Source organism: Copadichromis virginalis, linkage group LG20 (assembly GCF_057382275.1).
Source record: "Copadichromis virginalis isolate Kocher_CV1m ecotype Utaka linkage group LG20, C_Virginalis_male_GT1.1, whole genome shotgun sequence".
Classification (NCBI taxonomy): domain Eukaryota; kingdom Metazoa; phylum Chordata; class Actinopteri; order Cichliformes; family Cichlidae; genus Copadichromis; species Copadichromis virginalis.
In genome coordinates, this window is record NC_140637.1 from 5,716,553 (window position 1) to 5,782,915 (window position 66,363).

The following is a 66,363-nucleotide window of genomic DNA, read 5'->3' on the forward strand; positions in this document are numbered from 1 at the left end:
AGTTCAGAGAGGCTCTTCATCATACCTCGGTTGTAACAAGTGGTTATTTGAGTTAATATTGCCTATCAGATTGAAGCAGTCTGGCCATTCTCCTCTGACCTCTGGGATCAACAACACATTTTCTCTCAGGGAACTGCAGCCTACTGGATGTTTTCTGTTTTTTGGACCATTCTCTGTAAACCGTAGAGATACTCAGACCAACTCTGGTACAAGCAATGCCACTTAAATCTCCTTTCTAAGCTATTCCGATGCACAGCTTGAACTACATGTATACACTGCTTTGATCAGTTTTTTGTCCTTTTAGCACACTTTGAAATTATTTCATTTATTGTTATGCAACAGGACTCAAATGACTTAGCCCAGCGTCGTCACAATAATCATGTTTTATGCTAGAATTTGCCTAAATCAAAGTAACTGATAGATTAAAATGCTCAGAATCCAAAAGTTTAATAATTTGAGGAAACTTTAAATTAAACAAACAAAAACATCTAAACACAGTCTGCAGTTTAGTACTTATAATAGCCTTTGTCCACTTGTGTTTATGTCAAAGAATATTCCACACACTCAATAAATAAATAAATAAATAAATCTGTCCAAAATGCTGAATTTGACTAATTTAATTGCATGTAAATTTTATATGTCATTTTGTCACATAGGTACAGTCTAAAATGTTGCCTCTAATGGATCCTGGTCAGATGAAATTTACTTGACATTCAGTTTATACCAGGCACATTTTCCTTAATGGTTTTATTATATGACTTAAAAAACAAACAAACAAACAAACAAACATTGTTTTCATACATTTCATTTGGACTTAACTCAAAACTACTGCTTCATGTTTGCAGAGGGTAAACAGCATGTTTTTGTTTTTCAGTGTCTATCTGCACTTCACATTCTTGTTCATGCTCATGAAAAATAACTTCAGGCGACAGTGTCTGTCAAGTGTATGGTTGCAGACAGTTGACACACACAGCCCATCTTTATTTGCATTTGTAACCCGTATTATTCACTTATTACGCTGATATCAGTTGCACGTGGGTGTGGACTCAGTTTTACATACTGTACAAACTTTTTAACCTACATCCTCTCTGTGGGCATAAAAAGAGCAGGACTGGGCAACTGTATTCTCTAGCGGTATCGACTTCAAATTCAAGCAGGTAAAATGGTTGATATGCGTCGATGGGGAAAGTAAGGTCCACTCAGCAGCCATTCACCCTCTTTATATATCGGGAAAGGGCAATTACGTGCATGAATGAGCAGTAATTGTGCTTTGAATTCATCAATAAAGAGGCTCAACTGTTTTGAATATTAGAAATGGGCGCCCCGTGTGTGTGCAGGTACAGTATGCGTGGGAGTGACGAACCTGTGGGCTTGGGCTTTTTGCCTCGATTGATTGACATGCCACAGACTCGCGCGCACGCACATGCGGACAAAAATATTTCCCAAGGTTTTCTATACGCGCATATTTAACTCCAAGCCCAGGTGCCGATATATGACAGACAGCAGTCCACACACACACACACACACACACACACACACACACACACACACACACACACACACACACACACACACACACACACACACACACACACACACACGCACAGACTCACTGCTTGTCCTTTGACCTCTGAAGCTTCCAAAATAGAAGAAAGACCTTGTGGAGACTTGTTGCAGTTGTTGACTCCGCACTTCTTGGCTGTCGTTCAAAAAAAAAAAAAGTTTCTCACAAGCGGAGGATGAGGTGGAGGAAAAAAAGTGCGCATGCAGCTAACTTGACGTAAAGTCTTCCAGAGGGAGATGTTTGTCATACCGTCAGCGCTTAATCATAGCGTGGACTAAAAAGTTGTCATCCACTTAAAATGTTAAATAACAGAAGCGCCTACCGTGAAAGCTGAGGGCAAATCCCTGATAGATTGATTCATCACTCCAGCTGCTCTTCTTCGTAGGGGTGAGTAGTAGAACAAAAAATGTGACTGCCTTATGTTATTTTAGTCTGACTTGCGGAAGAAAGAGGCGTTCAGCTTTGTAATAGAGGGATATAATGCGAGAAGAGTGGATGGGCTATTTATCAGTGTTTATATACAGAGGCAGACTTTTAAAAACCTGCACTTTTACCTCAGCATGATACCGGAGCTCAAGTGCCAAATCATGTAGTGAAGATAGAGAGCCACAAATCCCTGCAAAGGTTCTCATTAGACTCTTACCTTCTTACTTTAATGTTAAAGTCACCTGCTCACTTTCCTTACATCTCTTCCAAATGGAGGAAGCTTTACGTGCAAACGGTTCATAGCCAATAAAGGGGGCAAAAGATCCAGCACTGGTACTGGTATCTGATCCGTATTTTGTTTCTATCCCTTGCTATATACATGCACAAGCCTTTTAGTGTCACCTGTCACACCTAAAGTGCTTTAGAGACAGATACATTTAAATTCCATCTCTCCCCACAAAAAAAACGTAGAAGAAGAAAAAAAAAAGGTTCAGAATACATGAAATAGTGAAAGGTGTGTTGGGTTGTATCATTTATCTATTTATTGTGGAAATTAAGCCATTTAGTGGTCATTAAATGTTTAAAATGCGCAAATTGATGTTGATTCATCTCATAAATCATGGCACCCCCTAAATAAGCTGCCTTTATATGTTAAAAATATTGCAATCAGATCCGTACTAAAATTTATAGTATGGCCCAGCACTAATAGTGCGTTTCACTCTCTGTTACTCGGTTACTACGCCTCTGAGAGGGTGAGGAGCAGTGGTGGGTTAGTGGGTGAGTCGCCCAGAGCATTAGCCAGGCTTAGTCCTGTGAAGCTGGCCTATTCAGGACTCTGCAGCTTTGTCATGGTGAAATGGGTCGCATCTCTTTCTTTGCGTGACCCAACATGACTGAAATGTGGTAATTGGGGAATTCTGCGGTCCTCACTCCCTGTGGTGATGTTTGTACAAAGCTTTCAATAAAGTAATTTACAGTAGAACAGGCTGTGGCACGAGAACAGGGTCAGCTTTTAATTTTAAAAAACCATCCTGTGTTGCGATTGTTGTCAGCTTTTTCAGATTTTTCTCGCGTGTCAAGGGTCCTGTAGTCTCAGCCGATGGAAACACACACTGTGAATATGTGCATACAGATGCTCTTTGCAGATGTCTTTACTGTTTTTGTTTGGATATGTGAGACACACGCACACGTGCACACGCACACACGAATGTGACAACAATGTTGTTTGGTCTGTCTGATGGGTGGCCTGCAATCAATCATAAGGAGACATATTTATGTGTACAGTAGCAACTACTATATATCTCTCTTTTTTAATGAAGACCATCTTTAAAGGACAAATCATAATTTTGATGACCACCGCAGATAGGACAACATTTTCCAAGATGTAGAAATCACCCATGACTGGTTACCTTATGACTAATGACAGAATTCAGCCTCCGGTGCTCTACATCCTCAAGTCCAGCTGCAGATTTTTAACCTTCAACAGTAGGGTAAGCAGTTTATACTGAAAAAATATTTACTGGTCAAACAAAACCAGACATTCGATTTTCTCACATTTAGAAACATAAAAAATTTCAAACACCCACTGCAGTTTCCCTGAATCCAAACTGAAGCTTGCATTTGATGTTTTTTATGCAATCAAAGTCAAAGATCCTCAGTTCAGGATAGAATTTTGGTGAAGAAACGACTGCAAACAATACGCTGATCAAACTAGTCAGTTCAATTTTCTATTGTTGGCTCAAACAGTGCACAGAAACACTCAGTTATTTTGGCTCTTCCCAGTTTAGTTTTTTTTTTTTTTTATCATCCAGGTTGTTTTAAATAAATGCTTCCAGAACAACATGAATTGAACCTTCCACATTCATGACTCACCGGCATTTTCTGGTTTATTACAGGCACAGAAAGGATGGTAAATTTGAAATGTCAGATGGTGAGTGGTTTTTCTGAGTGCACTTATTGTGAAGCAAGTGACTGAATGCAAACTGATGGTGGATTCATGCAGGAAATGTCATAACACTTTGACACTGTGAAATAAAAATCAAAAATCAAAACTTTCAAAAGCAAACACGGGAGCTCCACAGTGGCACCAATGAGACACCATAAATGAAACGGAGTGCCAGGAAAGCACCTCCTGCTCCTGCTTTTCACTTCACAGGTTGTACAATACATTGTCACCCCGGTACCGGCATTTCAGCATGTGTTGTAACATGCTAGGCATGTTGTCTCCACCTATCTCAGCTACCTTTTGAGGCAAAAGACGAGATAATTGCTTTTTGGCAACCTACATAACCCTCTACTGCATACATATACTCTACTGCATTGTATAATTGGAGCCTGCTGCATTAGTAAATCATGTCCTTCTATTCAGAGGCTGAAACTTGACAGAGACACCTCCATAACTCTGTAACATACACATTTTATTGACTTAATGTTACACTCTAATATCCTGTTGTACATGGCATATGTTTCCAACAGTCAGCTGTTGCTTTATAGATCGCGTGGATTTAATATCTTGCCAAATGTGTTGTGACAGAACAGAGTATATTTAGCTGCCGTCAGCATTTGAGCAGCTCATGGTTATCCATTAGAAGCAGATAGTTTAATGTAAGAGCCTTACCAGGCAGGGGGTGAATTTCTCAGCCACTTAATCAGTGATGCATGGGGAAGAGTAAAACTCCATGCCAGTCACTTATAGTCAACAAAATTATGGTATCAACATGAGGCCACTGCTTGAATGACTATAACATAACCCAATAATCAAATTTAATGGTAGAACAGACCTGATTACTAATGGCTTTGCTTTTCTGTCGCTTCCAGAGACATTTCAGGCAGTTTAATGTGCGCGTTTCTTGTTTTCAACAGAAATTGATTTCTGTTTTGAAGCTGCTGATGAGGCGGTTGGAGATTGCCATTGTGAGAAAGTGAAAGAACAAAGTCAAATAAAATTTTCAGATCTGCGATTAGCTGTTTATCATAATGGTCTTTGTGACTTAATGGGCAGAAGATGTTAAATGGTTTTGTGTGCACAGCTATGCAGCCACAGTAAATTGTAAACTAATAAATTCTTTGCTGCATAAGTTAAGTTACAGATAATTCACAGAAGGCTTCAAACAATTCATCTGTTTGAGGGGAACAAATTAAAGTTAGTGTTTTAAAGTAGACGGCAAAGGCAGCAGGATACTGCAGCAAAAAGGAATGTGGACGAAACAGGGATGATTACTATCCTAGAGAAGCACAGCGATCACATCTTTTGCATATTAGTAGACTCAGAGAACACGTTTGTGTGGATTAACTGGTAATCTGAGAATACCACATATATGAATAAATTAAGAGGAGCATGTGTGTGTCTGTGTGCTTCTGAACTTGTTCTTTAGAGTAGAGAATGAAGATAACAGCTGTGAGAATAGTGTCTTGATTGATCTTGGCAGGTTTAACTAATGCTTTGTGCAAACTGTATTTGTATATTTTTCTTGCATTTGATTCACTATCGAGTACCACGGCGCCATACGCGATCTGTGCACAGCCTTTGATACAAAACAAATCGACCAAAGAAAATGAAAGAAAACCTCTGAAAGAGGTTTTTAAAGTTCGACAAAGGTGGCTCTTTTTGCTCCAAGACGTTGCCTTTAAACTTGGTCGATAATTTAGTTCTGCTTCGTTGGTCCGTGTTAATTAGAAGATGACCACTGAAGATGCACTACAGCTCTGTGCGTATTTGGTGGGGGAATTTATTGCTTTGCTCCAAGGACAGTCAGTCCACCTTTGGAATGCTTGTAAAATATTTACAGCAGGCACTGACACAGGGAGTCACTGCGCATCAACACAGTGGTTTAAAATAGCGGGGGCACTGCAGCGTGAGAAACTGATTGTGTCTTCAGATTGTCTATCTTGCCATCTATTTAAACAATTGGTGACAGCTTTTGCAGGCATCAAACTTTCACTCATCATGGGATAAAGCTTTTATTCTCTGGAAATCCCTTACAAATTCCCAGTAAATCTTCCTGACATAGATACCAGTATTTCTGTTACCATGGTTGTTTGGCTTTCTGCCTTTCAGCTCTGGCAGTTCCTAACTACCAGGAGCAAAGGTCATGACTGCTCCAGCCGACAAATGTTGGGTGAAATCAACGCCTCACGCAGGGGGCACAGATAACTTTGGACCCCGTCTAAATTGGAGCAACTGATACTTCTACACGAGAAGGTTGGGATGATCTGGCTTTGAGAGCGGTCACGAAGGCTGTGCTCAGCCTACTTTAACCCCCCATGCTGCACCTTCAAGAGTTTTTCGACAAGTTCAGTTGACAATAGGATGAATTCCTTCCAGTGAGTGGGGAGCATGGTGTGTTGGCACTTGAAATGCTCTTCACAGCATTCTGTTGGACTCTCGCTTTTGAACACTGCCCTCACTGTTAAACCCCTTTTCCAGCACAAAAACATACTTTTAGACAGAAGGGACAGAAATAAGATGCGCCATCTTCAGCACATCGCCCTGTTGACTGGGACAGCGTGTTCCTGTTCCCGGCTATGAAGTAAACATCCTCTCTAGCAAAATATATCATTGGAGTTTTGTTGTTTTCCTGGAACCTGGAGAGAGATGTGCACCTTTAGATAGACTTCAGCAAAGTTAGGGCATATCACAAAACCAAAACAAAGTCTGAGATTGCACTTGGGTCACAAATGTGAAAATGTAGAGTGCTTTTGTTGAACAGGAGTCAAGAAAATTTGCCTATGACACATACCTTCTGTGTTCTTACATGTTGCCCTGCTTTGAGACTGATTTACATGAGCCAGGACAAGTTCACACTACACAACAAGAAGGCTGAAAGCAATTCTTTTAGACTTCATTCTTCTCTGCTCACATGACTCATTTAGTTGGCAGTATTCCTTGATGTTCACAAAAAGGATAGACTTTTGTGAAAGGAATATTTACAATGCTCTATATTAAAGATTGTGTGTAAATAAAAGCCACTGTTTTATCAGGTTTCCCTCCAATTAGTAGTAACTCTATATCATTTGATTACTATTTCTTATTTATGTGTTAAAATAATTATCATTTGATTATAATCACATAGTTGTAGCTGGTCAGCATGGGGCCCATTTTATTTAAAGTGGGAAATCTACAAATCTACAACCATTTCAACATTTTCAAATCTAAGGTAAGGTAATTAAAGGTAATTAAAGCATTTTTAGATGATGAAAATAGTCAATGTTTGCACTGAAAGAGCTAGTGAGGATAACCAGTAACAGAGGCCAGTGACTGTTTGTCCCAACTAACTGTTCAGTTGATTGCAGTAAACGCCTAATGTCATTATTGCTAATTAATGTTATTACCATATATTAAAATTAAACTCAGGGGCTTCTTTAATATTCAAAAGCAGTGATGCCTTTCAGAGTTTAACTGCTCTGTGCACATTACAACAGTAATACCACAGTATGCAATAATAATACTTTTTTACAATAATTGTTATCTTTCCCAGGTTTCTGAAATATTAAGCTCTCCATTTGTTGCAAAGATTAGCTTTGACCATAACATTCAGTGCAATAATTTCACTAACAACAGTCCTGAACTCAGTGTCTGTCTTTTCTGCCTGCTGGAATTCAATTCAAATGCTAATGAGCAGAATTCCCATGGATTTCTCTCTCCTGTGCCATAGATATCACCTCCACAAAACTCAACAACACAGCCCCCCCGCTTTCTTTCTGTTTTTGTCTCTCTCGTACTCTCTAACTTTCATTCTTTGTCAGGGTCGAAACCTTGCTCACAGCAATCTGGCACTAAACTGGTAGTACCCAGCGCTACCTTTCCAGCAGGTATTAATATGCATATGCATCACCATCAGGTCATGCAGCGGCTCTGAAAAATCAACTGCTATTTTCCTTCTTGCCAGAGATGCTACTTTCCCATGAAGATAAGATGGCTTAATATTTCTATTCAGATAAAATTTTTCTTTTGGGGGACATAATTTATTTATTTATGGTGGAGAAATCCCCTAAAACTCCAGTGCAAAAAGACTGTGGCTCACATTTGCTACTTAAAAAAATGACAGTTATAGCAATAAATTTCTTTTAGACCTGTTTAATTGTATGAAAATGGTGATTGTGTATCCTCCACAGTTATTCACTGTTTGACTTTTTCATCATGAGCTATTGCCAAAACTGAATAAACAGCACTAGTAACCATATGACTACTGTCCATGGGCTCCATCTAACTGTAATTGTAGCAGTAACATGTGTTTTAAAATGTGTACTTGTAACTACTTAAAAAAACTATTAAAACTGTCAGACTTCTTTCTTCATGGCAATATTTTGTGCTACCTTGAAGTCTCATTTTTCACTGCTAAGCTACCAGAGTGCTTCCTCAGTCCTAGTAGTAACCTTGTGTGAGAAGTGGAGGTATTTGCTAATTGCAAGCTAGCAGAGTCGCTTGGGGGGATGTTGCAATCTCTGAGGTGCAGTTATGAGACTTCACTTGATACTTGGCTCTGAATGTGGGACGAGCCGCCCTGGTTTTAATCACAGCTTGCCAGCTTGTTGAGTCTTTGTTGAAACATTTACTATTCTGATTGCTGTTGTCACATGTTACGCGGTGCACCTGTTCGTGACTGAAAGACGCAAAGCAGTGTGTCGTCTTCATATAAACTAATGTGGGTGGAGGGTAAAGGTAGCGTCGTGTCTGTCTGTTCTTTTTCGTCTATCTTCTGGCGCTTTCCTCTACACACCAGCTCCCAAACTTCCGACCTAACACAGAAGAGCCCCTAAAACACTCTTTAATGGACCCTTTCAATTGGACGCACAAACCAGAACAAACACTTTCATTCATGGTGTTCCAAAAATGCTAATGAAGCAAGGCCCTGACACTTTCACAGGGGTACCCCTGTCATGAGCCTGTGTTAGACAGCAGTGATGCTTTTGCTCAGACAGAGAGATGCAAGGTACAGCTCTTATGGTAGTTGTCCCAACAGTAACTTAAACCTACCAAGGCAAACGATCTTCTCAAGTGCACCTGGCTCTGAGCCATGGCATATATGGAAGAAATCAGGGGAAAAACCAGATTGAAATTCTGAAGAACTAATTGTCGCCTTTTCTCAAACAATTCTTGAAATTCCCCAGTTGCCTTTTACGCTGTCAACGATGTGGACAGTGCCAAGAATTTCTATATGTCATAGTTGAGATACGTAACATTTTCCAGGGAATCGCTGTATGCAAGTGACAGCCAACATTTGGTGATGATCTTCATACCTCAGCAGATAACTGCATGTGCTGCTGTGCTGCACTCACCAAGCTGCAGAGAAGACCATGGATTCCCAAGTGTGGTCAAAGTCCATTAATCTGCAGGTTGAGAGACTTCTCATCATTTAATCGATGATATACACTAACCGGACACATTATTAGGTACACCTGTTCATTAACACAAATATCGAATCACTCAATCATATGACAGCAACTTTATGCATTAAGCCATGTAGACATCGTCAAGATAATCTGCTGTAGCTCAAACTGAGCATCAGAAAGGGGAACAAAGGTAATTTAAGTAACTTTATATTCACATGTAGTGCTTTTCTACTCTTCCGGAGTACTCAAAGCACGCTATGCAACATGCCACATTCACCCATTCACACAAGCACTGTCTTCTATGCTTTTTAAGTGCTTACTAACTACCATTCACAAACACTCCGATGGCTGCACTCATGCAACTTGAGCCAGAGATCGAACCACTAACCATCTGATCAGTAGGTGACCTGCTCTACCTCCTGAGCTACATTACAACTAAGGTGATTTCCCCATATAATTAATTATCCTAGAGTTTACAGAGAAGGGCCCAAAAGAGAAAAGTTCGCTTGGTGAAAAGATGGCTTTGAGGGAACAGTAACTCAAATAACAGCCAAGCTATGCAGAAGAGCATCTCCAAACACAAATGGACTATGACAGCAGAAGACCACACTGTGTGCCCTAAGCTAAGAACTGAAGCTGCAAATCACGCAGGCTCACCCAAAATTAATGGACTTCTGCATTTTGATGGTAGGGTCAGAGTTTGACATAAACAACATGAAATCATGGATCCATCCTGCCTTGTATTAATGGTTCAAGCTGATGCTGGTTGTGCAGTGGTGTGGGGGAAAGTCTTGGCTCACTTTAGACCCCTTAGTACTAAATGAGCATCATTTAAACGCCACAGTCTACCTGAGTTGTTGTAGTCCATAACCATCCCTTTATGATCACAGTGTATCAGTCCAATGATGGCTGCTTCCAGCAGGATAGCTGACCATGTTGCAAAGCTCAGATTACCTCAAACTGGTTTCCTAAACATGACAGAGCATTGAGTGTACTGAAATGCCCTCAACAGTCACCAAATGCACATTATTTACATTTTACCCAGCATTTTACTTGGACAAGTACAAACCTCGATTTTCAAAATCAGATTGCATTTGACTGAAAGTGATCACCACGTGAAGTAGACGACGATAACATCTTTTTCGGTTGGTTTCTAAATAGCTTTGTAGTTATCTAACTGAGTTACTGGGATCCGCAGATTTCTGCGGTATAGGTTTGAGGGAAAACTTCGAAGTGACTCATGAGCCTTATTCTCTTGACATGTTGCAGCAGATGCTTTGAAACTCATTTATTTCCAGCTCATCAACAATAGGCAGACAACTAATTTATTTCTGATGAGTTTCTCACGAGTGAATTCTTTTTTAAATTAGTTGATACATAATAAATTACCTTTGCTTGTGGTATTTGTTTATTTTTTGGCTGTTATAGATATAATCCACGTTCTGTGCTGGTTACTCATGTCATTTCTTATTCTCACACACATATGAAAGTGACCTGAACTGCGTCTGTGAATGCTTTTCTTAACTAAGGAGGCTGCGGGCTGAATTTGTTTGAAGCGAGATAGAATAATTTATGTTTTTTAAAATGATACAAAGATTGCTGTTTTAACAGCCAGAAACTGTGTTTTGAGTCTTTAAAAGGCGAGGTGAGAGGTGATGTTGAGTAGAGTGAGAGTGTCCGCAATTATGTGTTCATCCTACAAGATGAGGCAAGTTGCATTCTTCTGTGAGGATTTATTACTTTGTCTGTGGAACTGATTTCTTTTTACACTTACAAACAGTGGATCCATATGGATCCATCACAAAATACTTGATGCACTATGACAAAACTACAGATTGAATACACATATTCTCTGGCATTTCAAAAAGAATTAATTATGACTGAAAACCACATTCTTATTTGTTACTTTCTTTCACAAACAGTGGCAGCAATGTGTTTATGGGTCACTGGAAACATTGCTTTGAATGAAATGAAATTTGCTGCCAATGTGAATTATGTGTTCTCCCAATAGCTAAAAAGAGCCACACTGACACCTAAAACTGAGTTGATCATTTTTAGTACATTACAAACAGAAGCCAATAGGGGCATATTAAATGATTTCCTTCTAATGTCTTCAATAATAGTAATTCTGTTGTAATATAGAAACATATAATGTCAAAAGTTGGTCAGAATGTAAACATTGTGCTTTAACTGACAACTTTTGCAAGTTTGTTAAGCAAACTAACGAAGGACAGCTGCTGCACAGATGACTGTTTTGAAGCAAAAACTCTTACAAGACTTTACTAACCCAGCTAAATACCACTTTAGGCCTTCGAGATTATCCCATAAACTAATTACCGGCTTAGTTCAGACAACAGAGCACAACACTGCTCCTTTATCTGCCTCTCTGCAACGGTGATGAACAATGTTTTGAGATGAAGGCAGGTTTGATGAAGTCTTCTTGTGGCCTGACTGTCTGAAGGGAGGAAGTTGAGTGTGACAGCTTGTCTCCAAACTGTCTGTCTCTTTGCTGCTAGCTATGGAAACTGATTAAGCTTCTGAATGCCACCCTTTGTCACCCTACAACTGCAAGGGACATATTTCAATAGTGATTCATGTTCTTTTATAGGCTGTCTCACTCAGAGGACTTTGACTTTTTCTATGAATGGAAATTCAGTTTATCTAGCAGTTTTTTAAAGAAAACACATCATTTCTATTGAGATGAAAGATCTGCAAATGAACTATCCTGCGCATAGTGAAATTTAAAGACTGTGGGTTGAGCATTAGGAATTTATAATCCTTATAGCGTGCGTGGAATGCGTGCCATTTGCGTGCCAGGCTAGCTCTTGTTTATTGAGGCAGCTCTTCACATGTCACTCCACAAATCACTGTGTTCCACAGCGGGAAGCACTTAAAGCACAACTGAGTGAGCTTGGCAGCACTTTCATGAGCAACACACACTCATCAGGCCTGCGCAAAGCACATGTGCTTTGCAAGTTACATTCACATTAGGCAGTGACGCAAGGAAACCTCTGTTGTGGTGCTAAACTGAATGAGCATGTGTTAATGACTGAAAATCTGTGTGGTGTTTGAAATTTCATAACAAATCTGCGGAGGAGATGAATTTCAGGAAACGAGCACAAAGACAAGTGTGTTTACAGGAGAGTGATTAATAGCACAAGGAGCATTTTTATGTGTAACTTGCCACGTGCCTTTGTATGCATTACAATGTTTTTTTTGTAGCTTTTTCTAGTTTCGAATGTGAGCTGCTGCACATCTGTGGTTTTAAACCTGTTATGCCTGTATAGAGTGTAAAGCGGAGAGCTCCGGCCTCTTTACATAACACCGGCAGCACAGGTTTGATGTGGAAATGTTTGATGTATGTCAGGGAGCTGTTTGTGTGAATTCCGGGCATAGATGATTACCGGCATGTTTAATTGCTTGAAGGACTTAAAGTGAAACGATGAAACCAACAAGTTACTACAGATCAACGCTTTGAATGTGGAGGTAGGAGCAGGCACGTTGTTGCTGTTGACAGGGGAAACAGGTCAGTTAAGGCCACATTACATATCACTAATGCTAATATTGTATTACAGCCACTTTGAGCTGGAACTGTACCAGTTTACTGGTGAGTACAGGTAGTTTTTAAGATGGCTCTGTATTTTTGAATACATTTTTTTGTTTTTTAATACTATTACAGCCGGAATGAGTGGCCTACCGATACTTACCCATCAGCGAGACTGAGTAGGTAAAGAAATCATAGAAAGAAACCAGTCATTATCTGAAGAGATCTCAGGGTTTGTCATAATTGTGGACAGTTGAAATATCACTTCCACTTCCACAAAACATTGCTTACACTTATTTTGTCTGGGTGTTAGTTTTTTTTCTCCAATTTTGTAGATCAAACTCTAAACAATCTGAATAGAACGGCAGCTTGGATTACTTATAATAGTTAATCTAACCAAATAACTATTATTTACTATGAAATCAAAGGTACTCTGTGACATAGTAGTTCTGATTTACAAACAAATATTCTTCATGATTATATTGTTTTCTGAAGAAGTTGTTTGCCAGCAGATGTTTGTCAGAAACCCGATAGCTGCCATTTCAATGCTGACAGCAAAACTAGTCATGCTTTCCTGTGCGCTTTTGTCACCTGACACACTGAAATTGTAACTCAACATCTAAGAATGTGAAAGAATGAGTTACAATCTTAGCTGCCGTTGCGACATAAAGCATAGGTGTGCCTCTCTTCGATGATACTCATTGTATGCACGTCACAGACATGTATTGTTGTTTTAACCTAGTCATCTCGTACTACGCGCCCTGCTCCATTATTGTATGTCAAGCTTTTTTGAAGGCAAGTTTGTTTGGTAGATATTTTGCAATTACCATGAAGTCTGTAGAAAGAAGCCTTGTAATTATCAGAAAGTACCAAGAAGGTTAGAGAGGACATGCATTATGACAAAGGTACTGGGGAGGGCTACGCTGCAGGGAACCGAAAGTCTCCTTAAAACATGAAAGGGTGGAATTTGCAAATGACGTGTTTCTGTCGTTTGTTTTAAAAGCTATGCGTGGATTTAACAAACACAGTGAAGCTGGTCATGAGCAGAGACTCTGAAAACACTTTTTTTGTCCATTCTCCTGGAACGCTCTTTATTTATTTGTGTAGGAGCTTTGCTAAGCTGAGTCATTTATGGAGTGGGCTATAATTAGAATAATGATATTGTGAATCTGGAGTATATCATTTCTTTTCTTTTTGTCAGTTAACACAGTTTAATAGCAAATATTTGGTCCTGTCTAGTTTAAGAAAGAGCAAGGCTGTTAGACTTAGAGTTGGGAAGGTGCGGGTGACTGTCCCAATCACAAGAATTTGATGGGGTTTAGTTAGCAAATAGCCGAAAGACTAAAACACAGTGGACAATATATTAGGTCAATGCCACAAAACATAAAATTCTCAGGAGAATTTTTAAGCAATCGGCGGGCAACCTGCCTTATTTCATGGACACACACATGCTGAGAGACACACACACACACACACGCATGCACACACATGTCGGGTATTCATATCTTGTGGGGACATCTAATTGACATAATGCCTTGCTAGTCCCTTACCCTAACCCTAACCATAACCCTGACACTAAAACCACATTTTGAGTCTCAAAAACGCCTTCAAACTTGTGGGGGACCAGGATTTTGGTCTTCATAAGGGCTGTTGGTCCCCACAAGTATAGTAAACTTCCAATTTTGGTCCCCACAAAAATGTTAATATCCGTATACACACACACAGACACACACGCACACACACTCACAAACGTACACAGTCTCTCCTCTCTCCTTTTCATCGGGCTGTAATTCGTGCCTGCTGCAGCCACCTTTAACGAGGTAACTCTATACTGGATGTATTTACTTAGATCAGATAAGTGGTCGTGCTACAGCGATTGTCTTTTTATTCACGTTAATCTGAATGCCCATTCAGCCTAATAGCATGTCAAACGATGACTGAATTCGGAAGTCTGTAAGAGGCTTGGCCTTTTAAGTTTTTATGTGTTTACAGGAACTGTGCTCTTCTAAACATGGAATAGGTTCATTTAAAGCGATGACAGCTCTCTTAAATGAAGTGCATAATTATGTCCAGCCCTTCAGTGCTAAAAGCGACTTTAGGTTAAACTGTAGTCAAGTGAATAAAACGCTTTGATTTAAAAGTAAAAAAGCTGAACAGTAAAACTAAAAAGTGCAGCTTTTGTAATTGTAATTGTAGACAGATTGTTAAGATATTTAGACTTCAAATTTTAGTGCAAATGCTTTTCTTTTTTTTCTTTAATTGCTTATTTTTACTTTTTAATTGGGGTTATAGATGTCCTAAAAGTGAGAGAATATTGTGTAAGCCAAGCAAGGAGCTTACACTAGCAGTCTTCAGACTTTAATATACTAGAGAGTAAATGTCAGCTCTTTTTCCTGCTTGGATGACCCTACAAGGCACCATGAGAATTCTTCACCCTCTTAGTTCAGTCATTATGTCTCCATTAGAATAAAAAAAATGATGTCTAAGGTAGAGTATTGTAAAACAAATCTGGAACAAACTCAAGACCAATTTAATATGTCTTGCCCATATTGCAAATCCCTGCTTTTTTTTTTTTTTTTACTTGGAATATAAACAAGACCTGATGAGGGAACTACAGTTAGATAACATCAGAGGCTCTACATACGAGAAATATTTGTTTGAATAGCTGAATGAGAAATGCAACCTTCGTAACATATCTCCAGATAAGAAACTACCTTGAGAAAATACAGGAAGGTAAAGCCAAGTCATGCCTTTTATCAGTGTTTTTCCATGCCTCCGTCTATCAATACCCTGGAGCACTGCATGGGAATAAAGTACACTTCCACAAAAGATCTGGCCTTCTGAGAGAAGATGACTCCGTTCTCTTTTCAATGGAGCTAAGACACACTGCATTAAAATCATTGAGACCGAGCCCGGTGTAAATGGGCGTGCATAGTTTGTAGAGGGCAGGATGGAAAGATCAAGGAAAAAGGGTGAGAGAGAGTGAGCTGGAGAGGGGGACAGACATGCCTGCGCTTCCTCTCCACCCATTCTTTAATGCTTACTGAGTAGCCCCGCAGTGCACCCTTTGTCCCAGTTATTGTCACAGGCTTAGAGAGCTTCTTTGCCAAGTGAGAGGCTTTGGCGACATATGTCACTTCAGTGAGTCTCCTGTCGCTCCTTGAGCTGCTTGAGTAGAGGGGCGGGCAGGGAGGCGTGTCTGTGTACCAGGAGGGGAGCAACGTGAGGTGGAGGAGGAAAGGACATGTCAGAGATGTTGATTCAGAGAGAGTTGTTGGAATGATCCCCTGGAGGTCCTGTACTTTTTATGCGGACTTGTAGGGCTGCTGCCTTGAGCCTCTGCTAGAGGTGGACATAAGATGTCAAATGACTCAAAAAACTGTAAGTATTGGTTACTTCATGAACAGGCTAATTTGTAGTCCTTGGGAAATGGTTGGTTTCTGTGCTTACTCCCTCTGTATTTGAGTGGAATGACATAAAATCAGTTGTCTGTAAGTTTGCAGCCTGTACTCTGCAGCTGCACATGCACAGTCTGCAGAGCTTCTGGTCTGTCCGAGGAAAGGCTGTACTAAGTTTGCTTTTAAGGAAGTAGAGGAGATCATTGTATACAGTGTGGGCTGACAAGGATTAGTCATGTAGAAGACACACTCTCTTCTGGCCAGGTATTAGCCTGGGTTACACAATCCCTGTGGATTTGTGGCTATGAGCTGTCATGTGTCAGGTAATGCATCTCTCAGCTCCGAAAACAAATCCTTTGTTATGTGTTTACATAGTGACTCCACCCCATTTATGCTCCAAGGATTTTTGAAATGGACTATGTCAGCTTTGTTTGAGTTCTCAGTGAAGTGGCAGGTTTGCAGATCTCGACGTGTGTGCAGAGTTGAGTAATTTGCCTGACCAACAAAGCAACCAACAGTGCATTTGTACCACATGAATGAAATTGGCCTAAAATCTGTTGTCGTGTTGTTAGGATAACTGAAAATCTTTTCAAAAGCTCGAGCTTCCTTTTCCCCCCCCCTCCTGTGTCACTTGAGGACTTGCGGGCCTCTTGCCTGAAGACGACTTTGCAGAGTCTGTTTGGCTGATGGAGTTTTCTTCCTGTCACATAAATCTCAACACTGTCACTAAAGTTGTTTTTAATGCCAGTGCAGTGGTACTCTGGGTGGTCTCCAGTGGAAAAACTTTATCTGTGTGTGCCGGTGTGCGAGTGTGTGTTTTCCTCTGGGCTTGAAATACACACTACTGTTGTACCAGACTAGAATAAGCGTGGCTTCCAGCTTCACTGCAGCATGAAAATGTTTGTTCACTCCACTGGAACAAACATCTAACAAGCTTTGTAACTGTTCCAACTCAGGAAAGATAATCACAATAAGACCTTATTGCAAACAATACTTTGCAGCAATCTCTCTTAATTTGTTTAATTGGTTCTAAATTCGAGTGGCTTAATCCTAAATCGAGTCTATAACAATCACCACATTAACCTTGCTCACTAAGTGGGAGCAGCACATGCAGCCATGTGTCCTTAGAAGAACCCAGAGTAGCGCTCAGCCATTGTTAAGCAGCGTACTGTATGACTGCTGGAGCTCACCGACTTCATTCTACTGATAGCAGGATTAACTGGAGGGTGAACCCATTTGGCATTGCCGGTGCTGCTGCCACAGTCTCAACACTGTGAGAGCTAAGCCGTGAAACAGTGACGGGCTTAGACCAATTTATAAACTGCCATCTTGGATCTAGCGATCGTTGCAGACAGCAGCTTAGCTTTTGTGCCAGTCGGGTTTACTGTAAGCATGTCATGCGATGCCACCAGCCAGGCTTTACAGTTCAAAGGGTAATCACAAAACAAGTGCTCTGCCACAACTTCACAACAATGAAGGACATGAAATGGCTGTTGTCTTCAATAGGATATCTTGCATCAAGCAGTCACAGCTTCTTTAAACTGACCGTTTTCAGAATATTAAGTTTGCTTTGTTTTGTAATCCATTGATATTTATCATGGAGCCTGTTCAGAAATCATTCAGCATATTTAAAATAACAAACTAAGGAAGAACATTTAATATATTTTTAACTGGGATTATTATTGCATTATGTGTTTTCAACAACACCTTTGATGACTTTCAGAAATGAGCCTGTCTGTGCTTTATCAATCAATCAAAATTTATTTATATAGCACATTTTAAAGACCGAAGTACACCAAAGTGCTTTCCAGTAAAATCATGATACAGATAAAAATCACAATATAAAATAGAAATTACAGATATAAATAAAATATAAAATAATTACATAATCTAAATGCAAAGCCAGATGTAAATTACCCTAATTAGCCTTGAATGCCAGGTTAAACAAATAGTTTTTAGACGTGATTTAAAAGACTGAATGGAATCTGATGCGCGAATATGAAGAGTTTAAGAGTATTCCATAACCTGGGTGTGGCAACGGCAAAGGCACGGTCTCCTCTGGTCTTCAGCCAAGACCAGGTTGCACTAAGAGCAGTTGGCCCGATCTTAGTGCTCTCTGAGGGCTATACAGACAGAGGAGATAAGCTAGGTAGACAGGTGCCATATTGTTTAGGATTTTATAAGTAAACAATAACATTTTAAAAATCAATTCGATATTTAATAGGGAGCCAATGTACGTTGTCCAGAACAGGGGTGATAGGATCATACTTTCTAGTGCCGGTCAAGAGACGTGCTGCAGCATTTTGGACCAGCTGCAATCGCTGAAGAAGAGAAGATTGTAGGCCCACGTAGAGAGAATTACAATAATCCAGTCTTGAAGTGATGAAAGCATGAATGAGTTTCTCCAGATCTTTGCGTGGTATATAAGGTTTAGCCTTAGAAATTAGGCGTAGTTGGTGAAAGCTGGTTTTTACCACAGTAGAAACCTGTTTATCTAGTTTGAAGGAACTATCCATGAAAACGCCACGATTCCTAGCAGCATCAGTGAGGTGGTTAGCAACAGGCCCGAGTGTGCCAGTCAGTTGTCCCAGAGGCATATTTCTATCATTTAAAGTAAGAAAGTTACGCGATAACCAGTCTTTGACATCCCTCAGACAATCAAACAGAGGATGTAGTGAAGATGAAACATCCCCAGTCAGGTGGAGGTAGATTTGAATATCATCAGCTTAGCAGTGAAAAGAGACATTATGTTTTTCAAAAATGGAGCCCAAGGGCAGCATGTACAGAGAAAACAACACAGGACCCAATGCCGAGCCCTGGGGCACACCACAGCGAAAAAGGGCAGAAGAAGAGGAATATTTTCTCATCATGACAGAGAACGACCTCTCAAAGAAATATGATTTAAACCATGATAGAACATTTCCTTTAAGGCCTACTACTTGTTCCAACCTTGCCAAAAGGATATCATGGTCAACCGTGTCAAAGGCTGAAGTCAAATCCAATAGAACTAAGCGCCCAGAGTCAGCGATTAGAAGAAGGTCATTGAAAACTCTTTGTAGGGCTTTTATGGTTGAATTACTGAGCGTAGGACTTCTGTTTTCTGACTCTTACAGGTCCTCTTTGCCTTCCAAATTACAAGTGACAGCAGTTGACCAACACATTCTCCTGATCTCTGTTGTCTCCAGTGGAGGGTGATGACTTTGGCAGGGAGCCTGTCGCTTCGTCTGCTTTTGGCCTTGACCACCATGGCCTCAGGCCTTAATATCCCTCTAGAAGGTATGAGTGTCATGACACAAGTGCTTACTAGTTCTTACTTGTGCTGTGCTGAAATATGAAGAGTCATTTAACACAGTTAAATTCACATGGAATGCCTGTGCTCTGCTTCATGTGAATACCGTAAGATCCACAGAATCAACACTCATTTTTAAGGCTTTTTAAAGCTAATTGACATAAACTGAGTAAGAGTAAGTTTGTGTTTATTATTATTATTATTATTATTATTATTATTATCATTGTGTTTGACCGTTCAAGGCTTTATTTGTGCAGTATGGCTGGCATACACTTGTGTGTATTATATCTTATTTACTTCAACAACTTTAGTTGTCACCGTTCAGTAACGATTTTTGTATGTGGCTTTATTTCATAGTGGAACAGCCTCCGACCATAATAACGTATACATCAGGTCCCATAATTGTACTTCATTTTGACACGGCCATTACTGTCAAGTGTAAAGCCCGGGGCAATCCACCACCAGAGTAAGTGCTGTCAAGTGACATGAGTTGAAACAAACAAACAAGCCAAACATTGAAGCCTTGATCAGTTGCATGGATGTGAATCGTATTTTGCTCTAACAGGTACAGATGGGAAAAGGATGGCCAAGCATTTGTCCCCCCAAACTTCCAAACAATCAGAGCAAACCAGACAAAGGGCTTACTTGTGCTTCACAGTGAGGACATGTCCAAGTTCGAGGGAAAATACAGATGCTACGCATCGAACAAGTTGGGAACTGCTATGACAAATGAGATCGAGATTAAAGCTTTCAGTAAGTAATCTTTAGATAAAAAAGATCAAAACCCAGAATTTTGCATTTCAATGTCATCACTGTTTTGTTTTTCATGTTGTTGAACATTTGCTTTTCAACTAGGTATCCCTAAGTTTCCAAAGGAAACCCTCAGTCCCATTGTTGTTACTGAGGGAGAACCAATCACCCTGAAATGCAACCCACCAGAAGGTGTGGCCCCACGTCTTATCTACTGGATGACTGTTGGTAAGCCATGAGGCGGTTTATCATTTTTGTGATTTATATATTGCGTATTCCAGTTTATTAATTTGTTAAAAAGAAAAAACAACTCTTATTACTGCTTCAAAGCAGTTTTTCTAAAAGTGACTGGGGGACAGCTGAACGATTATTACCCCACTCCAGGCTCGCACTCATGTTTGTGGCGAACCAGATGCTGTATTTAATGCAGTAATAAATACAGCCCCAGCTTCTCCACAGGAACTTGGAGCTGTATTGATCACCAGGGTCTCCACAAACAGGAGTGTAAGATTGGAGAGGGGTGACTGTTCAGCTGTCCTTCAGTCCAGTCATAGCTCTCCTTCACCGGGTGGAGCTGGCTATGCAAGACCAACCAAAGGTCCACATCACTACAGTATCACTGCGTCTAGGCAGGATTGTGATATTGAGGCATTCAGTCATAATGGTAGCTCCTCAACATTGGGGTGCCAGCTGAGTGCATAAACTAGATGTCTAAATCTACAATTTCTCTCATACTGAACTGGATTATTATTGCAGCAGTGCTTCATCAGTAGGCTGACCTGCCTAATGATAGTCTATCGATGAACATTTTTCCAGGAAATGCTTTAAAAGCACTGCTTAAAAGATCACAGCAACACTCAAGCTAGTGTTTTAATTTTTCCTCAATGGTTTGTAGATGAAAAAGGAAAAAGGCACACTAACTATTGTATTTTTACATGATAAAGCCCCACTTTTTAGTAAAGTTGGTCATATGTTCTAATGAGTGCTATTGAAATTGTTCAAATAGGCACCCAGAAATTCAGGAAAAAGGAGTAGTGTCTCAGGAAGAGCTTAACCACATGCTTTGATCTGCTTTGCACACTTGGGGCATAAATGTGCCAACCACATAATATAAAGATTCCTGGCTTCCTAATTTTCCACATATCCGGTCAATTACAGCATAATTGTCAGTGTGGTCAAATGACTACTGCAGTCTATTACTGTCTATGATTGACATGTTGCATCTAGTAGTTCGGAAGGTGTTTGACGTAACAAAAAGTACTTAGTTTAAGCCATGCCTTCGCTGTTCCTGAGTTTGTTATTGGACTTGCACTGTGGAGCGCTCAAAGCTGGGGTAGTTTTAGATAGTGTGAATCTCTATCTGACTGCACCAGAAAATCCCCACAGATGAATGTGGCTGGTGACACATTGTATCCTCCGGCTATCAGCAAAGTTAGCAGTGACAGTAAAGACAGTTCAGGTAAAGGTACACACTTGAGGTCCAAGTGTTTATTGCACATCGGGGTTCTTTTCCCTCCACCACCGCCAGAGAAAGTGATTCACTGTGTATAAGGTCACCTCAGTTGTGTCTGAAGTACTTCACTGAAGATCCTCAACCTCCTCCAACAAACCTGACTGATGTCAGGAAGAAAAAGTTAAGAGGCTTTCAGCTGCTCAGAAGGATAGATCCAAAGCCATAGGGCAGAATGAATGAAAACACTTGTGCAGAGCTGTTGTTTTATATTATGTTTCAATCTGTTTTTTTTTTATTAGTTTCTTGATACAAGATGCAATGTGGAATCGAAAGGCTGCCATTAAGCTTAAAAAACTAAACAGATGTTGTCCATCTGGTGACATCTCTGTGTCTGCTTTGCGTCCACAGTTGTGCGTGTCACCGATCCATTATTGAAATACTGGCTATATATACCTTATATTCTGTTGCAGTGCACTTATGAGTTCACCAGGTCTTTGCAAGAACACTCTTTAGAGAATAACTTCCATATAAGATATTAGGCCACACTGCAGTTAATTTTCAGGCATGGCTGATTTGACGTGTTATCATCTAAAAAAAGTCCCTCTGATGCACCCTTTAAAAGTTTCTGTCCAATTGGCGCCTTCTTATCAGCCAACATGAATTTCCTAGGCACATGCTATGAAGAGTTACAATTGTTGTAACAGTGATTTCACATTATTTATACAACTATGTTGTTTTCCAGATCTCCAGCACATTGAGCAGAATGAGAGGGTTTCCATGGGAACTGATGGCAACCTGTACTTCTCTAATGCCTTAAAGAGTGACAGTCGCCAGGATTACGGTTGCTTTGCTGCCTTCAACAGGATACGCACAATTGTCCAGAAAAACGCCATGGCTGTCGTGGTCAAACGCTGTAGGTTTATGACAAAATCTCTCTGGCTTGGAAACTGCACTGTAGCTCACTTGTTTAGCATTTTGTCAATATCAGACCTGCAAAAATGTTACGTGTGGTACATCTCATCTTATCACACAATCGAAGATGACCAAATCACTACGACTTCTTCAAAGCAACTTTTGATCTTGTAATGAAGCGGGGCTTGCCTTGTCATGTTAATGCTGAAGGAAGTTTTTGTTATGACTCAGACTGATGACTGATATTGCTGATTGTGTAACTTTTGTTGGTGAAAACAAGCCAACACTCTTACTTCCAGTAAAATTGCTCCTGTATTTTATTATGTTTTTTTATGTTCCAGTAAAACCTGCCAATGACTCTTCAGAGAGCAGCCACACTCGTGAGTGATAACCACACATCAAAGCTTTCTTTCATATTATCTGAACAGCCACTAGAAATTGACAATAAAGCGTGTGTGCAGTTTAGAAAATAAGTGGATAAAATTATACATCAGAGCAAGAAATGATATTGTCTGCTTTCGATGCAGCTGTGGCCCCCCCAGTGAGAATACCCAGCCTTTTGCTGCCCTCTGGTGTTCAGACTGAGAAGGTGTTGTTGAAGGGAGAGGATCTACAGCTCGAATGTATACCCGAGGGATTGTAAGTGCACATTCTGTATCATCGCTTCTGCAGTCATGTTGTCACCATATATAAATAACCGTTTTGTTCATTATGGTGTTAACATGCTATTGTCTCACAATCTAGCCCTACACCATTTGTGAAGTGGATAAAAATGGGAGAAGTCATGAGTCCTCGGGTAAAATTTAACAACTACAACAAGCTGTTGAGCTTATCAGCAGTGGAAGAGAGTGATGAGGGGAAGTACATGTGCACAGCTGAGAACTCTGCTGGGAAGGTTGTCCACTACTTTGATGTAATAGTGGAAGGTTAGTCAACATCAGGAGCTAATTACGCTTCTATTTGTGGGAACATTTGTTTATTTGCATCAAAGAGAAAGCTCTTGACACGTGGATGGCTGTTTGTTTTATCTGAAATCATCATGACTCCTCTTAACATCTCCCAGAGCCACCAAAGTGGCTGACAGAGCCTCCTCAGAGCCAGCTCACTGTGATTGGGTCTGATGTGCACATCAAGTGCTCCGTCAGTGGAAAACCACAACCAGCAATAACGTGGAGGAGGAATGGAGTAATGTTCAGAGGTGAGTGAGAATAATTGTTGATGTGGTTTAATTCATATTGCGCCTCCGGGCAGGAGGGCAGTGCAATGAGCAGCTATCCCTGACGTCAAGCTGGAGTAATGTGACAGGCAACAGTCTGCTTAGTGTTTGAAATGATGAGATAACAGATTTTATTTTTCTCCTTCAGAAGTTGAAAGGCAAGGTATGCTGAACAGAAGCATGCGCTAATTAAAAGTAGTTGGTGCCTTCTCTTGTACAGTGTCTGAGTAGGAATCATTTGTTTTGAATATTATTAAATTTCTCAAAAGGAAATGTGTTGTGGCAATGTGGCAATATACACATAATTACGTGGGTTTTTAAAAGGTTATATTAAAGAGAAGCTGCTATCTGACTCTTATATATTTAAGTTGTATTCAAAACATCTAGATTTTTTACAGAATTATCCAACACTGATGCTGGTGCTATCCTGAAAAGAACATGTTGATATATTGAGTTGCTTTTATGATGATAAAATTGGTAATTTATTTATGTCTGTGTTGCTGTCAGATGACCCAGATAAGAGGATGCAAGTGTTTGATGACACTGTGATACTTTTCAATGCCAAAGCAGAGGACAGTGGCGTCTACCAGTGTGAAGCCTCCAACAGACACGGAAATATTCTAGCCAACGTTAACATCGTGATCATGAGTAAGTTCTGTGTTGTAGTGCTTTACCTAAAAAGTAGCTCATAATATAACATCTTATAATAATATGCTATAAGGAACTGTACTGGAAGCCAGTTTTCTTTAGCCAGTCTCATTATTTTTGCTGATAGAGATTGTTTTCCTGGTATGATTCATAAGAAGAAACACTTACACCCACTGCTTCATAGCCCTGAGATTTTCTCCAGTATCTTATCATTGTACATCTAAGATCCACATCTAATCATTATTTGCCTATTAGGGTGAATGTAGAGTTTTCTTTCAGCTGAAGTCTGAGTGGACTTCCATTTGCTGTAGTATTCTTTAGAAATGATAATGGAGCCTTTATCCAAAGCACCTCTTTTCTTTCTTTCCTCTCATTCACACAGTGGTGGCAAGGAGCTCTAATGCAAGCGTAGCCTGATCATCAGGAGCAATTTCAGGGTTCAGCGTATTGACTAACTGCAGTGTAACTGATTTCTTAGTTATTTGAGTATTTGTTATGCTTAAATGATTTAGATCATTAAGCACATTTTAATATTACACAAAGATAACCCCAGTAAATACAAATGTAGTTTTCAAATGATCATTTTAAAAAGTTCTTCAAAGATACCTGGAGGAAAAAGCAACTACTGGTCTGTGCCAGTCTTAGCAGCAAGAATTGCTTAGGTTGGACAGCCTTGAATAAAAACTCCTTTCTTAGATTATCCAGTTTTTAAGGTTGAGTAAGTAATTTACTACATTTTAACACTTGGTTAATGTTAGTTGTTAATATTACTTCTAAGGCATGAGTCACCAGGAGACATTAAAGGACCAGTGTGAAAAATTTAGCAACACTTTAGGAGGAATTTGTAGATTTCAGCCAAATAAATACATAAAATAAATTAAGATTATTCTAATACTTATTATACTTATTCAGTAAAAGGACTACGTGTTAGAATCCCTGATAATGCTTTGCTTCAAATGGAGAAAATCTTGAGGGATGGCTGTTATGAGGAAAGGCAGCCCAGAAACTTTACCAGCGAAACACATCGTTGTGTGCCTCAACTTCACACGTGTTTCGGTCTTTTACCCAAGCTAATCTGCCTTTTTTTTTTTTACCTTCCTTGGTTAGGGTTTAGGGATCTGATCTAGTTTTCTACAATTTTCAGTTGCTAGTTCCCGGACTCACTGAATGATCTTTGTAAGTTTTGGTCTGATACAACATCAAAAACAATGATAAAACAGCATATGTGTTAGAGTGGACCTGCCTTGTGTCTCTATCTTCACATCTGGTTTCAAGACCGCAGGACACCAACAGCATTTTGTTCCTTTTAGCTATTATCTTAGCTGCGTCAAATGACCAAAATGCGGTGATCTTATATGTGCAAATTACTTTCATGATCAATTATCAATCACGAATATGTGAAAATTAGAAAAGTCATTCGAAAGATGGAACTAAATTTACTGATGATGAAGATCACGTCCGTTTAGTTTGTGTCCATTAAAGTATTGTTTAACAGGCAAATAGTTTTGTCTCTACAGTCGCATTTGAGTCAGCTCCTTCCTCTTGCTTTTAGATATGGCTCCGCTTATACTGACAGAGAACAACCAGGAGTATGCTGCAGTAGTAGGAAAGGAAATCACCATGAACTGCAGTGTTTTCAGCTCTCCACCATCCAGCATCTCTTGGTAAGTAGAGCTGGGTTTGTCTTAACAAGTAAGACAAGCAAGCAAGTTAAAAGCGTCATTAGTAATTTACACTTGCCTGCCTTTTAAAATATAAGAAATAGCCACTTTTACATATTAATGTGGAAGAGTGTAAAGAGAAGCAGTCTAAAGAATGAACCCGAGAGCACTATCACAGCAGTGAGTCATGCTATCACTCCCACACTGCTTCAGGTGTCTGTATGACACGCTGTGATGTTGACACTTATGTCTGGTTAATGAGATAATCATCTTCTGTTCCTTGAAATTGGGCAACATGAATCCCATTTACTATCACTGCTGCTCAAAAGAGAAACAGACAGTCCGAGGCAAGACACAGACGATGCCACAAATGCCAAATATTAAGATAGAACTTGTCATTGTAGAAAACCTGCGCTTCATTTCTAATCAGCAACCCTGTGTGTTGCTTTAATTAAGTAAACTGTGTAGCCCATCTGTTAAAGTTTAGTGGTGGTCTTGGGAGCTTGAAAAACTTCTTCATCCCAAGGATAAAGGAGTGCTTGGAGCTCTACACTGGAGAAATCAAACAGCCACTCCACAAACAACATAGAAGAGCCACCTCCACAGGATGAGACTCACCTGTACATTTACACCTAAAGGACAAAAAATATTTTGAGGATGGCAAAGTTCTCATTTTTGCATCAAGATGGTTTGAAAAAGGAGTAAAGGAGGCCATCTTTGTCTGCTGTGAATGACCATCGTTGACCTACATCAGCCACCTACAACGCAGTCCTTTGAATACTTCAACCCCCACTCACACCTTGTCTCAGGTGACCTCAATAGGTCACATGATAGGATCTAGTTGCCTCCTATTTTTCAAGCCCTTAAAAATAAAACACGGAATAATATATGACATTCTTTAAAGTCGCAAAAGTGAAAACACCAGACGCTTTCAAACTCTGAACTTGCAGCAAATCGGCACCTTTTGATTTGCATTTGAGGTGTTGGATAAGTTGTGTGGAAGCACCAAGTAAAGTTGAAAACTTTCTCTCCTAGGACCAAAGATGAAAAAGCCATCGAGGGGGAAGGTTTCCTTGCTTTTGAGAGCGGACAATCATTGAAAATCATTAACGCGGAAAAAGGTGACAGCGGGAAATACATCTGCGTTGCGAGTAACATGGAGGGCTCGTCGGCTGTCACTGCTGTGCTGGATGTGAAAGGTATCTCAGCAACATAATTACTGCTTTTTGTAGGCAGGGATATTCGTAGTCGCTGCGCACAAAGGTAAAAAGAAGAAAAGAAGGAATGTATTTCTTTTGAATATTCTGTGCTTTAAGTAGTTTAATAAAGCTAGGCAGTCTCTCTCATATATATATGTTGAATGTATGTTGAAGGAAGTTCCAGCCATAAACAGTCATTTATGAAATCAATGATTTGGCTCAATTTCAGAGACTCACATTGCTATTTAAATCAAGCTGGGCTTGTGAGGATTATTTCACTTGTGTTTTTCCCCCCTGGTTTTTGTGTTATCTTTAGACGCTACAAAAATTGTAGGTCCACCTCAGAACACGCAGGTTGACAGTGGGAAGTTGGCCAAATTGATGTGCAAGACTGAATATGATGCAAGTCTGCAGGACACGTTTGAGCTGGTGTGGAGAAAGGAAAACAAGGAGATCCCACTTTCCTCTGAGAAAAATTCCAGGTAACTGGTTTTGCTTTGATGGTGCTTTTATGCTGATGCTCTTACTGAGTAGAATAATAAATTCATCAATATAAACTTTTATGTGTATCTTGATCGGAGGATGCATTTTGCTGACATATTGTCTGCTCATCTCTATTTATCGTTTAACATGCTATGGTTTTAGTTACAGACATTAGAAAGTTAGGCTGTAGCATCAACCAGTGCACTTACTGGATAATAAGAGGCTAGCATGACTAAATTATGCATGGCTTTAAATTCTCTTTTATTATGCAGCTTTGGTGGAGGGGCCTCTGCTTGAGAGGTGGATTGAAATTACTTACTCTGACAAATCTTCACTTATGTTCAGATACTCTGTGAAAGGTGCCATGCTGGAGATCATGAATGTAAACCTGAGTGATCAGGGAACATATACATGCACTGCTAGAACAAGCCTAGATGAGGACTCTGCCACTGCAGTACTCACTGTACGGGGTAAGATGAATTATGTATGGTTAAATATTTATCGCACATTTTTGGAAATGATTTGGCTTCAAACAGTTAAATAAATATTCTGGTATTTGTTCATTAACACATTTGAGATTCTCTAGATGTTTTAGTTATCACGTTGACGGTTGACGGCTCTTTTGTTCTGCACGGCAGATGTTCCTGATGCTCCGATAAAGTTAGACCTGTCCGAACTTGACAGTCCAAGGAATGTTGTTTTGTCTTGGATACCTGGAAGCGATCATAACAGCACCGTAACAGGTAAAAGTTAATGGGCAAAAAGCAGAAAGCCTGGAAGAAGGTTTTTGTGTATTGTTGTAAATACTTGTTAATAAAGATAGGATAACAAAAAAATGGAACGTGACTGAATACTTTTCATTTATTAGTTACTTTTACATGTAAGACACACCCTAACTGAACAGAGTATTCAATTCAGTTCAATACTATTCATTTACATAGCACCAATTCACAATAAGAGTCACCTCAAGGCACTTCATGCTCTAAAGTAAAGACCCTGCAATGTTAGAACACAACCCCAACCATCAGATGAGAGTCCAATATCATTGTCTAGTTCTGCAGTTCTTTAGCCTCGCCACTGGGAAAAAGAATCGTATAATGCATAATCAGTAAACAAAGCATATAAAATGCATGCACACAGCTGTAGTGCCTCCATAGTGTAGTAGTTTGCACTTTTGCTTGGTAAGAGAAAGGTCACTTGTTTGATTCTAGCTGAAGACACAAAACCCTTTGGTATTGCGTCAGGAACACCTCCAGTGTAGAGCTCTGCCAAATCAAAACATCCAGGGCGATTCGATGTTGCGACCCCTTGTGACAAGGGAGCAACTGAAATTAGCATTCAGGCACACCTGTGCTGTACGTGCATGCACTGACCAGAGCCCGAGTATGCGGACTAAAGCTGCTTCACAGTTGGAAAAAAGTCTGCAGGTTATTATTAAAAACTGAAATTGTTTTTTCGATGCAACTTTCAAGTGATTTACTGCAAATCACTGAGCGTTTTCATGCTTCCCGTGTGAAAAAGAGATTTAGTTGATGCTGTGATCACTTAAACAAGTGAAGAAAGCTGCAAAGCGCTGAGAATCCCAGCAGGGGAGCTTGTCTCTCATTTAGGCTTCAAAAGGGAGGGTGAAATTATTTTTGGTGGTAAGAATTTGTATGGGTTCATCAGTGTTGTGTTATTAATATTCTTAGCTGTGATGGTTGTTACAGTGGGGAAAAAATGGCTGTTTTTTGTGACTGAAATCAGATAAATCTTTTAGAACAAAAAGCATTTTCAATCCCGTGATACTCATCAATAAGTGTTAATATTTAACAAGGATGACAGCATTTTTTCTTAGAAGAATCTTTCATTATAGCCATTTTTACTAGTTTCATTCTTCCTTTCTTTCTTTTTTTGTATCATTTCTAGGTTTTTTGGCACATAATCACCACCTGTTGATCAGGAACAACATAACGCCTTTTTTTTAACAAAACAAAAAACCCCCAGATTATTTACAAAGTCACCCACAGGCTCATGGGGGCGCTTTCAAAAGACACACAAAACATTAGCAGTAAAAAAAACCTATATACTACATATCTATACAGAGTTTATTTAAGTGCATGCTAATGAACATCATAACCAAAAATATAGGATTGAAAGAAAACTGTAAAGTAATGAACATAATTAGTCTTTAGGAAGATAACAAAATCAGAAGCGCAAAAATATACAATGGACAGGAGGCTTTTAGCTCTTTCTGTGATGTGCCAATTTGTCTTTCTGATCGCTGTTAATGACAGCGTGGTAAAGCGCCTTCTCACTATCCCCTTCAGCTCTGGCCCTAGCGTTAATACCACTGTCAGTTCTTAATTTAATAAATTCAAATTAGAGAAGGTAGCACAACCCTTAATCCTAGAAGTTTCGTGGCACAGAAAGGGTGATAAAAGGGGTTAATATGAATCGTCTATCTGAGAATTCATAATACCACCAGAAATCCTTTTCTCCCTGGTACTTTTTTTCTTACTCACATTGTACTACACTAATGGTCCCTGCCTCCAGGTTCATAATTAGAAATGCATGAGTGGTATTGGTAATCTCATTTAACACTCATATAAGATAATGTTGAATTATTCATTTATCAAGGAAGGGGTAAATCAGCACTCATAGATACTGATCGGCGGTGTAGATAACCTCTCTATATGATATAATCTAAGCAAAAGTATAAAAGCCTAATATATGCTTTTAATAATCAGTGTCATTGTCACAACTGCGTGTGTCCTCTCTCTTTGTGAGCACAGAATTTGTAGTGGAGTATGAAGAGAACCGCTGGGAGCCTGGAAGGTGGAAGGAGCTACAGAGAGTCACCGGTAACCAAGCAACAGCTGAGCTAAAACTATACGGGAACCTTAACTACCAGTTCAGAGTGTATGCTGTTAATGCCATTGGACCCGGACCCCCGAGTGAGCCGACTGAACGACACAAAACACCCCCTGCTGGTGAGACCAGCTCCTATTTATTAAAAATGTCTCTCTGGTTATGTGTAACATGTCAAAGCATGCAAGTTTTAGTATTAAAAATGGCATCTTTTTTATTCTGCAAAAAATGATTTATACAAATGCACACATGTCTCCAAAGCACCCGATAGGAACCCAGAAAACATCAAAATTCAAGGCCATCATCCTCATCAAATGGAAATCAGTTGGGAGGTATGAGAATTGTTTATTCATTTAAATTTAAAAGACTTGTTATCTGTAAGAATTTTCACTAGAAGTTGTTATAGGATTGTAACAATTTCTCTGCACTGTCATATTGTAGCCGCTGTCACCTGTTGAGCGCAACGGCCCAGGCTTTGAGTACAAAGTGAAGTACCGCCAACTCGGGGTGGAAGATAGCTTCACGGAGCACATGGTCAACAGATCTGTGTTTCTCGTGAACAACACGCCCACCTTTGTCCCCTACGAGATTAAAATCCTGAGCAGAAACAGCTACGGCTGGGGGCCAGAGCCTAAGCCTGTTACAGGTTACTCTGGGGAAGATGGTGAGTAGTATGTATTAATATATTTCAGCGTACGATATAATTACCTGCAACTGACTTCATTACAACATACCCCAAAGCTGAACTGGCATATTTGTCTGTTGGTTTTCTTTTAACTCTGAACTTCTCGTGTTATGATTCTTTACCGTGTTCTCAGTTGTCTTTTGGCATTGTCTGCGGGAAAATGTGTCAGGTTAAGTTCTTTTCTTTTTCTCCCCCCCTCCACTTACCCAAGGTTTTAACCCTGTGCAGGTGGTGCAGTAGTGACTTTTCCTTCCTTTTGTAAAAGGAAAAACAAAAAAACACCACTGCTAGCAGGTGGCAGATAACCTTTGTAGAGGAGAGGGATGTCAAATTTCCACTTCTGTCTCAGAAGCTGTTGGGGATTTGATAGATCACGACACGCTTTGCGCTGTAGGCCTACTGAGGCACGAGGGCTGCTTCACTTTCCAGTGTCTGCCGTGCTCCTGTCGTTACAGTAACGCGTAGAGTAGAAAATATTTACAGTGCCATTTTGTGTCTGGTGTGGATTTTCCCCCTGCTTTCAGTAGCTAATTTGCTTCATTTTGCATGTAGCTCAGCATATTTTCTGTGCACTTTCTTGGCTTTTTATACCAGCACCAATGTTTTGACTCATCAATTCATCAAGCAACAGAACACCATTCCTCAGCTTAAAACACTGTATTAATCTAACAAGGTTGATGTATTTTGTAACTTTCTGCAACTACAAACATTTTATTTTCAATATGTTGGGAAAAAAGTCGGAATAAAGGTCTGCTGTTCACAGACTTTCTGTGTTTCTCAACTTCCTCCCACCGTCTTTAGTTCCTACTGCGGCACCACGGGACATTGCTGTGGAGGTGATCAACACCACTGTTCTGAGGGTTAGCTGGACCCCAGTTCCGCCTGCCACGGTGCGAGGTCGCCTGGGTGGTTATAATGTAAGTTGTCAGCTTCTCAAACATCTCTGCATTTTCAATTCCAGCAAAGGAACTTCAAACAGCAGCGTGTTTTTCTCGGTATTTGAAAATCCTCCAATGTCTGCTTTCTGAATAGCGCGCTTTTTCTGGTGGAATGATTTTTGTCATTTGGAGGACAAACTCTAAAATGAGATCTCTGCATGTACTCTCATCGTGACAGCACATTTTGAGAGTTTTACTTTTGGTTGGATATAATTTTTAAACATTTTTTAAAAAATTATACCCAAATTTATCATTTAATGAGTTTTAATGCTGTACTTGTGTTGAAAGTTTGAAGGATGCACAGTGGCAAAGTAAAAGAGTGACAAAAAGATGTGTGTGTAAAGGAGCTCTTTCATTATCTTACTGTCCTTCTTGTTGTTTTATATTCCACCCTCTCACAGGTTCACTGGGTGAGGAGAAGAAGTCTCCTGAATCCCGACAAGATTTTAGATTTGAGTCACTCCATGTCCTTTTCTGGAAACAGAAGTCATGTCATTGTGCCAGGACTCGAACCTTTTTCTGAATACAAACTCACTGTTTATGTTTTCAACAAGAAGGGCAATGGACCCAAGAGTGATCCGGTGACCTTTAATACACCAGAGGGAGGTGAGGTGATACTGTGATCACACACGCTAAACAACCCATGCTTCAGGCGTTTATGCACACGTGCTGAAAACTGTACAAACTATGAATTCAGCTTTAAAATGAATTGCATCCTTGTGACAAGATCGGTTTTAGATCAGTGTGTTTTTCATCCCAGTTTTTAAAAAAATGTGTGCTTATCTTACCACTGTTGTTGTTTGTGTAGTTCCAGAGCAAGTTACCGTCCTTACTTCCTCCATCATCCAGAGAGATTCAGTTAGGCTGGAATGGGCACAGCCGCCAAAGTCAAATGGCATCCTCACCAGTTACCTCCTGCAGTACCACCTCAGTATGTAAACACACCACACTTTGTAGACCTTTGAACCTACATGAGGTTTTCCATCATAACAGAGTTGTCTCTGCTGTAACTCAGGACTTTGTCTGTAGTGTTACAGTGGGCGAAGTGTAAACAGTCGTTCAACAGCAGCGTCGGTAAAGGGGACGCAAGAGAGGAAAAGATTATTAAAGAGAGAAGGAGGTGTAGAGGGGGTGGATATGTGATACTACAGCTTCGATTTACACATATGGAGGTTTAATTTCGATTTAAAAAACATTGTTGCATACACTATCATCTGCACATCACCTTTTCCCTTCTAATCTCGTGTGGCGTCGTCCCAGACAGTAGGTGGCACTGTGTGACACTGAACCCTCCTCCAGTCTGCAACGGCCTAATTGTTTCAAGATACTTTAGCCCGTGGCTTGACACTTTCCTCTGTGTTTCTTATCTCATATCCTCCTGCATGTTTCCTCCCAAAAGAAGCATTTAAACCAGTGCTCTATGTGCCTCTTGTGCTATTTTATTTGTATTTATTTTTTTTTGCATTTATCACTCAGAAGCTTTTCTTTTTGCAAAAGAAAAAGAAAAAGCACCTTTATGCTGTAGTACAGTAAGAATGGACAAGTGAGTGAGGGGCTTTCATTACACTCTCTGTTTTCAAAGCCTACACTCTCGTTGGCTGACATTTCTGAAGTCTTTTGTGTAAAATGTGAAGGCAGAGACAGCCCTGTGCCGCCTCCAACAGCACCCACAGAGTCTGGCCAGCTCTTCAATACACTCTGTCCCTCTATTTCTGCCTTTTTTTTTCCCATATCAGATGTAAGACTTTACACAGTTATTCCCACACACTGCAATCTGTAGGTGTGTTTTTTTTTGTTTTTTTTTTAGTTGAACTGATTCACCATATCACTTAAATGAAAATTTGGTTCCTATGAATAAACAATATATGTTGCGCTGTATGTGCAGTATCCTTTGGTTTCCTGACAGCACTGTGTGATCTGTTGTCGGCAACGTAAAATATCCTGTGCTCTCTACTGCCGCTGCAACCCCCCCCCCCCAAAAAAACCCCAAACATTGTTTTTGCAAAGTGGCACAATGGGCTTGGCACATCAGCTCTCACCTGTGGTTCGGTATTGGCACAGTAATGGCATCACTGAGGGAGGTTTCAAAAGAAGTGTTGCTTTCAGCAGTGCACACATACTGTACTTTGATCTATAATGCATATTTGGTGATATGTTGTGCTACTTGTGATTGTAGGTCTTCTGGTTTCCTTCTACTGCTTCCTTATGCATTCTTCCCCCTCATTGTCTTCCTTCCCATCACTTGTTTTTGTAATTTTTTCTTCCTTTTACGCAGAGTTAAAAAAAATCCCTTCATAGTCTCTGCTCGGTTACCACTTCCTATTACTTTTCTCTTTTCTCATCTTCTCCACCTCCTCTTTTCATCCGTGCCCTGCCACTTGTTTACACCCCCCCCCCTCCTCTTGAGCTCTTTATTTCCCTCTTTCATCTTCTCTCTTCTTTCCTCATAATGTATTCCTCCTCAGCTTACCTGTCACAACATGTATCTGCTATATTCACTTCCTTCATGAGACAGCATAAAATCTCTTCATCTCTTCCTTCCCTCGACCGCTGACCCTCATTATAGCCGTGTTACGCTAACCTCCCACACGACCCAGCTGCGATGACTTTTTCTGCATCGATACATCGTAGGCTCGCTCTCAGCACGTGAACCGACCTGACCATCTTTCTTCTTCGTCTACAGTTAATGAGACTGCACTCGAGGTGATTGATTCCAAAGAGATCAACATTACCGGGGCTGACACCAACCATTGGACACTTCAGGGATTAAAGGGGGACAGCCTTTACCGCTTCGACCTCAGAGCGTGCACTCGAGCAGGTTGTGGGCCTCCACAGGCCGAAGAGAGCCGAACTGATTTTCCAGAGCCAGGTGAGCTAATGAAATGCATTTAACTTGGGTGGTAGTGTGCCTGTTTATTGGATTAATATATGAAAATCCCACAGATAAAACACAGCACTGCTGTGATGTATTCATTCATACAAGGGAGAAACATCATTATTAAGGCCAAAACTACTTTGTATAATTCAAGTGAGTACAGATCAGACTTTGAAGAGGTCATACTGTCATTTTTGTGCATACAAGCTGTGTTTTAAAAGAAGGGATTGTCCTGATAGTGATATTGGACTTAACTGAACTTAGAAACCATCTAAGAAAGATGAGATTGGAAAAAACCTGTGTGTTGAAATATTACTTCCTCTCTAGAGCCTCACTCATCACAGCTTAACCTCTCCAATGAGGAGTGTTTGTCAGACACTGTTTAACAATCTAGCACCAGTTTTTGTTTAGTTCAGCAGAATATAGTAATATTTGTAGTAAAATCCACTTTGAAATCACATCAGAAATTTGTGATATTTTCATGCAAAGCTGAGAACAACTACATTTAAATCATTAAAAAACACAAGGTGTAACAATTTCAAGGTCAGCAATAAAACGAAAGGGCAATTTTACAACATTTTTAGCTCTGTTGTACAAATCCTTCAGTTGAGAATGTCCTTCAAGATACTAAGGTGGGTTTGATGTGCTTGTCTAGGGCAGAAATGTACAAATATGTCTGTGGCTCAAGGACTAATTGGTATTTTGATAGGGGGAAACATGACATTGTAACTAACTAAAAGTGTTAGAAGTCAGATTGTTATTCAGAGCAAATGTTTCTAAAGGGGCTAAAACACTGCTTGAACTCAGATGTATCCAAAACACAATCAGGCAGACCAAAAGAGACCACACCATCAGAGGATCAATACACGACGCTTTGTTCACTGAGAAAATGAGAATTAATACATTTGCTAACTAAAGAAAGCGAGACCCCTATCAGAAAAGTCCTATCAAAAACATCTGTCTTGTTGTGGTCTTAGTGGATCATTAATGCGTCTCTAAACCAATTCTCAGGAGGGGAAACGAAGCCAAATACTTGGGGTGGGCTAAGATGTGCCAGCACTGCACAGAGGATGACTGGAAACAAATCCTATTTGCTAATGAATCCCACTTCAATCAGAAATGTGTATGTATGAAGAGAAGAGAGGATGAAAAAGCAGTTTATCAAACCCGCACCTGCATTGCATCAACTCCAGATGACGTAGCACTCCAGCATGACATGCTGTACTCTGTGGTTTGCATCTTTGTGGAGAAGGCTTCATACCACTGAAGGATAATGAGCCCAACACAACTCAAAGCTTTGTAGAACTACTTGAATACTAAAAGAAGCTCAAAAGCCATGGAGCATCGAATCATACCAGGTTATCAGGCTTTGCACCAGCTTGTCCATTCCAGCTCAAGTGCACAATGCCATTAAAGCAAAAGCTGGGCAGAGCATTGAGTATATTACAGAATTCTAGAATTTATGTACATGTTTTGAAGATTAAACTTTTTACCCAAATTTATAAGCTCATATCATTTTTTAATGAGAAAAGCTATATTGAACGCGAAGCAAATGCAAAATAGAAGTATCTTCACAAGCCCCCTCAGACTGTAAATTATATATATAAGATGAGGGAGCTACTGTAACCGAAACGGGCAAATTAAGTGTCAAGCTGCTGCCTTAAAAAGCTCGGTGAAATTGCCTCCCTAATGTCCTTGTAAATGCTTTCCGCAGTTTGCATATAAAAAGGTACATCTCCAGTTTTCGTGTGACAGCGGCTGTGAATATTCAACAAACCTGCGAGCAGAGGATCCGAGTGAACCTCCGAGTCTGCGGTTTAGTCTTGAGCCAGTTAGAGTTTAAAAGCAAAACGACGATTTGGAAATTTTGAAAGGATACGCTGAGCATATTGAGTGCAGCTCATTTAAAACCGGAGCGCTGTGGTTCCTCTTTTTGACTTTGTTTTGAAGTCTGGCGGCGGACGTGTGCAAATATTTTATGCTTTAAAGACTCTTTTAAATAAAGCGATGTGAGAAATTACAATAATGTGATTAAAGAGACTGTAAGTGAAAGCAGGAATTAAGCTGGTGCCACTTTGCTAACTAAGAAATGCCTGCACCCTCACAAAAGTCTTAGAATTAAGGGCTAACTTGACTCATGTTATACCAAATGAATTTATCAGAGGAGCCAGAAGTTGTAGACTTGGAGCAGATCACTTGCTTAGCCTTGATGTCAGGTAGAAGCAAATCAGTCACATGAGAGCATAATAAAGCTTATATTTGACAAAAAATGCTCACTAATTCACAAATAACTACACAGATGGTGGTGGCTTTAATTTATATCTTGAATAAAATCCTCTCCACGAGCTCCTCCTTCTAGTGCTTAGCATCCATTTGCTGGCTCTGCATATTTTGATAAAAGTTATTCAGTCTTCCTGAGCTTTTATGCTTCCTTTGAGAAGCTCTGCATCTTGTAGGTGGATGTCCGGCCCGAGAGCCATTAGATGCATTGTTTGTAAATATGGTTGAGTAGAGGCTCGATGCGGAGATAAAATAGCTCTGTTTGAGAGAGCTGTCCTCGGGGCACGTTAGTCACAATGCAGTGGAGGAGATTTATGGAGACCAACAGCACAGAGCAGGGGCAGAGTGAATTTAGAGACGTTAACGGGGAGTGATGGAGTGACAGCAGGGCAAAAAAGAAAGATGAATGCCCGGGAGCTAGTGAGGTCAGGCGCTGAAGTAGTCCTTTTATAGTTCACCTTTTTGACTGAATAAGCTTTTAATGCCTCTCACCATTTAGCTAGGATAAACAGCTGCCTGCCTTGAAAATATTCTGGACAAATCACAGAGTGACATGTCTGAACTACAACAATTACGCAGACCCGTGCACGCGTCCACATGTCTGTGCTTGAAAAGTTTGCAATGCCAGTGAGTTTCTGGAGGGCAAGCCAAAAAAAGGGGGGGAAAAAGGGTAAAAGAATGTGTTGAAACATGAGAAACACGAGCAGGAAAAAAAACGGGAGAAAAAAACAAAGCTAACAGCCACAGAGAACAGCGTGGCACACAGTAGGAGAAATATCTATTTTTCTCCATCAGGTCTCAGGAGATAACAAAGGAGCAAAGATAAAGCAGGCTGCAAACTTGACAAAAAGCACAGAGGAGCACATGCCTCAAAAGTCACACAAAAATAACCAGTTTCTCTGGAGATTAAATTATTGCTCCCCGACACAGCACTTGAACACCTAAGTTGTTATCGGCAACAAATTTGCTAATGGCTCGAACGCATCTATTTATTTACTTTGAGTTTCTTTCGAAAAACAATCACAGTCTGAACTTATACCTCAGATATCTATGTACACCCCCCCCCCCCCCCCCCCCCCCCCCGGCTATCCAGTGTTCAGTCTGCAGATTTTCTTGTTATTTAAACTTTTGCTTGCATGCTGCGCTCTGTTTTTGGATCCTGGATATTTTAATGTAAGCTCAGGTAGCGGCACACTTAATTCGCACCAAATGATGTGAGAGATAATACATTCAGGAATTCACCGCATTCACAAATGAGGTAATATGTGTGCCACAGGTAAAGATACCTTTTTTCCTCCCCAGTTAGAAATTCAAACCTTGTTTAAATTCATATAACTATGAATAATGTAAACATGCAGGGCTGGTTCTAGCTGTTTGGTGGGCCCAATGCAAGATGTGTGTGTGTGTGGGGGTGGGGGGGGGTGGGGGGGTGGGGTGGGGGTGCGGCTAGATTGGTAAATCTAAATTCAACGATCTCCGGTTGACCGAGAAAATGATAATAAAAGGTAAACTGTGAGGCTCCAGGTGCTGCATTTTAATCAGAAAAATTATTGTTATTCTTTTAAATTTAAGAAACGAAATTCTTCAACATGAGAAAACAATAAAACAATAAGTAAATAAACTGGGCTGTGGTCCAGATGAACACAAACTAAATGAAACCATTACTTGGAATGAAAATGTAACCAGCGTTCTTGCAAATGTGCGGACGGCAACACAAGATGAAAACAAAATAGCATATTAAAATGCAATAAACGAACATCTGTTTTGAAGTGCAAGTAGTAAAACCAGAGGCAGAGCAGTGTTTATGTTGCAGTTTAAAAGGAACCACGTGTAACTGTGAACACAGCCTTTATCATCCACAACATGTCTGCTTGCTGACATTTTTTTAGCAAGGCGGCTCAAACACTAGCTCCCCTTTCCACCTCACAAGCGAATCTACATTGTTAACAAATGCCTTACCTTTACCCTGTACACATTACTCATCTTCATTTCCCTCCTTTTTAAATTTTTGGGCTCAAGCTGAATCGGGATAAACCCTTTCGATGCCATTCAGCAATCACTGTTATTCTCCTGCTGAGGTGATGTGCGGCTGTCGACTATCCCATCATACATGCCGACACATCACTCATTACCTGACGGCTGATGATGAGGAGTTTGAATTACCCCACAAACACAAGGCGCAGCTTCGTTTTCTTTGTAGCTTAGTTTGAGGTTATATCCTACATTTAATACTTCATTGCTTCACTAAACACATGAAGAGTTTAGCTGGTTATAAATAAAGACAGGTCATTTTAATTGAGGCTGAGCATCTGCATCTGTGTATTCCATATATTTAAAGAAACAGCTCTGAAATAAACAATGCAGCATTTCAGACATAAAAGGGTGAAAAATGTCAAAATTGTTAAATAACCTCAATTAACCAATAACTATATTGCTAGCTATAATTATATACTTTGCTGGTATTGTCGCTGGTGCTTTTCACCTCTCCAGATGTTATCCTCTTCTCTGTTCTCCATGGAAACACCTCTGTAGCACATGTTTAGCTTCATCGTATGAAGACCAGCCCTCAATATAAGGGACTAAATTATAACACTGGTTATTACCAAAATAATTTTTTATGTTTGTATGTGCAAGCTCTTTGTTTAAAATGACGAATTAGAGAAACCAGATCAAATTTAGACAAAAAACAGGAATTCAGTCATTTTTAAAAAACGAAAAATATTTGTGTTTTCTTGTTTTTATTTGCTATATATGCACGTATCATCACTAGAATAAGGTTATTAGTAATTTTCCGTAGGTAACTGTCAGAAAAAAAACATAGGTGTCATCTTTTGGTTGCACAGTGCCCTCTAGTGGTGCAGATGTCAACCAGACTTCAAATCCAAACAGCACTTGATGCAGCTACACACACAGAGCTTGTATATGTTTGTGAGAATGCACTTTTGTTCTCCGGTGGCCCTGCAAATGTGTCAGCATGTGTTTGTGTGCCTGGTCTATAAACCTTAAAGCGGGATTTTCATAAACATGTAATCTTCTGCTTCTTCGATTTCTTTTTATCCCTCTGAAGATTTGTCCCAGACTCCAGCTGTGGCCCCTGCTCAGAGCAGTATGTATCACCGCCTGCAGCTGGTGTAGCTAGCCAACATAGAAGTGGTGGTAGAGACAGACGAGGTTGTAGGCGTGTTGGTGTAGCAAGTAGCTTTCCATAGCCTCAGCAAAAACATGTCCTTTATAGTTGTACAAATATAATTTGGGTGAGTCCTGTATACCACTTCGGGAGAGACAGAAAGACATTTCTTTGTGCAAATCATTTGCCGGAAAGTGACAGTTGTGGTTTAAATTTGCAAGTCAGATTTATTGTTGTGCTGCAGTTACAGGGTGTCTACCGCGGTATAAGTTGCGCTGTGCTTGTGCAGTTACTGCCATTAATGCAGTTTTCTCAGTCGCTCTAACAAATTCCGCCTTTATGTAGTCTCGCTTGTTGCACAATATATTAGACTTGACAGCTTTTGTAGAAGGAATCTAACATCTGAGGTTTCTCTTTCATTCCAGGCTACAACTGCTCTCTCTCTGTTCCCAGCTCTATCTCAGGCAATTCTACTCATCCTCCTTTAGGTATATAGCTCACACTCACACATGCGCAGCCAATATTAAGCCTGTGAGCTCGTCTTGATGTACTTGAACTTTTAAGTAACAACAGTATTCGAGGCATGGAGTTGTTTCAATCTGCTCTGATATCTACTCGTGGTGGTGGGGGGTGCGCCACGAAATGCCATCTTTATTTAACGTAGAGGGAAAACTAGATGTCACTCCCGCCCACGATCTATATAGCTACCCTTTATGAGCCCAAATCCAACTCCACTCAATTAAGTCTGGGGCCGGGAAATGCCTTTTGAACTGTCTTTTTGAAGGGTTTCTGCTAGACGGATTGTTCTCAAGCTGCAGGGGATCCTATTTGCCTCTGCTAATCCTCTTTTCCTGCCTTCTCTCTCCTTTTCTCTCTGCCTGTCTGTGTTTTCCTTTCCTCCTTATTTACTTCCCCCTATTTCTTCTTTCTTTATCAGTTCCAGCCCTGTTGAACATAAGCTCTTACGTGAGTGACACCTTTGCCAAAATCAGCTGGACTGCCAGAGAAGAGCAGAGGAGCTTGCAGCTTTATGTGGCTTATATGAATAACCGTAAGCTACTTTTCCTGTCCCCGCCTTGCTAAAAATTGATAGGAATTTAAGGTTGTATCATGTTCAGGTACACCTAGGGATGTTTTATATTAACACCTAAAAAATATAGCGTAAGCCTCCTTGGTTGCTTCAATCCCTTCCCTTTAAAAATGGATTCAGATGTGTTTAAGTTATATTTAGTGTAACCATAATACTGGAGAACCATTTATTAGTCGCCAACAGCACATCCTCTTCTGCTAATACAGACTTGCTGCTTGTGCACTTCCTGTGCTTGGCTGTGTAGGTGATGGGAACTGGCGGATTTCAGAGGCTGTAAACGCTTCTCAAAGTTTCCACATAATTGACGGGCTCGAACCGGGGACGGTGTACACTGTGCGCCTCATGGCTAAGAGGCTGCTCGATAACGCTAGTATTTTCGAAGACGTTATCGAGACACGCACCAAAGGTGAGAGAAGCAAAGACTGTCAGCGTCAGTAGATTTTAGTGATAACAACACCAGCATATCATTATCAAACTGACTGAGTGACTGACTGACTGTGCTGAACGTGTGAATTTATTCATTTCTTTCTTATGAATCCATGCACATTTGCTTTTGTCTTCTTCCTGTCTAACATCTGAGTAAAGAGTCAGTGTGACATCAAACCTGAGCTCATCACATTTTTTTTTCAATCAAAGATCAAGTTGTTTAAGAGTGCTCGAGTGGTTGGGCCCACCTAATAGAGTCTGTGTGTAAAGCTGGTTCTTGAGCTCTCTTTCACTTGTTTTCAGGTGCTGCAAGTCAGAAGAGCAGCTTTTCAACCCACGGCTGGATGATTGGGACCATGTGCGCTGTGGCACTGCTCACCCTTGTTGTGGTCATTGCCTGCTTTCTGCGGAAAAACAAAGGTGGCAAGTATGCAGGTACGCCATCGCCACAGCGACAAGAAAATCTCGCCATGGAAAAAGGTCAGTTAGTCCTTAGCCAGGGTTGAGTCCCCTAAGTCATTTTGAGCTAAAATTGAAATCCTAAAACTACTACCAATTTATCAGGATGATGCTTTTTTTATAACTTGGGCCTCAACCCTGAGCTCAAACCTGTTTATGCATGTGGGTCACCTTTGCACAGCAGCTACAAGCTGCAAACAATTGGTGCGGCCGTGTTAGTTGTCTTAGTACCGCTGATTTCATACTTGTCAAGACAGACAAGCGGGAATCAGCTGCCTTTGTTGCACTCCTCTCCACTGCTCACCTGAGGAGACCTTCCGAGCTCTTCCATCTCACTATTGTGCTGCCATGTATCAGAGTCAAATTCAGTCTCACAATGGGCCTGCCTGCAAAGTGTCTGTTCACTCTGTTTCTTTCCTCTGAACCTTTATGCTTCCCCATCTTCTGCCTACTCCACTTCTTTGCCTGCTGTAGCTGTAGACAAAAAGTACTGAATTTTTCATCAGCTCCTTTGGATTCCCCCCTTTTGCCCATCCAGTTCTTTTCAAGGAACCCCTCTTTTAGCTTTCTCAAACGCAACTGGTCTTTTCAAAGTGTTGTTTGCACAAAGAGCTGACATCTAGCACTTTGTGCTAGACACGCAGAAGAGAGGGTTTCCATGTACAGACTTAATGTAATGTTTACACAGCTTTAGCTGTTCTCAGATGCTTTTGGTCGTGACTTCTCAATTTCTAATCTTACAGTGTTGAGATTGCGTATCGCTAAGTGGATCTTTTAAGCTTAGATATGTCCAGTTTTGACATTTCTGCAGTTTCCAGAAATACTGCTGTTTGAGTTATTTTCCCTTTGTAGGATGGTAAAGACAAGATCTTCTAAAATAAATCTGAATCTGGAGACTTATGGATGCACACACGAGTAAAATGTGATTGCATCTTTGTGTGAAAGTGCTGCACTAACAATGGTGCTGAAGTGCCTGTCTTGCCCTCTCTGCAGTGAAAGAAAAGGAAGAGCCCCACTCTGACACGGAGTCACAGAAAATGAATGATGACACCTTCTGTGACTACAGGTGAGCTATACCCCTTTTCTGCACGCTGCAGTACCAAAGATTGATGAGAAATATCTATTTTTTATTATCTCAAAAATCACTATGCTGTAATTAATATGTTGTGCATATGTTAAATGTTTTCTGGCTGAAAAATAATTTTTTTGTCATGTATCACTGTGATGTCTTTCCCTCCCAACCTAAAAGCAAACCACGCATTCATGAGCTTTACCAGGATGAACCTAGAAGCCAGTGCTCTCGTCATTTAATGGGCTAGGTAATCACACGGTGTAGTTAAAAGTAGTGGTTAACACACAGCACAAGCTTTGTTCCCTTTTAGTTGGAATTATGTTCTTTTACTCCTGATGACGTGCATGTGTCTGTTCTGCAAAGTGCTTAAGTCACGTAGTTGCTTTAGGCATCAGTAGGCCATTTGTGTGCTAGTCTGTGTATGCTTTTATATAGACATTAATATTTGGGGGGGGGATATTTGTGCACTGCTTGCCTCCTTTTGTGTGTGCGTTTGAGTGTTTTATTGGTGTTTTTTTTTTTTTAACTTGCTGTCATTCTATGTAACGCAACTTACTGCAAAAAGTTAACAAACACCCTTGACTGCAGCTGGGGCAGGCTGGAGGCATCAACAAACCTCGAAATGCATTTGTTTACTTGGCATTTGCACGGCTTCAAAATCCAACAGAGAAAAGATTTATAGATATGATCAGTCTTTAAAAGATCTTTTTCAGACAACAGCTCTGATACCAGCTATTTAAACTGTTTTTTTTTTTGGTAAATCTAGACAACAATTAAACTGTGATTTCACTGCAGTCTCACACTACTGACATGAGCCTGTGTTACTGACAAAGTTCTCCTTTCAAATACAGTTGTGTTGCGTAAAAAGTTAGACATTTGCAGTCGGCCGCATAGTGAAAGACACACCATACTGTTAAGACTGGATTCCACTTAGAAACAGGAAGCTCGTTTAGTTTGCAAGTCTTGTTCTCTTTCATGCTTCTTGTTTTTACAAAAGGAAGTTTTAATTTCAGTTTAGCTTTAAGTCTTAGACCCACTAATAGTTCTTCCTGTTTAAAGGGAGTTCTTCCTTCCCACTGTTGCCAAGTGCTTGCTCATATGTATATATAAAATAGTTTAGCAAACTTTAACATGGAAAGATGACTTTAGGGATAATAAAGGTTATTGAAACATAACTAGTTCCTGTCTGTAGTGCCTCAGCTTACTTGGGAACTTAATAGATGCAGATTTTCTTAAATAATTTTAAGCAGTTTTAAAAAAGAGGAAGCTCCTACTGCACACGCACAGATTCTGGATACACGATAATTGCTGATGGAAAATATATGGTGAAAAACCAGGCCTTTGAGCCCGAGGCAGGCAGCTGTTGTACTTTATAATAGCTGTTGAATTTGCATTGTTTAGCTGCTACGGTGATAATTTTGGGGAATCGAGCGAATCCTATTTTGCTTGACAGCATTGCGGCAACTGTGTGACAATGGTGTGTTTGTTTGTGCAGAAAGCACCTAAAATAGCCTCTTCTGCCTGCTTTGATTCTTCTCGTCATCGTATTATTCAGAACATGATTACTCACAATTGTGTGGTTGCTGCCAATTGCGTTCCTGTGCTTCTTGCCAAGACTGTAATTCTGTTAAACAGGAAAGAATGGATTGTCCAGTGTCCATGACCCTGTTTTTGCATTACGGACCACAGTTACTTTGTGGCTCAGATTTGCTTGATGTCGCAATTGTGATAAAAAGTGCCAATGGGAGTGAAAAGTGTTGCAGGAAATCTACTAAATGAACAGATGCAGTCGGTTTGTTTCAGTAATGAAAACAAATTAGCAAGAGACGTGTAAATTAGCAGGTCAAAAATGAGCGGACCTGATGATAGAGCAAGAAATTGACTAAGAAAAAATGCCATCCATGCGTTTCCTGAGAAAGCTGTTCGTTCTGGAGCAAGGGGAAACGCCTGTGGGGTCTCAGAGGCTGTGGCAGCTGTTCTCTTGGTAAATCCAATCGCTCAGTCGGAGTGTTTATCCAGAGTAGGCATCCCTGTTTTGTTTTTTGTTTTTTCGTGCATGCCGTGTGAAGCTGCAGCTATTTATTAAGTCAAATCAAGGAATCTTACTCTCAGCCAGCTGTGGGAACAATCACTTTCTGTAAGATTACAGTTAAAATTACAAGGACATATTCTAACCTGCTCCAGGTCTGAGCATCTAGAGACATTTTTGATACTATCCATCCATTTATTTATTTTTAACCCAGTGCTGTCAAACTCAATTTACAACGTGCGCCACATATGGGACCCACTTATGATAAATGTGTAAATTTACAGAAAACTATGTTACTCCATTTCCACAGCTGGCCTGTAATTATAAAAATTATAAAATATAAAGTTTTCATTAATTCACAGAAAATTCATTATAAAAACGAGTAAAAATTCATTTTACTGTAATAGTAGGAAAACAAGAACGTCCCTGTTATTTCAGTGTTTATCTGTTAGTGTTTGGTGTAAGGGAGCAGTCTTTGTCAGGAAACACTGTAAAACTTAAAACTGTAAAAAATATACTTAAAAGTGCTAAATCTATGCACTCCTTCACATTTTCTAAAGCTCTTTAACATGCTGGATTGGAGACTTTGGTGGGCCGATTCTGGCTCCCGGGCCTTATGTTTAACAGCCCTGGTTCACCTGCTATCCAGTTCATGGGAGACTGGGGCCTTTCTTGGCCATCATAGGGCAAGAGACAAGGTATGCAGTGGACACGTCACCTCTATTACAGGGTCAGTATAAACAGTTGTAAAGGTACCTGGCACATATGCGTTTTTAAAATTTAATTAAATTTCTTTTTTTTTTCCTGGACAGCTGTTCTCCTCCTGATGCTCCACATGAAGTTCTGCTCTGTTGAATCAAAGTAGCAGTATTACTGACGACCACAAATATGTTGGGGCACAGCTCCAAATAATCACGGTGAAGTGGTAGAGGACAGAGCCAAAGCTTTGGCACAGCACTCACAGCTTTGGGCCATCCACCAGTCCTATTTATATGCTCATTCTCATAACTTCTCCCCCTGACTTTCCAAATAAATTAACACTCTTAGCAGCAACTATCGCAGCCAAATCAGCTGCCAGATAAGAAATGGTGCAACGTGCAGTAAACTGCTAGCCACAAACTTTAATAAATCACATTTGTGTGATTCTGTACTCTGAAGATTTTGTATTCTGAAAGAGAAACGCTCACACAGTGAGGGCAAGCAAGAAATAACTGTGTCCACACCCTCTGAGTGACTCATTTCTAGTAGTTTTGCGACTGTATTATGCATTAATTGGCTCAATATAGGTTACATGTATTCATTTAGGGCTGCATGCTTTAAAAAAAAAGAAAAAATGAAGTGGTGGCTACGATTCTGCATAGGTGCTGCAAGACTTCCAGGCATCCTTTTGGTAAAGTACTATTTTCTGCAAGGTTGATGAAATGGTAGAGAAAGTCTCAAGAATGTGCCCAAGTTTTTTTTTTCTTTTTTTCCACATGTGAAGAACTGGCAAAAAACAGAGAATGCTGTGATATTGAATTTCTTTCTGACAAACTTTATTTCGGAGCTCGCAGGGCAGGAGAAACCCTGGTGTTTGTTTGTGAGCCAGTGCAGATGCTTTGCTGCAACTATCTGTTTAGAATGCTTCTCATGGTTAGTTTCATGAGTCTGTTCTGACTACTGTCCCCCAGAGTGCCCTTAGCCTTACTATGATGTTGTTTTCCTGGCTTTAGAGCTGGATTCAGGGCTCTGTAGTGCCCTTTGAATCTCTAAAGGCAATAGACCACCCACCGGTATGCCACGTGTCTGGGGAGCTGACAAGTGGTAATTATGCTTCAGATGATTTCTCTTTGTAGACAGCCCTCTATTGCTTTGCCCCTCTGTCCACTGCAAGAACAGCAGGTGTCATGGCTGGAGCAGGCCGTTAGCCAAGCGTGTGATGCAATTTTTTCCTCAGCCGGTTTATGTGTTTCTTTTTCTTTTTTTCCCCTTCCTAGCCTGGTGAAAGCTCTCATGTTCTCATACTGCTCATATTTTTATGTGCAATTTGGGAGAAGGCAGCAGATGCAGGGAAGTTATTTCTCCAGACACCTTGAAACTAGAATACAAACAACTTCAGCTTCACGATCGGGAAAAATACACCTTGCACCTGAAGTTTTGCTGCCCCCACTCTACCCAACCCCAAAAAACCAAGTCAACATAGGTCAACAGGAAGACAAATTTAATTACCTCCCCCCCCCCCTTTCCACCTGTAGCTTTTGAGTGAGGGGCTCAAAAGCACTCAGCCCCATTTTATCATGGCATTCAAAGTCACTGTGGGCGGGCTGCAGCGGCGGTGGCATTCCACTGCTCTTAGATAACAGCCACTTATCTGCAGCACTCTAGAGTCGTCAGAGAAAGAAGGTTTGATAAGGGCTGAAATGTGGACCTTATGTGGCTTGCATTGTAAACGGCCTCATGAAAACGGGCAGATAAGATTGGTTATTAAAAAATCCCTGCGAAGGAGAGCCATTTTAAAATCTCAGCTTGAACCGGGTCTCTGTGCTAAAATCCTGCTCAAAATGTTGAGCTTTTGTTTGACACAGGTGTCAACTGCAATATGCCTCAAATGGCGCTATCATGCATGTGCCACCTGAGCAACGCAGACGCTCTGTGTTATGAATACAAAGAGAGAGAGAGCGGGCGCGCACGTGAGCGAGGGATAGAGGTGTTGCCAAACACTGATCGTTTAGGGAATTTGAAAAGAAAGACAGGGAGGAAAAATATCCTCAGTGCTTTGAGGTGACCCCCACGTCTTGTAGCAAGACACCTGCAAGTTGGCCAGTCGCCCAGCCTTAAATTGGCATCTAATCTCCTCAGCCGGAGTGTGGGCCCATGGGAATACTACGAATGACAGGCTGTTTGTCTGGGATTGCATATGCCCCACCTCCACTCCTCTCTTCCTTCTCCCTTTCTCAGCCTTTACCCTCCACTCCGCCCTCCACCCCAACACACAAACACACACACACACCTCCCTCTCGGCTTCTTTCTCACTGCTCTCTGGCAATTTCCATTGCTGGCTCTAAAGAGATTTGAAATTGCCTTCGGTCCTGAAGCCCTGGCAATTAGCAATTAGTGAAGTGATTGTACCAACCCGTTCCTGCCTCCCTTGTGCTCCCTTTCCTGCTGTGCAGCCGCTGGATCCACCCCTGCCTACTGCCTCTAGTGATGTATTGAAACCATAAGAACTTGCTTCATGAGCCCGTGTTTCTCTTAGCAAGTATTTGGCAGGCTATATGTGCTGATTATTCTCTGTTTGCTGGTGTTTGTGTGTGTAGCTTTTAATTTCGTGTGAAATACATAGTGTGCAGTGTGCTCGTGTCAAAGACGGCCTCTTAAGGCGACATGTTTTGCGCTCAAAACTGTTTGATGTGCTATACCACGAGTTTATTTTACCCACTGCACCGCTGACCTCAGCCATCCTTCTCTGTTCTTCTTAATGACAGCGACAGCGATGAAAAGCCACTGAAGGGCGGTAGCCTGTGTTCCCTGAAAGGAGATGATGCAACTGGGGACAGTGTCAGCAGATACACCCTAGGCGACTATGCAGACGGTGGAAGAGAGTTCAATGAGGACGGCTCATTTATTGGGGAGTACTCTGGACACAGGCATAGAGGCTCTGTTAGCGAGCCCAACGGACCCAGTCTTGTGAACGTATAAAAGCCGAGCTCCAACTGAACTGACTTCTACTTGAGATCCTTTCAGGATACTTTTTCATTCAGATTCCCAACATTCAGTAAAGCTCAAACACCCAAATAAGGGAACTGACTCAAGCAAAAAAAAAAAAGCGGGTAGAAGTTTTGCCCACAGCCTTTAATGGTAAGAAAAAAGGGGGGAAAGTGTGTTTTTGTACATCCTGTATGAAAAGTGATTAATGTAAGATTTTAAAGTTTGATAATTTTATTAATGATGAAGTGTTTTTAACCTTTCAGCCACAGTTTTACATCTACATTGTTAATTTTTTTTTTTTTTTTACTGTAACAAAGGCATAAGATAAATCACTTTCCACAGAGTAAGTGTGCATTTAAACGTCAAAACATTTTTTTACACAGCAGATGAAACTAACACATACAGTAGATATGCTTATGTGTTTGCAGCATGTTTACATATTCATGCCGTATAGTTCAACGCAGGGTGTCATATTTATTGAAGACAGAATCACTCTTATGATTACAATACTGTTCTTTTACTGTACAGTTTGGTTGTTAATATGCAAATGTCAAAGTTGATCATTTGTAATTTTTTTATAATCAAAATGTTGATGTTCTTTTTGTGTCAATATATCAAACGTGTGCTTTCTTGCTTTTACATATCAAACAGACAAATGTTTCAGCAGCATTTATTAGTTTTTAGAAAGACAGATGAGTTATCTTCTTGCATTTGCAGTGGAGTGCAATCATGAAAAAAAAAAAAAGGTTTCACCTCAAGCCCTCAGCACTCACAACAATTTGTCATAAACCTATTTGTAATTTTTTGGGACTTTTTCAGTTATGTGCCTTAAATATCCAGGATATAACAGGATGAATCACTCTACATCCTCGAAGAATTACCGGGAAGCAAGACTTTTTTTTTCCTGTCAAATTCTTAATGTCGGGTACGTTCTCTTCTTTTTCCACTTGGTGACTCATCAGCATCAGTTCATTTTTGGCAACTTAGAAAAAATCCCGTTGAAGTTGAAGAGAGATGTCCTCTCATTGGACGAGGGATGGAAATACATGATGGAAACCCATTCTTTGTGAAATTTCGTTCACAAAGCAACACTGAAAAATGATACACTCACGGCTGAATTAAGCTCGACTTTATGAAAGGTCAAACACACTCTAAATCCCCACAATATTTTTCCCGTTATCTCTGCAGTACGTGCTGCAAATCGCCACATGCATAATGCATGTTGCTAAAATATTCATTAGGAATATAACTCAAAGTTGAAATTTGACCTATTCGATAAGCAGAACTAAGAAAACTGGGATACAGCAGTGCTAAAGGTTTCTTTGGTTAGATGCTCGTTTTTAGGTGCAAGATTAACCTTTGAACCCTCTTAAGGTACAAAGACCATTTGAAAACTAAAGGAGATCCTTGTGGAAAGCATATCACTTACATACCTATACTTATAGAACTGCAACTATTTCAAATATATTAAAGACAAACATTTGCACACGTACTAAAGAACATGAGAAAAGAACAGTGGATAATAAAGAGAGCCTTAGACTTAAAAACAACACAAGTTGTGAAATATAGTCAACTTTTTAGTCAATCTCTTTCCCATTACTGTACCAGGTCCCAAGGCTCCAATTATCTGAACCAAAGCGATACTTGCACTTCCCTTCAAGTTCTGAGGGGAAAATGTTGCACCTTTGATGAGGCAGAAATTCCAACTAACGAAGACGGGAGATGATCGACTAATCTGTCATTTGGTGGGAGCCTCTTTAAATCACTCAGCCCAGCTACCCCTCTGCTTCACTCTGTTATTTTTGAGCTGTTCAAAAAAAAAACAAAAAAAAAAAACAGCCAACAGCTTTCTTCTGTATTTACCATATTTGTTTGTTTCAAAATCAAAAAATAAGTAACTAAAAAAAAAATCAACAGCTTCAAATGTGAGTTTAAAATTCACAAGACAGCGAGATGGGTAGTAGTAACACATTTTTGTAAGTCACGATCTGAGCATTTAGTAAACTTTTCTATTATTATTATTTTGGAGCAGCGTTCCACTTGGCTTGTTCCATATCTCTGAAATACACCTGATGCCCTTATCTTTCCTTTTGAATGCACAGGTTCCATGCAGCTATATAGCCTGTCCACAGCCTTGTGATTTTAAAGAGGCATTCATGTTGTAATCAAACCAGACTTGGGATAGTGGAGTTGAAAAGCACTCTATGCTCATGGCAAGATAAAGGTCATTTAAAGAGATAATCCCAGTATTGTCAGGGATTACGCCCTCATCCGTTTTAAAATTGCTTTCGCAGTGAAACGTTAAAGCCTCTAAACAACAACAGAAGATTATTCTAGTCAAAGCTCTTCCGAGTGTCACACAGCCAGCTTTTTTTTCCTTTTTTTGGGCTTTACTAAATCTATTTTGAGGACCTATAAGTGACCCTTGCAAATAAAGTTATGTTAGCTCTGTTTTGGAACGATTACAGGTCAGGCCGTTAGTATCATTCAAATCCTCGTTCAAAGGACTGCCAGTACTTGTTGTAAAGCATTTTGCTGTTGTTATCACTGGAGAGTGCAGCACACTCACACACAAACTTATAGATCACAGCCCGAAGCAGATCACTCCCTTTCAGTCGATTTGACTGGAGTTGATATTTAGGCCAAGTGCCTTGGAAACTGCCTGGTGGGAGGAAATTGATAGTATGCTCATGCATGCTGCGTGTTTGCCTCGGCATGGTACCAACTTTAAACCGACTGACGCTGCAAGGACAGGATGCTGTGCGAAAACAAGTCGTTTTCTCGGGGTGCCACATATTGCAGTTATGCTACAAAAACCAAGTGAAAAAGAATGATCTCATCAATATTGAACGCTGTGTGGTTCATGGAAAGGGCAGTAGTGACAGTTGTTTCTGAAGATGCTCTTAAGGAAGATCTTTTTTGTTTTGAAGGAATGCACTTAAAGCTTTTTCCATGGGATCAATATCAGGAGTCAACTCAGCATTAGATCCAGTCGGACCTATTTAAAGCAACACATAAAAGTTTGCATGTTCAATCTGTGAGAAGTTTGCTTGAGAAAATGGTTAAAAGTAAAGAAAGGTGGGCGAGCGTTGAAGGTTCCTTGGCAACATTACTTTCACTCAAGCATTTTTCAGCAACAGTGCAGGGGGAGAAAAGTAGCTAAGATAGGCAGCTCATGACAAATGACAGCGTAATATTTTCTGTAATGGCCTTCCCCAGGTCGGAATTTTTTTTTAAGGAGGATGTGGGATGCTTACTGTTTTACCAAAATCCAATGCAAACTAACAGGAGACAAAAAGAACAGCTGTGGAGCAAGTCATCGTTTCGACACGCTTTCAAGAAACTAATGGGAATAGTTGAAGATGCATTTTGTCTGTCTCTCTCTCAGTCTTTCATTAAGTTTCCTAACGCATACCTTCTATTGATTTCACTTTTGAAAGAACGAAAATAAATCAAATCTAAATGCATCGATATCTCAAACAAGATCTGTCACAGTCGCACCCAGAACTCTCGTCTAATTTAGCTTTTCCTCCCCTGCCTCTCATTCTTTTGTCGTCTCAACATGGTGCAAGACTCACCTGGCAAAATTTAATTTGTCTCACCAGAATTCAAATAGAATGGGATGATTCTGCATACAGAGAATCCATTTAGAGGGCCATTATTTCCCCAGTAAACTGCTTTAGATGCAAGCCCAGACACTCTCAAATGCCAGCCAGCAATTGACTAGATGGTTGTGTGTGGTTTTGTGTGTGTGTGTGTGTGTGTGTGTGTGTGTGTGTGTGTGTGTGTGTGTGTGTGAGTGAGTGAGTGAGTGAGTGAGTGAGTGAGTGAGTGAGTGAGTGAGTGAGTGAGTGAGAGAGAGAGAGAGAGAGAGAGAGAGAGAGAGAGAGAGAGAGAGAGAAGAGCAGGAGGAAGCAGAGACACTCAGCCTTGGCACAAACTAATGAGACATGCATTAGTAATATGATTACAAAGTCAGCCTGGCTATGTCACTGACCAGGGGGGCGCTTTGGCGGAGACATCTGCACAGGTCATAGTGGACATTGAGATATTCATTTGCGGTGCGTCCGCATCACTGTGAGCGACAGCGAAGTGGCAGTGGGTGGAGATGCAGAAAATGATGCTCACGCTGGCTGTCGTTTAGATAATGAAAACACATTTTAAAAAAAAACGAAGCATGACGAAGCGGAATTTGAAATTAAAGAACGCGGCCCCGGTCATTTTAGGTCAACATGTCCTGAGTTTGATCCAGAGAAGGATTTCATCTTGATTACTGCTGGAGTATTAGATAAGAGACTTCTAAGTGCTGTGTGGGTGGAGAATAATTCTCACCTTTCTTGCTTAGCTCAGGGCTGTCAAGGCAACAACTTGGCATCAAAGACAATCCGTACACAATAGCCTGCTGGAACCATGTGACACAGCCACGTCACATGGTTGAAGCATGTGTTGTCCAGCTAAGCCAAGCCGTTAACTAGCACAGGTAAAACAAACGTGTCTTTTTTAAAAATTTGTTCTTGTTTGAATGTTGATGTTTTTGGTGTTATATTTAGGACGCCAGCAGCTTGTTAATAATCATTCAGTTCGCTTGGAGAGCGTCCCTCTTTTCTTTGCTTTGCAGGCAGTAATCACATTCTGGTATTATACAAGCAACACTGCGAAAAGACAAATTGAGTCTGAAGCTTTGCCCTTACATTCATTTTTTTAAAATTAATGCTCAAAAAGGCAGGTGGCAGCGAGAGAAAAATTGAGTGGATGCAGCGAGTGCATGTGTTGCACTTTACAAAGCAGTTAAATGAGTTATTTCCATTTGCTGACATTTGTTAATAAGAAAGTGATGAGCAGTTGTGGATATGAAGCGAAAGCCAGAGATACTTCACTTTTTATTTTTCCAAAGCAATCCTTTTTTTTTTTCCTGAGAATTTGCTCCTGTGGTGTATTTGTTGTGGAACACCACTCCTGAATTATTCATGATGCCTTCATTAAAACACTTCTATTTGCATAACACACCGGGGCCGCGTAAGATGCATTAGGGCTTTTGATCCTGTTGTACATGTCAAGTAATTTAACTGGACCACTAACATGGAAGTCTTTAAATGTCTCAAAAAAGAAAAGGAAAAAGAAAAAAGCAATCTCATAATAAACGTTATTGGGCTTAAAGTTTGAACGATGAGATGTAAGTGGGTCAGTGAAGATCCCTGTGGTGTAATAACTATGATAAAGAAGTGATGAGTCGTGGGGACATTACCGTCTCACTGGAGGAGCTGTAGCATTTATTTTTCTTAACTATTTTGATGGAGGCAGTGACTGTTGTCTGGCAAATGTGTTTTTCCAGATGTGTTGCTAATGACTGTGCAAATTTTCCTCAATCCCATGTCGACCTGACCTGACTGCCACCTACCCATCACATTTTAAGTCTGCTGCTTGCATTTGGTCTCTGGTTGCGACAATAAATCTAATGAGCACAGACTGAATTGTGGAAAGATGCACGAAAGACAGGTGTAAGTACTTTTCTTTGAGCCCAAAACACAGTTACAGATGAACTTCATTAATACTGTGTCTAACTGGGGAAATGTTTCTGTGGGTGCATTAGGTTCGCCTTGCTAATTTAAAGTAATGTCACATATTGTACTTGAAAACAAGCTTTAGCAACAGTGCTAAAACAACTTGCTGATGGTGGAGGAAAATTAAAAGAAAATCCTGAATAAATGAGTGAAGAAACAATAATTGCAGGTTCTGCCACACAGGTGCACGCCACGGTACAATTAAACAGTTAACATCAAATCACGCTCTGTGGCAGGAATTAAATTGTGGCAAGGGGGAAAAGCTCTTTAGTGACTTTGGAAGAGGATACATTGTTGTGGCGCAGATGGCAGGAGCTTCAGCCACAAACACCGCTCAGCTGGCTTGTATTTCAGCATGAATAGTGATTAAAGTGACATGTTGAGCATACTGTCAGCAAGAACATTTGTTAACGTTTACTTCAACATAATGACAATAGCTTATATAGAGTATTTTTCCAAAAGTGCACAGATACGAATTTGAGTGATATCCCATTCTTAATCCACAGGATTTAAGAGGATGTCAGCGAACCCTTTGCAGCTATAACAGTTTTAATTTCAGTTTCTTTTAGGGAGGCTTTCTACAAGGGTTAGGGATTTGTTCATGGGAATTTTTTACTATTCTTCCAGAAGGGCATTTATGAGATCAGAGACTGATGCTGGATAAGGATGCCTGACTTAGTCTTCCCACATCCCGCAGGTCTTCTATTGAGTTGAGGTGAGGACTCTGTGTAGACCAGTCAAGTTCTTCCACACCAAACTCGCTCATTCATGTCTTTTTGGATTTGGCTTTGTGCGTGATTTGTCACTACAAAGAACTCGTCTCCACTGCTCTAGAGTTGAGTGACCACTGCATCCGACACTTAGCATTGCGCTTGGTGTTGTAAGGCTTGGATGCATCTGCTTGACCATGGGAACCCATTCCATGAAGATCTCTACTCACTGTTCGTAGGCTAATCTGAGGGACACACTAACAGTCGATTGAGGAATATTTCAACGCGACTGATGGCAAGTGATTGGAACATCTGGGTGGATGAATTAATACTTTTGGCGATATGGAGTATATAATATATGAGTCAAGCTTCACCCTGTTCTTGACAAGTGGATGCGTGGATTTGTAACGTACACCAACAGCATAGCAAATGAATACTTGATTTCTTTAGTGATAGGAGCTGCAAGCTCGGTAATTTGCTAGCATGTTTAGGTCCACTTTCTTCCAGGAAGCGAAAGGTCACTAATCAGCACTAATCAAGTTGTTATGGTGCTCTGTGAGGAAACATTTTTATCCTTGCGAAGGTGGTGTGTTCCAGGCATATGAAAATGATGTGAATCACATGCTATGATCTTCACAATTACACTTTCAATCCAACACTTTTATTAGCACTATTATGAATAAAATGCCAAATTATCTTTAGAAATAGTGGATTTTATCCCTTACAGAGAGATTTGTATAGTAAATGCCAAAGAACACTGTAGTTCTTCTGGTATATCATGGTGACCTAAAACCTTACTGCACTGCTTTATGTTACATTCTCCTTTAATTTGTCCTTAGTACATAGCGTGCTAACAATGGCTGTTCCTTCTGCTCAGACCTAAATTTATTTTCCATGTTTTCAAAATAGTGAGATACTTCCATATAGGCAAATCTGAAGAGTCATAGAAGTTAAATAAAATATGCATGCATACACGCAGTGAAAGCCGACTTCTGCACAATGGCCCCATTCATTGTTATTGCTCCTTTCAAACACACATCGATAATGAGCTTTTGTGCTCTGCCTGAAGTAACAAAAATAATTAACACATCACTGTGCTGCCCCAAAAATCAGGACAGACATATGAACAAATTCACACATAATAATAAATAAGGTTTTCATTAAGTAAAATATTTAGAACCATATACTTCCATCTAAGATCTGATCTAATAGGAAAACAACATCTAAAAGGCCCAATGCTCAAATGAATAAAAAACATTATCTTGTTTTTATTTATTAATAGCTGATACTGTGTTCATATTAGTTATTTCTAATCTGCTGAGTTTGAGCTTTTTGTGTGTGGGTAGCAGATGTAGGGCGAGAGGTGGGGTACACCCTGGACAGTTACCAGTCCGCTGCAAAGCTAACACAGAGAGACAGAGAACTATTCAATTGTGGATTCGACCTATCCATTCATGTTACATGTGTATTAAAGTTACATCCCAGGGGTAATGCCCAATATACATGTGTGATTTCCATTTCACCCTCCCAGTTGTGCTGCTCTTTAATATCTCAATTCACTGTGAAACTGAGAAACATCACAATGAATGAAAATGGCAAATAAAACTGGTGCAAAAGGCATCATTTGGCCAGACATAATCACACAATCGACTCCAAATCCTGCTGGAGCACGAACAGAAAAGGCTGCATGTTCGGTTCCTTCAATTCCCTTCAACACAGGCTGATTACTGTAATGGTTCTGTACAGCACTACACCATGAAACTACTTGATCCTTTTGCATGCTATGTTTACCACTGAGAATTCAACCGCATGCCCGTACACACACAGTCACATACTGGTGCAATGAGCACAGATGGGTACTATGTGTTTACTGGGTTTTCTATTCTTTTTAATGTGTTTTTCATTATTACAACATTTATTATAATGATGTGATCTCCCTTGAAGGCACCTTTCAAACACTTCTAGGATACAAGCTCAGTGGTACTAGATGTTATTGCTTTGACAAACTTGCGCCTTCTGTTTACCTTGCTTCTTGCGGATAATTTGTAATGTTTTGGATGTAACAGAGCTCGAAATGACAGCAGCATGCATCTTCAGAATGGGAATTAGAGCAAACCATCCAGAAAAAGATTTATTGTTTAGCAAAACACTTTTTGATGTGGAGGACATAAGCCAGGTGTCAGTATGCTCTGGTATACTTACAGATCATGTATTTGATACTGATAATATTTTATGGTAATCACTGATAGATTGTGGGAACATAAAGGGAAACACTAGGCAGAGACTAGAGGAAGGTACACAGCCTGAATACTCATCTGGGAGAGAAGGGTAATCAGGAACAGGTGAACTCAATCAGACATTAATGAGGGCTGGAAAAAGAACAAAAGGAGGAAAGGAAAACACAAGCCACACAAGAAAAGACTCTTCAGGAAGTAATGGATAGATATGGAGCACAGAGCCATACCCAGACAACAGAGGAAGGCACAGAAAACAGAAAGCACAGAGTGAAACATAAAGGAAATGATGATTGTGACATATAAAAAAACAATCAAAATTATCTGCTGGATATGTGATGATCCTGGGTCTAAGTGATTACTGTGTTCATTGAGGCTGTCATCGTTTTAATGTGTCTTGTGCTTTCGTTTTAGTTAATACAAACGAGCCCCACAAAAATATGGCAGCAGCAACATACTGATGACTAGCCTCGTGTTGTGGACCGTGTCAGGGTTGTTACTAAAAAAAGTAATTTACTTTTCTTAAAAGGAATGCACTATGTTATTTAATTACACGCTGGAGAAGGTAATTTGTTACAATAGCTGTTGCAATACTTGCGCATTACTTATTAAAATGATCTCAAAGGCATACACATAACTACCAATTAACAAAGTAAACATAACGCTATAGCTAAACACACCAACGCAAATCCATCCAATAGGATCTTTCTTTTAGTTTTTGCATATAAACACAAAACTAGCAAAACAGAGCAAAGATAGAAACAAGCCCAAAGAGACACAGTGATTCTACCGCAGAAACAGGCAGAAATTGAGGCAAAAATCTTGCAAGCCTGACTGCTTCTAATTGTCTCTGTTACCTGTTGAAGATCGGGCACTGGCTGCTAGGCTGGAGTTGGCATGCACTCAGCTCTAACATCACTCTGGGTTCTTTTTGTTAGCATGCGATGTGTGCAGATGCTTACTGAGACCTAAAGTTGTGTTAGCAGTATAATTCAATAGTTTCTGTCCTGGATCTAGTTTGCACTTTACCATCACATTCTTATCCTTGTATGCAATAAAAATAAAAGTAATGTAATAAAATGAATTACAGAATCTGTAGCCACTCCACTGTTTTTCTCCTCCAGGCACACAAACTGAAATCAGCTGATTGTTGCACAAGCTAGCAGGATGTAAAAAGAGCTTGTTAGTTTTCTATAACTGAAGAGCCTTTGTAATGGAAGCAATGGCATAATTGTAAATGTAATGTAATTACTCAGTTTAGTACAGTATCACATTACTGTATTACTGAAAAATATGCTGTGATTACACTACGGGATTACTTTGTAATACATCACACCTAACTCTGGTTGTGGATGGATCATCTCAGATGTTCTCTTGGCTGAGGTTTGGTTTATTTTCAGCGTCTTCTTCCTGCTATGTGATGGCATCTGGCTGTGCCCATCAGGGACCATCAATGGTCATTGACCGGTAACTCATAACATCTCTGTGCAAATGCGTTCACATTAGCATAATCACAGCTACGTAGCTAGCCACCAGGTAGCACATCATTATATGTCAGCTAATCCAACTTCCCTAGCTCTTCATATTTTGCTGCTATTTCATTTTTTTTCTTCCTTGTTTACTTGCAAAGTTACAGCAGATTTGTATTTTTTGTTTTGTTTTGGGGTTTTTTTTTTTTTTAGAAATTATTCAGTAAAAACACTATATATTATCTTTAAGTGGAAGCTAGGTTGCTAATTTCCTGCTAACATCTAATTCCACTAAACCTCATAAATCCTCTTTTTCATGGATACTGATCATTTTAATGGAGCTGGTAGAATTTAAAACATTTTTAACAATCAGTGGTCCCTCAGCGTTTGGTTCATTTTAGAAACCGAAGCAGTGTTTGGAACCAAAAATGGCTAACAAGAGGATTACAAAACCCCTCAAACTGTGACAGAATCCCACATTTGTTTTGGAGACAACAGAAATAAACCTGACTTTCTGACATTCACTCCATACACATACAAGCGTACACATTCGATGACATATTCATGGCTCATCCTCCGATGTTCACATAGCGTGAACTTGGTGAAATCGGCCTCCATGTCAAACTTTACCTGCGCTGTTGGATTTGACATCTCTACAGCCTATGATAAGAAGTTTGACTTGTCGGCACTCATAATGCCTAAGTTCTTATAACGTTTTACACTCCAGTGGTTGCAAGCTCCCCTAAGGAGCTGCATCCTCTGCATCTTTCAGTCTAAATCACCTCATTTCATTTGCCTCCATTATACTCCATCACGCCTTATATCTCCTGTATGTCTTCAGAGAAACCTAATTTGCCCTACATTGTCTCAGCGACATGCAGTAAGACACAACAGGGGCGCCTCTTCCTCAATTAGTGGTCAGTCATCCTCCTCTGGAATCCATCAAGCCTTGCCTACCTCATTTATCTGCACTTCACTCTTCTTCTTAACTCCATATTTTCTGCCTGAGAGAAATCTCTCCTGACATGCACGATTACTAGAAAGCCTCTCACTGTGCTTTCCCATCATACTTATTCAGCTGTGATGGAGCCTAATTCGCCTCTATAGAAGGCGGAGTGTGAAATTCACTCTTTTCTATATGTCGTTTGCTGTATTTGGATGGAACTTTGCTCGTTGGGACAGCAATTTTCAGCCAGTCAGTCATTTTTTTTCCTCCTCTATATTTGTTCCCGCAAAGGAAAAAAGTAAAATGTGTATAAACATCTAATGACCACGCTGTTTTGGTGACTCCACATTGATAACAGCATGCAAAGTAATGATAGGAAGCCAACAGACCCTATCAAGGGAGTGAAGCTTAAAAGGGAACGAAGGGTCATGAGCTGTTCATAGACTATTATTGATCTCATTGCCCTGTGAGCTCTTCTCGCCCCAGTAAAGAGCCCCACTCTCACATCTACGTGGTGTAATCATTAATTTGTTATGATTCCTGCAAGGAGGCAGCATGTTCAGACATGGATCAAAGCTCCACAGTAAGGCACTTGCTTGACATTTATGTGGCTAATAACACCTCAACGGGGCCACGCATTCAAAAAAGTTACTTCACCGTACCTCGACACCTTTTTAAAGTTACAGTATATTAATGCTACTTTTGTCCTTAGAGACCAATTTTCGCCTTCCACTGCAGTCTGAGAGAAAAAAGAGCTTCTATGGTGACACTGATCTCAAGCACCACACACAGAGAATGAAAGTATATATTTATATGGAAGTATTTTTATTTTATTGTGTAAGCATCCTCTATACTGGATTTATTGTCCATCTGGTGTATTTGTTATAGAAGCCCTTCTTCAGAGTTTTTACTTTAAGCTTCTTTCACAGAGAAACTTATAAGGAATAGGTTTTATATCTCTTATCAAAGACTGAATAAGTAGTAGCCCTGAAGCACAACTACACTGTAGCATCCTATTACATGTAATGAATTACCAGCTGCCTCACATAAGCGTTATTCCAGAATACCTGGTGGGCTTTGAGGGTTTGTGGTTTGGCTTTTTTCCAGTATCCTGAAGATGGTAATGAACAAGATGAATGAAGATGGTAAATCTTATTGTCACTTCTATTATCTTTTATTGAAGGACCATGTGTTTCTGTCTCCCCAGACAGTAGGTAGCTCAGTGGTATATAAAGTTTTTGGAAGGCATCCATGACACAGTGGGGAGTGTAATCAGAAAACAACACAGCAGATCGTAAAATCACAATTCTATCAGGGAGAAACTTGATGTCGTGCTCTCTTGTGTTCTGCAGAGTAAAGGGAAAACTTTTCAGTGGATTCAGCACCTGTAGTACTATATCTGAATTGGGATATATGGGAATGGTTGTGTCTGGAAGAACATACGGCATAAAATGTTACCTAAATTAAACGTGGGTACAGGTTAACAGACGAGAGCCGGCAGGAGTCTTTGTGGAGGTGGAGGTATGTTCAGGAATTAAAGTCAGACGTAGAAAGACAGAATATATGTGAATGAGAGGGAGGGAGGTGGACTCAATTCAATTTGCTTCAGTTTTATTTATATGGCACCAAATTGCAATAACTTGGTGAAGGAATAGTGGGACGGACAAACTCCCTTTTAAAAGGGAAACAGAAATTAATAGTAACAAATGATTAAATGCAAAGTGGTGTATAAACACAGGGAGAGTGAAAAAAATGGACGCCTTCGAAAGAAGTGATAGTGTACGAAAGAGATGAAGAAGAGGGTGGAGGCAGGGTGGAGTGGATGAAGACAAGTGCAAAGAGCGATTTGTGTCTGAAGGATAGCAGCAAGAGTGAAAGGGAAGGTTTACAAGATTGAAGTGAGACCTGATGTGATGTATGGTTTGGACATGTGCAGAGGAGGGATACTGGACATGCTGGACAAAGAATACTGAAGATGGAGCTACTAGACAGGAGGAAAATAGGACCATCGCAGAGAAAGACTTGAGGATGTTGTGAAGGAGGACATGTAGAGGACTGTTGTGGCAGAAGAAGATGCTAGAGATCAACCCGTTCTCACTCCCAAAGCGAGATGGGGGCAGCTGATCCACTTTGGCGACTCCTAAAGGCCAAAAGAAGAAGACGAAGTATTACATGTGTTGTCAACAGGTAGGTAGGTTTGTAAATCTCCAGCATTGTTACTGAGAAAAAAGCAATTTTAAAAATCTGATGTAATAGTTGAAAGGCTTAAATCAAAAGACTTCTTTATTTTTTTTGGTAATTGTATCAGAAATGACAGTACATAAATAAGTTTCTTTTATTAGCAACTTGAAATGTCTAAGCACAGTCAAAGTCATAGTTAAAATAATCCCTTAGCAGTACCGGTGGTTTGTGGTAGCTACAACAGAAGGCAATTCTGGAGGCAGAAAACAATCCCTGCAAGCAGTTGATTTGTCAGAATACAACAGAAGAACTAGTACTGTATCGGTTTACAAGACAACCGAACAAACTCACAGTATTAGTAAAGAAGTCGATCAATAATTGCTGCGCAGTGCAAGTCGATTTCCACACAACAGCAGAGCACAGTGAAGGGAGTTGGTTATTTTGCTGAGGAGTTCCAATCCTTCATGCAGTTTCCTACAATTATTATTAAAACATTTATTAAAGATAAATAAAAAGATTCTGAAAATGGTTGCAATTTTTTTCTTTTCAGTTTGGTCAAATACCTTTCACTGCTAATCTCCCCCAAACAAACAACAAAAAACCCCACTGCTTCTGCAGTGAATGCTTCACAATAAAAGCCACCCCATGTTTTACCACACAGTCCTTTTAATTTCAGGCATTTCAAGAGGAAGCTTACTGTGCATTTAAAAAAAAGTGCAAGATACATGTTATTGAAACGTTTTTGACACAAACAAATAAAAACAAGGTCAAACATCATGAAAATCATTTATATTTTATGGGAATTAGTTGGATTTGAGCTATTTTTCAAGCTATATCATCATCATCAGTTGGTCTTTTTAAATAAACTGGGGAGTTTCCATGTTCACTTGAACTGGTCGTGAGCTGCCCACAGTCATAAATAATGGCTTTGTTTATGGACTTCATCCTGCTGAGGGTTATTGAAAACCGTGGACACAAGTAATGTGTAGTAAACCAAGCAATGAGGATGGTTCAACACAGAGAATCACCAAAGCAGAGGTACGTATGTATTCCGAGTGTTATTTCAGGCTTTTCCACGGGCATTATTTCCAAAGCTCGTATCCTTGGGTTGGTGGAGTGTGCAATTTTCACTTGCAGTGAGACTGCAGACAGGGGGACTCATTTTTTTTCTCCCAAGGATGACAAAGCAGAATATCCTATCGGAGTCTTTCCTGTGACATCCCGCTTTTTAGACAGAGGGAATTATGGGCCGTGATCAATAGGAGAGAGAGAGGGTGCGGTGATACAACTGAGGCGGCTATCGCGGCAACTGTAATTTTGAGCATGCATTATTCAGCAGCTCTGTATGATCTGTGAAGCTTCAAGATTATTTACCCTTTGAAAAACATTGGCAGGGCAATTGCAGGTATGTCCTAGAGAGCACTGAGGTAATATCTCAGCATTTGTGAAGAAATACAAGTTTTTGTGTATATGAGCCTGTACTATATACAGTTTATGGAAGGCTTTTTCATCATCATTAATTCTGACTGCTGACCATGAATAATATTCACAATGTCAAAAAGATGGCGGGATTAGTGAGATGCCACACATCAATGCCTCACTTGTCTAATTTTTATTTCAATAAGACATCAGTTAGTATTTTGGTATTGTATATGCTCGTGGGCTATTTTTACAGTGGTCTGGAGGTCTGGGCCTTTACAGTCATTATGGTAATTATCCATGGCAGCCAGGGATGACTCCTGCATGCTGTGTGTGTCCACTGAGCTGGCGTCACAGGAAGGGCATGGCCCACACACTGTCTACTGAGTTATCTGCATGTGAGTGTATTTGTGTCTGCGTGCCTGCTACAGGCATTTTCTACAAATATAACTCAGGCTCGTTGTCCTTCTATTTCTAAGCCTTCCTTTCGTTCTCTTTACTCTTTCTGCCTCTTTCTGTATGGGAGAGCTGAGCGTGATGCTAGGGCTCTGTAGCTGTAAGCGTAAACATCTCTCCATCTACACATGAAGACAAACAGAGGGGCATTATCAGGCAGAGGGATAGACCCAGCATTCAATCTTCGACTATATATAACCTCGCACCACCTCCTCATTGACATTCATGAGGTGAAATAGCAGCTTGGAAAAGAACCGCCACTCTGTTTGCAGTCTTATTCCTCTCATTTGTTTAATCAAACATCACTGCACAGAATTTATCACATCCTTGTCACAATTCAAACTGTACCTGTTGATGTCTTTGAATGCTTTTTAGAAAGGGACCACTTTGATATGATGATTTGTGTTCTTGCTAAGAGTTGTTAGATGGATATCACGCTCATGTCTGCATGCTAAATATCAGGCTATTCATGGTTTTTGACATGAGGTTACGTCCTTTTAGGAGCACCGACTTAGTGGGCAATACAAGGTTTTCTTACTCTGTCTGCCAGTTAGCTTTGTAAGGTCTGTCTCGCCCAAATGCAATATGAATTCAGCACGTTGCATGAACGACTAGCCACTCTGTTTGTTCACAGCTGCTGTCAAAATTAGAGTATGTCGCTGCATGCAAATACACTACTTCAAAACCGAACCTAGCACTGGTGTGTGGGCCAGATTGCAATGATCCCTTTAATTGCAGAGTAACTCAGACTGACAGTGATGGGTCAGTGGTTGGAAGCAAGTTTTGATTAGCGGTGTGGAGTGTAATATGCTACAATATGTTACAACAATAGATTACTTTTCAGTAATGCAGTACTGTAACAGATAATTGTACTAAATTTAGCAATCAGATTACCGTTATTATGTCAGTAATTATATAGTATACAGTTATTATGTCATTACTTGTGTTACACAGGTTATCCATTTATCTGCAGGATTGGGCATATAGAAATAAAAAAACTAACAAAAATAACATCAGCCATGCTTTTTCTATTCAGCAGAGTTCAGTGTGTTGCCAGGTAGGAGGAAAAAGGAGCAGTCTGTAACATTTGAATCATGGATATATGAACATTACCTTGTTGCTGTGACAGTGAAGTGCAAACCAAGTCCAAGACAGAAACAACTGCATTACACTGCAAATACAGGATCAGCTATTTGCATTTGCACAGACAGGATGCTAAAACAAACCTGACCAAGAATCCAGAGTGATGTTAAAGGTGAATGCATGCCAACCCCAGCTCAGCATGATGTTCAACAAAGGCAACGATGAGCAGTATCTGTACTTGTTTGTACAATTAAAGTGGTAATTGATATGAAGTGTTACAGAGTAACATGAAAGTAGTGTAATAAATTATTTTGCAATGTGTTTTACGTTTTGTATTATAATAATAAGGCAACAAGCAATACGTAATACACAACTTTTTAAAGTAAAGACCCCAACACTGTTGATTATGTAGGCTATTACTATTGTAACAACTACCCTCGGATGCTAACTACAGTGGTGCTGAGTATCTGTTGTTAGTGCCTAAAATGTTGTCTTTGCTCATGTGTATTTTATTCTTCCTACTTTTGGAGGTGATGAAAATATTTGTGGTTGTTTATTTCCTTTGTCTCTGCAGCAGTGTGGCTTTAAAGCACCATAATAAACTGAGTGCAGCAGGTTAGCATAGCTAGTCACAATAGCTGGCTAATTCTTAAGGCCTTTACACACAGGACACATAAAATTTAATTTATTTATTTGGGACAGTGGATGTTAATGAACATACATGTAAAAAAGAAGTTACATGAATGTAAACATACCAGATTATAGCCAAAGGCTAATTTCCATCTGTTGTCCAGAAAATGGACATATTAATTCATAAAAAAGTTCATAATTTATACATAATAAGAACTCCATCACCAAACTCACACATACATACCATTCTATTCCCAAGTAAAACATTAAAACTATACAAC

The 66,363-nt window shown here is 40.1% G+C and overlaps 1 protein-coding gene across 3 annotated transcripts; it reads left to right on the forward strand.

Annotated features, from left to right (window-relative positions):
• The first annotated feature begins 1,773 nt into the window (after positions 1 to 1,773).
• On the forward strand, positions 1,774 to 50,027 carry chl1a (cell adhesion molecule L1-like a). 3 transcript variants are annotated; one of them, XM_085443105.1, is made up of 30 exons: positions 1,774 to 1,951; positions 19,378 to 19,540; positions 19,911 to 20,019; positions 20,119 to 20,306; positions 20,409 to 20,531; positions 22,499 to 22,669; positions 23,010 to 23,048; positions 23,196 to 23,307; positions 23,413 to 23,594; positions 23,732 to 23,866; positions 24,392 to 24,532; positions 26,085 to 26,196; positions 27,229 to 27,392; positions 27,709 to 27,874; positions 28,221 to 28,345; positions 28,514 to 28,618; positions 30,650 to 30,847; positions 30,987 to 31,057; positions 31,167 to 31,389; positions 32,212 to 32,327; positions 32,750 to 32,954; positions 33,157 to 33,279; positions 35,032 to 35,217; positions 40,571 to 40,609; positions 41,056 to 41,118; positions 41,568 to 41,681; positions 41,965 to 42,126; positions 42,450 to 42,626; positions 43,599 to 43,671; positions 49,171 to 50,027. In XM_085443105.1, exons 2-30 carry the CDS (start codon positions 19,459 to 19,461, stop codon positions 49,382 to 49,384), a joined length of 3,918 nt encoding a protein of 1,305 aa, XP_085299231.1. In that variant the 5' UTR covers positions 1,774 to 1,951; positions 19,378 to 19,458; the 3' UTR covers positions 49,385 to 50,027. The 3 variants fall into 3 exon arrangements, with proteins under 3 accessions (XP_085299231.1, XP_085299232.1, XP_085299233.1); XM_085443106.1 differs by lacking the exons at positions 1,774 to 1,951; positions 40,571 to 40,609; positions 41,056 to 41,118 and adding an exon at positions 16,092 to 16,247; XM_085443107.1 differs by lacking the exons at positions 1,774 to 1,951; positions 40,571 to 40,609; positions 41,056 to 41,118; positions 41,568 to 41,681; positions 41,965 to 42,126 and adding an exon at positions 16,095 to 16,247.
• Positions 50,028 to 66,363: the final 16,336 nt, after the last annotated feature.

Bases quoted from the DNA above. Each gene is read 5' to 3' on its own strand.
- chl1a (XM_085443105.1), top strand. From the start codon at position 19,459: ATGACTTTGGCAGGGAGCCTGTCGCTTCGTCTGCTTTTGGCCTTGACC. The intron at 27,393-27,708 runs GTATCTCAGCAA...TGTTATCTTTAG, and splicing joins TGCTGTGCTGGATGTGAAAG to ACGCTACAAAAATTGTAGGT. The intron at 31,058-31,166 runs GTATGAGAATTG...GTCATATTGTAG, and splicing joins AAATGGAAATCAGTTGGGAG to CCGCTGTCACCTGTTGAGCG.